The 72,089-nt window shown below is 42.5% G+C and overlaps 3 protein-coding genes across 3 annotated transcripts in view; 1 reads left to right on the top strand and 2 right to left on the bottom strand.

Moving 5' to 3' along the window:
- tcf12 (transcription factor 12) overlaps window positions 1–6,181 on the bottom strand; it is a gene marked incomplete at its 3' end in the record, with an annotated part of 92,644 nt that extends 86,463 nt beyond the window's left edge. Inside the window, 3 exon segments of the mRNA XM_080542433.1 lie at window positions 4,984–5,061; window positions 5,256–5,344; window positions 6,095–6,181. Coding sequence (XP_080398559.1) covers window positions 4,984–5,061; window positions 5,256–5,327 — 150 coding nt within the window. The 5' untranslated portion in view covers window positions 5,328–5,344; window positions 6,095–6,181.
- A 5,934-nt stretch (window positions 6,182–12,115) lies between these two features.
- LOC308153016 (uncharacterized protein) lies at window positions 12,116–36,301 on the top strand (the record flags this gene model as incomplete). Its single annotated transcript, XM_080526100.1, has 30 exons — window positions 12,116–12,205; window positions 13,593–13,765; window positions 13,871–14,049; window positions 14,447–14,546; window positions 14,660–14,896; window positions 15,010–15,084; window positions 20,148–20,257; window positions 20,370–20,569; window positions 21,817–21,974; window positions 22,155–22,255; window positions 22,360–22,506; window positions 22,981–23,115; window positions 23,294–23,511; window positions 27,913–28,053; window positions 28,144–28,215; window positions 28,342–28,460; window positions 28,560–28,596; window positions 29,476–29,532; window positions 29,680–30,225; window positions 30,685–30,694; window positions 32,393–32,476; window positions 33,694–33,918; window positions 34,007–34,134; window positions 34,237–34,339; window positions 34,463–34,692; window positions 34,833–35,049; window positions 35,169–35,276; window positions 35,460–35,717; window positions 35,887–36,012; window positions 36,191–36,301. The coding sequence occupies exons 2-30, from the start codon at window positions 13,600–13,602 to the stop codon at window positions 36,299–36,301; spliced, it is 4,398 nt and encodes a 1,465-aa protein (XP_080382226.1). The 5' UTR covers window positions 12,116–12,205; window positions 13,593–13,599.
- Window positions 36,302–36,769: 468 nt separating this feature from the next.
- tex9 (testis expressed 9) lies at window positions 36,770–67,933 on the bottom strand (the record flags this gene model as incomplete). The annotated part of the gene is made up of 12 exons (XM_080526088.1): window positions 36,770–36,847; window positions 36,956–37,090; window positions 37,233–37,367; window positions 38,030–38,203; window positions 38,285–38,367; window positions 38,455–38,621; window positions 38,721–38,794; window positions 38,890–38,935; window positions 39,030–39,106; window positions 39,272–39,335; window positions 39,759–39,883; window positions 67,868–67,933. 12 exons carry the CDS (start codon window positions 67,931–67,933, stop codon window positions 36,770–36,772), a joined length of 1,224 nt encoding a protein of 407 aa, XP_080382214.1.
- Between the last annotated feature and the right edge of the window lie 4,156 nt (window positions 67,934–72,089).

Genomic DNA, 72,089 nt, shown 5'->3' with positions numbered 1-72,089 from the left:
ACCCCAGCTCCCTTCTGGTCCCCCTCCCACCCTCCCTGTCTAAGACCATGAGTGGGGCCTACATATGCTTTTTACAAGGCCTGTCCCCCCAAATCAGCAGCCCAACAGCTCCCCAGAGTACCCCCATCAGAGCTCTGTCCAGGGCTCCCTGACTCCCACAGGGGGCTGGGAGATCAAAGAGGGGGTCATTACTCATTCCTTCCCCACTAACCCCTGCTCTGTTATTCCCGATCGAAGCGCGGCGAGCTCCCAGGTGCATTGCTGACACCATACGGCAGGCCTGGCCGCATGCGATGGCCACGGTCACTCACATCATTAGACTGGGACGACCCCCCCCCGCCCCGCAACACCACCACCACCACCACCACCAACCCACCCCCAAAAATGTCTTCCAAGGGGAAGGTGTAATGTAGTGGTCAAGGTACAGAAGTAGCTAATGAGCTACTTGCTCTCCCTCCAGGTAACACTTGTGAGTGTGTGATAAGAGGACTGGTTGTTGGGATATACTACGGTAACTCTGTATCCCTGAGGAGGGCTTCCAACCTTACGACCACATGCTCCACAAAGTCCAGAATATTCATAAACCGATCATTAGACTGCATTCACGTCAATGTTCTGTATTTGGATGCCAGTTCAGATGCGTATTGATAATCACACACTGTTAATAAATGGATTATAACTGTTTATGATGGATTAAAAGACTAATCAAATAGGAGGCCTGGTTTGTAGTCTATTGACTAATCATCCATGCTTTACAAACCACGGAAAGGATACCTTAATGTGAAGTTAGTGATTACAACTCACAACCTGAGTCCAACACCCCTGCCCCCTTCCATAAAAATCTGACCTCTGAAATGAGATATTTCCAAGCATTAGGCAAGAGTTTAGGAACAGTAAGGCAGTTTCACCAGATTTCTGACAAATTGAGCTGACTAAAGTTGCTATTTACGTTGGTTAATCATTCAGCACCAAAGTCAACTACAATTCAAATGCACGGAAATACACATCCCTCCTGAGTGATGGTTTCTAAAGATTAACTGAATTCACATCAAAGGATCCAAGAGTCAGATGTACAAAGACAGCTTTTTTCAATCAAAAATAATGACGCCCTGTGAGACGCCTGATAGTAATCTACCTCATTCTGGGTGACAGACGACATCATTTTGATGCTCTAACCTCTTGGCAGAGCTGCAAAAAGAAGAAAAAAAAGATGCAAAAGCTGTGCCAAGTAACCTGCCTTCAAAGGACTTCCATCGCTATGGCAACAGCACAGTTTCCTGTAACTACGTCGGGCGGGTGGGTGACCCACGGTACAGAAATGAGAGATGTCCAAACTCTCCCTGAGTCCTCCCTCCTGTGGCGGCCCAGTCTGCCAGAGGAGGGGACCCATCTGAAGGCATCACACACGCAGTGAGGCCGACGGTTCACAGAGCAGACGGCAGGTTATCTAAAAATAAACAGACGCCTCAGGACCAAAAGGATTCCTTCAGCAATGGTCAGAGGCTTAAAACATGAAATGAGATTTATCTAACTCAGGCACGGCATAAGAACTGCCTGATCAAATTTCAAAATAGCAATAAAACATTTATTTTATTTGAAGTGTTATTGAAATACAATGTCTGCATACGTCCACGTACGTGGACAAACAGAGCGAAAAGCATAACCTAATAGCGTCTTGTTAAAAAGAAAACTCAATTAGTTGGGTCCTTATTTTAAGAAACCCACTTGAAAGCTAATGTTGTGGGTGACAAATATAGAATCTGTTTGAACTAATCCATTTTGAAAAAAAATGCATGCTTAAATAGAAGACCGACTTAGCAGTTGCTTTAAACAAAAAAATGTGCAAAATTCCAAATCCTTTGAAAATGCTTTGAAGATAAGCTGCGTTCCAGATGAGTTTTGTCACCTTTTATATCTTCACATATTGTGTCACTTGCCGTGGAGCAGTTTTGTGTTTTGTGTGTGGAATTATCTTAAAATGCAAGCTGGGTACCTCTACACATTTTTTTGTCTTTTTAGTGAGCAAAACAATCCTTGCCTAATGGTTATGAATGCTAATCATTCATATTCCTCAACACCTCATTAATAATTAATCAGAAGATACAACTTTTTTCTAAGTTTCCTTAATCTATGAGGGAATACAAAACTGAAGAAAGCAATTAAAATAGAGAAAAAGCAAAACGTCACTTCCAGTAAAGAAATATGAATCATGTACTCAGGCCAGGTGGTCATCAAGCATAGTGTGCTGAGATATTTGCCTCTGTCAATCCCTCTTCAAGCAATAAGTACCCAAACATAATTATATGCCTTTTTAGATGCTTGGCTGACTGCTATAACCAGTGTAAAGTAAGTGGGACAGAGAGTGTAAACCATGATTTGAAACTAGCTCTCCAAATACAAAGTGCTACTGAAGGCTCTCAAGCAAAGCTACCTGAGCAGCAGAGATGGATATCTTCATGTAAGCGTTGCATTAACATGCAGGGCATTACGGTTTCCACGTCAGTGGTTTCTAGTCTCGTTCACACGTCAAGAAATACTACGGCAAGTTTGGAAATTGTTGTGTCGACTGTGTACAGTTGACATGATGCAAACCCCGACGGCATAAAGTAGGCCCAAAATAACCAGGAACCTATCAATTGGTAGTGGTATTGGGTGAAGACCAACCAACCTATGCCTCAGAGAAATAAGCCTAAATCCAATTCTTGTTATTCTTCTAAACACCAAATAAATGCCACCTGCCAGCACAGCAACGACGGTGAGCATTGGTGGGGAAAAACACAGCCTACGAACAGTCTCCATTTCTTTTCTAATCCAAACAAAAAGCACCATGCTGATGCCGGTCTATTTTGGAAGCCACAGAGTGCATGCCCAACACATCAGGCTTAAATGTGGCTGGTCACATGACGTCCATGAATGCCATGCTATATTAAATTAGCATACAGCAAAAGGTTACTGAGGGCAAATCCTCCCCCCCATCTCACATTAAGAACTCAAAATAATTGACTCAATTGTGAAAGTATCATGTTCAATCTCAATCTCATTGCTCAAAGTATTCAACAGCATGACACAAAAACGAAAAAATAATAGTCAAGAATATCCTTCATAAAACCCAAAGATATTGTTATAATGCTGTAAGAATACACAATTAATGCTTTATCAAAACCAAATTGACCAGCCAGTATTTTAAGCATTCAACACCAAGATTCCAAGCAATGTACTTTGAGACACAATCTCCAAACACACTTCATATGTGGGGCAGTAAAGTACTCTGAAAGACGTTCTCACACTTGTACAGTAAAGTACTCTGAAAGACATTCTCACACTTGTACAGTAAAGTACTCTGAAAGACATTCTCACACTTGTACAGTAAAGTACTCTGAAAGACATTCTCACACAAAAGCTCCTTCAGGCTCCTTTGTCTTAATGTTCCACTAAAAATAAAAAAATGTTCCAATGTTTCCACTAAAAGTGTGTCCTTTATGATGCAGATAACCAACAACAAGCAAGGCTTTGTTGCTTTACATAAAACACGTATTGAGGAGACAGAATGCTTGATTGTTGTCTTTCTCTACAAGCACATGAGACAATAGATGTGCAATGGATTAATATCCCGGAGCATTTACAGTTAAGAACTGATCCACATAATAAAACAAATTTAAAAAACGGCATTTAAGAAACACTTATCTTAACATCTCCATCAATGAGGCATGCAGTTCTAGCCTAAACAACACCCCCACCCACCCCACCCAAACCCAGCTCACCCCTCTCTCTCTCTCTCTCTCTCTCTCTCTCTCTCTCTCTCTCTCTCTCTCTCTCTCTCTCTCTCTCTCTCTCTCTCTCTCTCTCTCTCTCTCTCTCTCTCTCTCTCTCTCTCTCTCTCTCTCTCTCTCTCTCTCTCTCTCTCTCTCTCTCTCTCTCTCTCTCTCTCTCTCTCTTTACGGCATGAACAGTAACATGCTCACAGCTAGAAAGACACTACATCAGATCACATCCTCGAGTCATTGAGACTGTGAGACGTGTGAGGGCCACATGAATGGCCAGGCCTTCAGGGAGGCTTACAGGAAATGAAGTAGTAGTCAGCAGGCATATGAAATACAGCACCGGTTGATTAACATGATGTCATCCCACTGTCCTTAAAAACAGCACATGTAGGCCTTAGGCCTACGATAAACAGTGCAATTTGTTATATGCACATAGCAAGGAAATAAGTAATTAATATACGTAAAATAAAATACATCAATGCCCACGGTCAATATGGGCAACATTAGTCTTGTGATATAATTAATAAGAATGGACCAAGAGTGAACAAGCCAAAGAGAGATATTTTTCCACCAACATCTTGGTTTCTCTAGAAAACATTTAGAATTCGTAGGAAACAATCTTATAAAGTCTAAATGTATTATCAATGGCACCTGACAGATAAATATCATGATCTTCTAACAATTTCTTGTCATCATGACATAAACTAAGTAACATTAACCAAATGCATTCTGTTCAACATTCTCCACTTCAACAGAAGTACAGTATACAATGTGCCAAATATGGAGAGTAAGAGGAGAGTTGTAACTACAACTTAACTTAAATACACTGCAATTGCAGTACTAGTTTTCCAAATATCTCAATAAACCATTGCCTAATTCATCATCGTAACAGCAGTCAATCCATGACAATTCCAAGTGGTTGTATCCCGTTTCAGGCACTGTGCACATGAGCATCGTAAAAGGCGGGAATGATATCACAAGGTTGAATTTGAAACCCTCCTCTTCTGGCTTCTCTTCGAAATCAACCCAAACCAGTGACTGTACACTACATTTGGAGACAACCCAAACCAGCGCTGTACACTACAGTAGAAGACAACCCAAACCAGCGCTGTACACTACAGTTGAAGACAATAACTCTTCTAGTAACAGACAGCACACACAAGGGGAGAAACAGGGGCTACATAACAGAGGACAAATGTGAATTAGGTTTCAGGGATGAAATCCTACCTGACGCACTGAACTGGCTGCTTCCAAGGGTGGTTGGCCTGTTTTTTCCACTGTTTACAGGTGGAGAAAACATCTACAGGAAGAAATAAGTGTTTTAAAGCACTGACTGGTTTACAAGCATGCATTGAAGTCTGATGCTGTGAGACCAATTCAGATTTGCTTGTCCTGTGTTTAATAACAATCGTGACTGGAGAGACTTTTAGTCTATTGGTTGATAATATAAAACCTATTCGACTTAAACAGCTAAATAATAGACCACTGTCCTACCGCGCTAAAATCCAGCAAGTCACTCAGTTCCTTGTCTGTTCCGACAGCGGCAACCCGCTGCTGAGGATTCATCCTGGCAATCTTTAAACCTAAAGGAGAAGAAAAAGATTTGCTGAGGTCCAGCTTTTGTAAAATTGTAGAGTGGAAATGTTAAAATATTTTTCATTCGTCAGCATTGTTAAATGAGCCAAGAGCTAAATCACAGAATCTGTCAGAGACGCCGAACATTCCCCGAATAAGTTGGTTCTCAAACATGTCATTACTGACCCTTGACATTGCAAAAGTGAGTTAATTGATCAAAGCCGCAACAAGCGATGGGCTGGTGGTTCAACTACAGCCTATTCTACTTGACCCACTGTCCCCGCCCCCTTTAAGAAATAACTTATTGTAGATCATAATGAAATCCGAATCGAATGAAATGGTAAAATACACTTATTTGAGGTGACAAAACCCCATCTATTTGGGATGGTGGTAGCAGCACACCGAGCGGCTGCTGCTGCGTTTAACGACAGTGACACACTGAGATCTGCAGCATCGTTTTCACAGCCTACATAGGGTATCGTATCCCTAAACACGCATTGTTTCAATATTCTGCTATAGAGTCTGTGACAGAATAACTCATTTGAATATTACCAAATTCCAGACTAAGGTTACAATATTGCTCTTGCAATAGATTACAGAATGCAGTGGACCACTACTTCGATGTGTCAATATTTGGGAAAGTGTGTCATAAACATAGAAAACAATCAACAAAATCTAGAAATATTACATACACATAGATATTGACATAAATTGCAGGAAATGCCACTTCAAGTAAAAGAAGTAAAACAAATGCCAACCCTTTAGCCTACTCCATACCCGCTCCAGTCTCTCTTGTATCCCAACTTCTTTCACCCAGTCCGAAACCTTTTGACAAACTCACTACAATATTTTTACCTTTTCCCGTTTAAAATTCCAACTAGGGCGATCGGGTGTGGCAGTAGGAGCCTCGTTTTCCTGTAACGCGTCTCAAAGACTGTGAAATAGTGGTTAATGCAGTAATACTTCGCAAAATATCCCCTATATGTCACTTGCGAGTTTCCCTTAGGCAGACATTTTTGCTCCGCAAAAGCCTCAGCACCACGATGACATTCGGTGTTGTATCCTTCCGCTAAAGCAGTGACACGATGTCCCCTACAGACACTGTGCGGAGGGGTCGCAGATGACAGGCAATCGGAGACGACCTGCAACAATTAACCAATTTAACCCTTTTAGTAGTTTGATACTGGTTTAAGTAAAATTATGTTTTTATTGTTTCGATGCGCATATATTGGTAGCCTATTTGTACCTGTATTTCGTGATGTTAATCTAATAGCTAAATTGAGCATCATAGGCCTGACACTTGACTTGCACGTAGTCTAAAACGTGTGACTTAGTAAAGTTTTCAGCTGAAATAGGGCTGCGCTGCAGGGACATTTTGGCCAATGTTTTTCAAGTATCACAAAAAGGTTGGAGGTGTTATTAATCTGTTGTAAGGTGTTATTAGTCTAACCTGTCATACCCTGTCATAAACGCAGAGAAGATATTTGCTACAATGTTTATCAGCCTATCACACACTTGAATATGAAGTGAAAATGGATAATTAGTTTTTCCCCCCTTTTTTTCAGAGGCAATCTCTTTGACCAATATGACGGAACTACTTTTTCCTATAGCCTACGCTGAGGCGAGGAAGGAAGAATTGTCTTAAAGTGGTGTGGAACTATAGATCGTATCCCAAATATAATGTGTCGAAGTCGTCCTCAAAACATTTTAAGAAATTATGTTGGATTTGCATGTTTATTAGGAAAATGTTGTCAACAGCTTAATGCATTGGCTCTGCATCAAATGTGCTTTGAAATTGAGAGCCAGTATCAATAACGACCAAAAGTTTGGGAGTGAAACGTTCAGTCAGTAGCCTATCAAAATGTAATCCCAACACACTGTTTAGTTTCCAGCAATAACCAGTGATCAAGAAAAGAAACATGACACAATAACAAATCAGGACAGATAAGGGACTGGGAATGCAACTCAGTAGCCTATTCATATATCTGGAGGAATTTAAATGCATTGGCATGCTACAGTACAAACTTTGCATATTTAAAGCATGTTCAAAACATTTCATTGAGCAATACACATACATTTACATTTCGAAAATACCGTTATATCCAAACAATCTCATATTTTCACATGTTTAGATATTTTTCTTAATTGTTAAGAGGTGGATGCTGCCCCCCTGATATGCCTGTACTGTATAGCCTACTGGTGCCTTTTATGAAATCCAGACTGCCACCTGTTGGACAAACTCACCCCAGGGCAGGTCCATATGGCTTCTTATGATATGTAATGTTGCTGGTTTTGTTTTGACCTATCTAATTGGTCCATGATTTCTTTGTAGATTTATACATAAATTATCATGAAACCGTCAGTTTGACCATCTAGAAAACTTTGTGTGCTTGCTATAGCTGTCCACCTCTGTGTCCAACTCTACACTCTTGTCCTGAATACTTCCACCAATCCGATTGAATCCAAATATCACTTATTTTAATGGAAAAGGGTGGTCATTTGGAATGCATCTTCAAGTAAAGGTGAATTTTGTGGTCATTTTCAACTAAGAAAGTGTTTTTAAAACACCACGAAATTTGCCTAATTTTTGCAACTAGCTGCCATTATTTTGGGTGGTGTCATCATGGCAAAAAAGGTCATCATGACTTTAATGATAGCCTACTGTATGCTGCAAATAGGTTACACTTTATTACAGGCCGATGAAGTATTGCATATTGCATATTTCAAACACTGAGTGTAGTTTCATCTCCCCATTCTGGTATGCCTGCAAGAACAGCATCAAGCTCAGAACATTGATTCTCTTGGCCTTTAAACCTGGGTAAGCCATTGTAGTAGCCTATAGTAGCATGGTATGCTAGTTAGAAAGTCAGGTATACGTCAGAAACAACTTCAAGTGCAATACATATGGGTCATTCTATAATTAGGGGTACATTTCAAGTCCATGGGTAGTATTTATACATTTGACCAAAATAGTCACTTCAAACAATTATCAATTTCATATTGGGGCACATTTCCCTTTCATTTAATGCAAAAGGTCAACAACTTCCATCATTTATTTAGCAGAAAATGCATATGCTATACTGGAATTTGCTGTTTTTGTGCTGTCCGATTTGAAGACTGAGTGCTTGCTGAGTGTCAAGTTTTGCTCTTCCAATTAACACTAGGATACATGTATTTGTATATTATTTTCATCATTATTTGTTCAAAATAATAATTAAAACATGACAAAGATGTTTTTAAAACAATTTCACTCATTAATATACATGAAATTATTCATTTTGTATGTGTCTGTCAACTGTGTTACCCATTGACAAAACCCCTGTAAATCAGCAATGGTTTGCTCCAAAGTCACATATCCAACACCACATGATGACACTTCCTTTTTGGAGGAATACAGTGAGGTATGTTTCTACTCCTCCTCTTCAATATTTCATCAATATTATTGCTTGCACGTAGAGTGGGTTAATTGCCTGTCAACCGTGTTATCAACATGTTCTTGTGTACTTGCTTTAAATTATATATTTACAAAAATGTAGAGAAAGTGTATAAAAACATGAGTTGAGCAAGGCCTTGTGGTGACATGCTAGTAGCTAGCAGTTAGCACAAGGGCCTAAAATGAAAGAAATGTCAACTGTGTTACCTGTCAACTGTGTTACCCATGAAGTGTAACACAGTTGACAGGGTTTAACACAGTTGACAATGTTGGAAGGGTTTGTTATAGTTATGCTTAACTATTGTTATTATACATGGTAAAATGTGAATTTGTATTACATAGTAATTACATATTCATATGTATTACATAGTAAGTACATAAAAAGACATGTCATTCACATGATACTTTAAGAAGGGATTCACTTAACTGATCTAAACACTATTATATTGTCTATATTACATACCGAATAGGTTGAAAAGTGCTATTTTAAATCATTACATTCACAGTGTTACAACCACAGTGTTACATACTATTAAACAGAGTGATTTGTGTTTTAGGGAGATGAGGTTATCTGCTGCTGAGAAGCAGCGCCGGAACAGGGCTCGGCGTAACGCTGATACTGAGAGAAGGGCTGCATATTTACAAAAACACAGAGAGACATGGCATGAGAACAAAAAGCAAGGGAAGGTGAAGGCACTGAAGGATTTAAGTGAGAGGGAAAAGAGAAGGAAACGAGCATATTGGAGATCAGCCCAGCGCCAGACCAGAGAGAGAAAGCAAGTGGTAGAGAACCAGGTTACTCCACCCCAGAGTCCTGAAGTTGATCCACAGCCTCAGATGTCAAGGTAAGAAAGGTTGAACAATAGAAAATAGGTTTAACAATAGATTATGGAATGATGGTAATACTAGAGTAATGACTTGTCCTTATTCTGTTCAGTCAGCATAAACAAAGGACACAATCAATAAAGTATCAATGCTTTGTGTATAATTTCAGACAGAGAAGTGCTGGAAGGAAGAAGGTCAAGAGAAGGGAGTCCAAGTTATACAGGGAGATTCAGACTTTGAAGGAATCACTTAAACTACAGAAAAGAAACACAGACAAATTCAGAAAAAGACTTGCCAGACTACAGCAACATTCAGAGTCACCCAGATCAAAAACTAAGCGCCTGTTAGGAAGGTTTCCTGTGCCTAGAGAAGTGCAGAAAACATTAGTTTTCCACCATGCCCTAGTGGACAACATCCGCAAAAAGTAAGCCTCTACCAAACACACAAAAACTAGGCAGGTAATCGCAGGTCTAGTGTCAGGAAGGACAACAGAACCACAGTGATATATCCATCATCTCCAACAAGTTAAAGTACAGATCCCTATGCTATAAACTGCGCAACAAAGTTTTGTCCTTCTTGACACAGGATGAGAACAGTCGCCTAACAGCTGGGAAATCGCAAACAATAACAAGAGGGAAGATAAAGAAACAGAAAAGGTTCCTAAACGACACCATGAGAAACCTGCATAGGAAATTCCTCCTTGAGAGTTCCAACTGCAGCATCTCATACTCTTTGTTCTGCCGTATGCGACCCTTCTGGGTGGCCCAGCCATCCATTGCAGACAGAGAGACCTGCTTATGCAAGGTACATGAGAATCTCTGTTTTCTTGTAGAGAAGCTACATTCTCTCCGACTCATTGGGAGCAAAGACTCAGAGTCAATATGCTGTGACTCAAATTTGAAGGACTGCATGTACAGTGAATGTCCCAACTGCAAAGAGAAAGACTTTCCAGTTGCAACTGAGGGGGATTTGCAAGCAAGTGTTTTTCTCACACAGTGGACAACAGAGTCTGTTCTCAGAGAGAAAAAGAACAAGGCAGGTGAAAAGGAGAAAGTGTCTGTCAAAATCACAGTGAAAAAGAGGACGGAGACAACTTTAGAGAACCTGCTAGAGCTCTTCCAATGCCAACTTAAAAACTTCCGAAGACACCTCTTCAACATAAAACGCCAATTCGCTTATCACCGGGAACTAAAGAGGAGTATGAAAGATCATGAATGCCTAATTCATGTTGATTTCTCTGAAAACTATGCTTGCAAGTACTCCACTGAAATCCAAGCCGTACACTTTGCGTCGAACCAGCAGCAGGCAACGCTCCACACTGGAGTTCTACATGTTGGTGGAGGGGAGGAACATGTGTGCTTTGGCACAATAAGCTCATCGAAAGAGAAGGGCCCCGCAGCCATTTGGACCCATCTATCCCCAATACTCAACCTGGTCAAGGCTTCCTATCCCAATGTGACTGTGGTGCATTTTTTCAGCGATGGGCCGTGCACACAATACAGGCAGAAAGGCAATTTCTATCTGTTTTGCACTATGCTGCACCAAGTATGGCTTCCAACAGGCACCTGGAACTTGTTTGAGGCAAGTCACGGCAAGGGTGCTCCAGATGGCGTAGGAGGCCTCCTCAAAAGGACCACTGACAGGCTTGTCAGCCACGGGAAAGATATACGCTGAGCTCTTCTTCAATGCACTGGTGGATGCACAGACCTCAGTAAAACTGTTCTACATTACTGAGGATAATGTAGTTGAAGCCACAAAGAACATGCCGGAAAGTCTCCCAGTGGTGCCATCAACCATGCACATTCACCAAGTCGCAACAGTTACCTTGGGAGAAATTAGTTACCGTGATGTGAGCTGCCTTTGCTCAACAAGACAGATTCTGGAGTGTCAGTGTTATAGCACCAAAACCTTTACCTTTGAGGTTCAGGCAACAGCACCCACACAGAAGGATAACAATCAGAAGCAGTCTGAAATTCCTTGGCAAAACTCAGGCATCATCGGCCAGTGGTGTTCTCTGAATATATGATAATTTAATGTATCCTGGAATTATTCAAGAGGTGACCGAAACTCATGTTGAAGTCAAATGTATATGCTTAGGGAGGTATATTGTGCTCTTATAGTGCATGATACAAAAAGGTACTTTCGTGACCACATACAATCACAGGAATCACATAAACTACAGACCAAAATCAGACAGAACAGTATGTTGATTTCTGACACAATCTTGTTTATTTGTCAAATAAACACGATTGTGTCAGAAATCAACATACTGAAACACATAGTAAACAACAACAACAACAACATAGATAAACCTTAGAAATCAGATGCTATTTATGAAAATGTCGAGATGCATTTGTTTATTTTACTGTACATTTACTCAGGCCATTTCAGATATGTGATTTACTAAATATTGAACCCATTCATGCAAGCAAAGCTGCCTACTTACAAGAATATAACATGCCTGGACAAGTAGGACACAGGGGAAGTGACATCCCAGAGCAGCAAAGAAAGAAAATTCCCATCAACCACCACGACCACATTGTTGTATTCATGGGAGCCCCCGAGGTCTATCTCCAATGTGTTATCACGTAAATAAACTGTAGATTGAGAGGTAAGGTGACTCTGAGCTTTATCAACGATACTGGGTTTTGACTGCACATTGCAGTTGTTGAGAACAAGGTTGTATCTTACATCGAATTGATGTCGGATGTGGATACTGTTGTAGCGCCAGGCGCCATGACTGGCCGGGCCAATGTTAGCTAGGATGCTAGGCAGTTAGCTTGCAAGCGAGGTGTTAAAGAAGATATAGACGTAATATGGATATCAGGCTGTAACGTAGTTTTTGCGTTACTTGATATATGTAATAACTAACTTATAACCAAGTTATTCCTTAGCTATCCTTATCTTCTATGGATTAAAGCTAAGCGAACCGTAAGCGAGGAGGTGTTTATGGAATGCTACCTAGCCCCCGCTAATTTAGCATACATCGAGGGTCTGACTAATCCCTGAAGCGAAAACGTTCAAGCGTTGCAGTGAACATATAAGTGTAGAAATGTGTAAATGTAATTATATTATATTTAGAGGTTTCCAATGTAATTAGAATGACAGGTGGGGTTGAAACTATCGCTGCATTGTGTTAACTGCAACATACTTTCCATTCCATACCAGCAATTAGACTGAACCCTACATCGAAGAAGGGCCATTGTTATTTTGGTTATGTTATGATGAGAGTGTAGGGGTTTAGTCGACCCCATTCATGAACGTAATCGTTAAATTAACTCATTGACTGCCAAAGACGCCAATTGGCGTCTTATAGAATAGTAACGTTGACTGCCAAAGACGCCGTCTTATATAAAAAAAAAAAAACGCGGGGATCGCGTTATTGACATGTTCTACACCTAGCGAGTGAATTTCAGACTTGGGTGTAATGTATTTCGGTCCCAGATGGGGGCAGTAGTTCGATAAAAGCCTGGAGAAGGAAGTGGCTTGCTGTGGGTTGTAGTAATGGCGAAACGGATCAGGGTATGTGCCAAACGCGGCGCGGAGCATTGCGGAGCAGCGCTGCCATCGCGCGACTCTTCAAACAGTTCAGAGTCGGATGATACAGAAAAAGTGCAGAAAAAAAGAAAAAAAAAGTTCTGCAGAAAAAGCTCGTTTTCTCTGTTTATTGGTCAAAATCAGGTGTTTTTGCTGAAACCACCCTATGTTCTACTGCCGATTTCTAAACACTCAAAGAGGCTAGAAACAAACTTTCTTTTTCTGATGAAAGAAGAGAGTCTAAAGTTTTGGTAGATATGTTCAATGTTTATGTAGTCCGAAAAGTCAATATTTGGTGGGTCTTCAAAGTTCAGCGAAAATGCCCCAAAAGTCTGGCAGTGTGGAGCTCTCCGCTCTGAACATGGCTGGCAGTCAAAGAGTTTTAAAGGGCTTATGGCAAATGTGGAGAAACTGCTATCTGTATAACGCACCAGATTGACACTCTCATATCCATTTGTCAGCTTCACAATGTCTGAGCTTTTTATGGAATGTGAAGAGGAGGAGCTGGAGCCGTGGCAGAGACAGGTCCCAGAGGTTCATCTACTGGACGACGACGATGATAATAATAATGATGACGACGATGAACCCATTTTTGTTGGGGAGCTCAGTAGATCTAAGCTCATCACCAGACCAAGTAAGCTCACATTGTTGATGAATATGATGTCATGACGAAACTGAATTGGGTTATATTGGACATCATCCTAATCTCTTTGTGTCTGTGTGTACCCTGCCTTTAAAGCAAACAATCAACCTAATGTCAAGACTACACCGGTTCAGGCTGGCACAGTTGGAAGACCAGGAGCCACCAGTAGGATATTGAATACTTCGAATGTCCAGTCTTTAGCTCTCAACAAGCCAGTTCCCCAGTCCATCATAATCCCTGGACCTGCTCCTCAGCCCATCTATGTCAACAATCAGGTAGATTGTTTGACTTTATTTCCTTCATGTGTCTCTAGTGGACATGCAACATGGGGAACATCCTGTTGTGTGTACCTTAAGGTAGCGCATGTCATTTTGTGCTTTGCTGCTCTTTCACCACAGAGAATTTGAATATGAGCATAGTCTTGTGAACACACAGGACGTAAAAAAAAAGTAGCTTACCCAGTGCCTGACCATGACACCTGATCTTCGAAAACGCATTGATGGGACCGACACAGTGGTCTTCACTTAACAGTCTTTATCATGATGATCTAATTCCTTGATTACTACTACCAATTTCTATCTTGGATTTATACATTTTAATGCTCATATCTACATACTGGACCGTTAAGCAGACTGAGACCATGTGAAACATATATCTTTCAAATGTTCTCAGGGTTTCATTGTGACCGCACCACTGACGTCAAACACCTCTACTTTCATCACCACTCTTGGGAAACAATATCCTCCGGGGACATCTTTCACGGTGGTTCCAGGTAAAAACTTACCTTCATTCAATAAAGATGCATCGTTGACAGACTGGGTTCATCTACAGGGTTGTTGGGTTTCATGTACCGCAGTTTTAACTTGTGTGTGTTTGGTCTTGCAGCCGGTCAGCAGCATGTTCTACAGAAGATGACGCAGGCCAAGCCCATGCCGGGAGTTATCCACAGGCCTCAAGTGCAGCTGATCCACAACAACGTGGTCACCCTGTCCAATGTCCAGAGCCCCGCTGCGATGTCATCACCAGCGTCTGCACAGGCGTCCAAACAGCTGCAGCCCAACCGCTTCAATATGTCCAAACCACAGCCTGTCCAGATTCTGTCCCCACCCATGTCAACCCAAGGTAAGAACCATGGCAGGCCCAAAGGTCTTCTAGGATATCTGTGGCCTTGCTTGGATCCGTCTGACTTTGTAAGTGCTAACCTTTGAGGGAATCTATTCTCCCTCTTCGCACAGGCAATGGCTACCTCAAACGAGGCTTCCCTCCAGATCAACAGGACAGCACAGCTAAAAAAGCCAAACCTGACATGGGTAAGAGTTGCTTGTTCAGGGCTACATTAAGCTTTTTCTGGTACTTGTCCTTCGGACAAGTGAACTTATCTTTTACGACATCTCAAGTTACTTATCCAAATATGACGACTGTGTGTGTGTGTGTGTGTGTGCGTGCTCAACGTAGTGTGACAATTTATCCGCTAATGGGGAAAATTGTCACAAATCTCCGTACTGAAATAACATATGAAGATATAATTAAAACAAAATATGTGCCCAAGATTTCCTTCTTTCATTTGGTATGACATTTATACCTTTGTGATGTATTGCGCCCAGTAAATGTAGACAGTGTGAAAAGTGTGACAACATACCCCGTGCTCCCCACAAGCGAACTTCGCGGTCAAGGAGGTTGGCACTTTCACGGGCAGTGGGGTTTATAACAGTCACGTGCACACAGTAGCATTTTTGAAATTCTGATACAAGCTACACCACACCTCATAAGCAGCGAGAATGAGGTGCGGCATAGCTTGTTAATAAAAAATTTAAGCGGTGCAGTTCTATCTCAAAAAATATAAATGTCACAGCATTCCACCATTTGTGTGAATGGGGAGCACGGTTTTCAAACAACACTGAATATTTCAACAAATTATAAATGTCACAGCTTAGATATATACACTGTAGGAATCCTGGGACCCAGGTGAAAACTTAATGCATATTATGTCTGTGTACATTAAAAACTGTAGTCGTCGTCACAAGTTAGAAAATGGGTTTGAAATGGAAATTACCAACTGCTGCTGAGTTCTGAACATTCAGGGTTCCCACGGACATTCCACGATTTGTGTACAACAAACTTGTTAGTTACAGTATATCTCAAAAGTGAGTACACCCTTTCGATTTTTGCAAATATTCTGTTATATCCTTTCAGGGGATAACATTATCCTACTGAAACATTGATATAACTTAAAGTAGTCAGTGTGCTGCTTGAATAACAGTATAGATTTATTGTCCTTTGAAAATTACTCAGTACACAGCTGTTAAATCTCTAAACAGCTGGCAACAAAAGTGAGTACACCCCATAGTGAACATGTCCTAATTGTGCCCAATGATGTTGTTTTCCCGCCCTGGTGTCATGTGACTCGTTAGTGTTACAAGGATTCAGGTGTAAATGATAAGCAGGGCTGTTAAATTTGGTGTTTTGGGCACAATTCTCTCTGAATGCTGGACAACATGGCACCTCATGGCAAGGAACTCTCTGAGCGGCTGAAAAAAACGATTATTGTGCTTCACAAAGATGGCCTTGGCTATAAGAAGATTGCCAACACCCTGAAAATGAGTTGCAGCACAGTGGCTAAGATCATACAGTGGTTTTCCAGGACAGGTTCCACTCGGAACAGGCCTCGCCAGGGTCGACCAAATAAGTTGAGTCCACATGCTCATATCCAGAGGTTGGTTTCCAAAAATAGACGTGCGAGTGCTTCCAGCATTGCTGCAGAGGTTGCAGAAGTGGGATGTCAGCCTGTCAGTGCCCAGACCATACGCCACACACTGCATCAAATCGGTTTGTATGGCCGTCGCCCCAGACAGAAGCCTCTTCTGAAACCGATGCATAAGAAAGCCCGCAAACAGTTTGCTGAAGACAATGAATCCAAGAACATGAGTTACTGGAACCATGTCCTGTGGTCTGATGAGACCAAAATAAACCTGTTTGGGTCAGATGGTGTCCGGCGTGTGTGGCGGCACCCTGGTGAGGAGTACCAAGACAAATGTGTTTTGCCTACAGTCAAGCATGGTGGTGGCAGCATCATGGTCTGGGGCTGCATGAGTGCTGCCGGCACTGGGGAGCTGCATTTCATTGAGGGACACATGAATTCCAATATATACTGTGACATCCTGCAGCAGAGCATTATCCCCTCTCTTCGGAAACTGGGCCGTAGGGCAGTTTTCCAACATGATAATGACCCTAAACACACCTCCAAGATGACAACGGCCTTGCTGAAGAAGCTGAAGGTTAAGGTGATGGACTGGCCAAGTATGTCTCCAGACCTAAACCCAATTGAGCACATGTGGGGCATCCTCAAGAGGAAGGTGGAGGAGTGCAAGGTGTCCAACATCCGTGGGCTCCGTGATGTCGTCATGGAGGAGTGGAAGGAGATTCCAGAAGCAACCTGTGCAGCTCTGGTGAATTCCATGCCCAGGAGGGTTAAATCAGTGCTAGATAACAATGGTGGTCACACAAAATATTGACACTTTGGGCACAATTTAGACATGTTCACTATGGGGTGTACTCACTTTTGTTGCCAGCTGTTTAGACATTAACAGCTGTGTACTGAGTAATTTTCAATGGACAATAAATCTATACTGTTATTCAAGCAGCACACTGACTACTTTAAGTTATATCAAAGTTTCATTAAGATAGTGTTATCCCCTGAAAGGATATGACAGAATATTTGCAAAAATCTAAAGGGTGTACTCACTTTTGAGATATACTGTAAGTCCAATGCACACAGCCCCGATTTTGTCGCATCGCCGAATTCGATTCCATTGTTTTCAATGAGCCAATGCACACGGCGTGCGATGCGATTTTATCGCACGACAACATTCGATTCTCCATTCACGCCAATTGAAATAATTAAAAGAATTGAGATTCGAATGTTGTTGTGCGACAAAATCGCACACCGTGTGCATTGGCCTTTAGGCTGATAGGCATAACAATTGTGCATTTTAGGACTAAAGCATGACATTTTGTCCAGTGTTTCTATAGACTGTAAACTTCATTTTTAGACGTGGAGTCACTTCAGATTTGACCTCTGGTGTCAGGTAGACTCTGGAAACACTGGACGAAATGTCATGCTTTAGTCATAAAATGCACAATTCTTATATATATCAGAGCTTATCTGCTCCACTATGTCATACATCCCGATGATAATCTCGCAACATTCCATGCACCCTCTTGTTGGGTTTGGAATTCCATTGCTATTGTTCAAGTAATAACTGCCACTTTCCTGTTTCTTCTGGAAAACCAATAGCTGTCCTTTTATCTCTTTCTATATTTATTTTACATGTTTGTTAAAGGCAATGTCTGTAAGTATACTAAGACTAATTGATTAGCATAATAGTGATGTCCAGAACTTATTACCTTTTTTAATATTGTTCAAAGATGCAATTTATTAAGCTGTTAGCTTCTCCTTGCTAGCTTTAGCCTTTCAGCTACATGCTGATCTGTCTTTATTGTAAGTAAGTAAAACTTTATTTATATAGCACCCTTCTCAGCACGAATGCACAGGGTGCTTTACATATATATGTGCTTATATTTTGTGTATAGATCATTATAGTTGCATTGTAATGGAATATTTGTTCTTTGCCTAATTTTGTGTATAGACCATTTTCGCATTGTAATGTATGTGTTATACTTGCCTTACGAATCTAGTTCAAGTTATGCTGTTCAATTGTATGTTGTAATTTGTCATTCCTTAACCATACTTACCTTTGTAAGAAAATGCATTGCTCTCTCTAGCAGTTTCACACTTGGATTCTATGAAAAGAAAATCAGATGAAGAAAATGAAGATTTGGAAACAAAACAAACAAAAAGAAAACCTGCTGATATTGAAGAACAAAAGACACTTCTTGAAAATCTTTTAAAGATCAAAACTAAAGACAGAACTGAAGAACACAGAAAGAAAATCAAGCAGTTGCAAACTTGGATACAGAGGTCTAAACAAACATCAGAACAGAAACAACTTGAGAAAGAAAAGGCTGCAGAAAGGACAGACCGGGTCAGATCTTGACGCACACCTGAAGAAGTGAATCTGGCCAAAAAACAGACTGCAGAACAAATTGCAAGGGTCAGATCTAGACGCACACCTGAAGAAGTGAATCTGGCCAGAAAACAGAATGCAGAACGAATGGAAAGGGTCAGATCCAGAAGGACCCCTGAAGAAGTTAATCTTGAAAGAAAAATGCCATATCCAGTCGGACACCTGAAGAAGTGAATCTGGCCAGAAAACAGAATACAGAAGGGAAGGGGAAGATCAGATCCAGACAGACAGCTGAAGTGAATCTTGAAAGAGAAATGAATGCTGAACAGATGAACAAAGCCATGATGCAGAGAGGAAAGACACAGCAGGAGAGGTTAATAGACTTCAGAAGAGCAATGAAATATGGACCAATCTTTCCATCAACCTAGTGCTTCCCCTTAGATTTGAAGAAAGAAGCATATTATATATACTGTATTTATATTGTACATTATATTATTTTATTATTAAATGATTACATGATAGTATATTAATTATATAGTGTTGTTGTTTTTATTATATTATATTGTGTATGTAAATAAATATCACCAAACAAAATTGTACCAGAGGCCATTGTTTTTGGCCACACATTTTGGATTGCATTTCTTTTATATGATGCTCATAAACTTGCATCACCGGGTTGTGATTTTCTTTCTTGTTTTTCTTTCCCGGTCGGACTGAAGGAGGAATTATTTTTTTGCGGATATGTGACCGCAGCCGGTGAAACCGGGAACAAGTCGGCAGCCGATCAAATGTTCAGACTTTTATTCTGAAAAATGTAAATACATTTCAGCATTGTTGAAAATCAATGACACACTCGCTAGTCAACTAACACAGCGTATTTTGTGAGCCTGCTAACAATGTAAAGTAGTGTTATAGTTAACTAGATAGTAGTGGGGATTACTCACCCAATTCATTGCATTGCAATGTTTTGGCTTGACTAGCGAGTGTGCCATTGATTTTCAACAACGTTGAAATGTATTGACATTTTTCAGAATAACAGTCCAAACATTTTAATTGGTTGGTGACTGCTTCCCGGTTTCACCAGCTGCTGTCACATATTAATACATCTTGATTTCATTTTTTGTTTTGACTTGTCCGTCGGACAACCGCAGGAGCAAGTCCTCTTGTCCGAACATAAAATGTACTTGTCCCGGACAAGCCTTAATGTCGAGCCCTGTTGTTAACATCTGTTAAATCGTCTGTTGTAAGCTAACAATGTATATGGAAGAAGTTTCTTTAATTATGTACCTTGTGTACAAGTTAAACACTGCCATTTTGGGGGGATTTTAATTTATTTTGTTTTTTTGCAGGTTCTGTCCCGTCCTATGAGATATTAGAAAATGGCATTGCCTTCAAAAATAAGTGTCCGAAGTGTAAAAAGATGTTCGTCCATCAAGATTCCATGAAAAGTCACATGACAGTGAGTTTTGTTTGATTATTCTAGAATCCAGGCTAATGCTCATTGATCAACAGATAAGTCAACATGTCTGCAATTTTCTTTTTACAATTCTGTTAAATGTCTTTAATTTCAGAGCTGCTGTCCTAATCTTTTGGAGTCCGTCTTCCCTTCAACCCTGAAGTCTATTAACCTCTCGTCCAGCAAGCGCATCATGCTGGTCACTGACTTCTACTATGGTAGACATGAAGGAGACACGCAGAAGCCGCGGGAGATTAAGACCAACACAACCTTCAAGTGCCAAAGCTGTTTGAAAGTCCTCAAGAACAACGTTAGGTATTTCTCTCTAAATAAGCAGCTGTTGAATGTAACTGTGTCCATTTCATTCAGTAATATGCAATTTATTGAATTAGTGCCTCAGCTATTTGTTTTCGAACACATTTTCCAGAATATGTGAAGAATAACAATGTTGATATTAAGCATGACGTTATTGGTAATAGAGGGGTATGTCAACAGGTCTTTATTTGTCAATGCATTTCAGTTTTATTGTCATTCGACCTTGTCTATTGTATGCTGTTTTGGTGCAACTTGTAGAGAAGTGTTACTGCTAACTCTAATGGATGTCAAGGGGAATAGAGATGTGTTTATGGTCTCTGAGATGAAGAGCCTCTGCCCATAGAGAGTGATTAACGCATACAGCAATAGAGGAGATCCAAAGTGCCCATGCCCTCATCACAGTTTTCTCCCTCAGATGGATGACGTTATCAGTCCATATTCCCACTTGGGGCCAGAGATGAAATATGGCTGCTAGTTTGGGTGGTGTAAGAACTGCTCCTTTTGATTAAATAACTTTGCTTCGGAGAGCTGCAAGAAAAGCCTTTGTAAGCTCCTTTTAATGGGGAGACGCGTTTGTACTGCACCCACAGTCTGGCAGCGGAGGTCATAGTTCATACGCATAAAAATCCCTATTAGAGGAGCTGAGGTAGCAGAATGTGCCGGCTGAAAAATGGGCCTTGCCTTGTCAGGGCAGCAGTGGCAGATAGGGCTAGGAAGGCTCGCCGCAGCCGTGGAACACAACATCATTAAGCAAAACAAAAAGCTTTGTGTAATTGCTTGTATTATAATAGCCCATTATGCATGCTTAGAAAGTGAGAGGCAAGGAGAATGGTCACTAATTTATCTTTAAAACCTTTGGGACCTGAAGCGCAGCATTGGTGCGCCCGTAGGCCACTAACTAGTGAGAGATGTTATTTGATACTGCTTGGCTGTAATTTGGCTCAACACATTGTTTTCTCTCTCTCTCCAAATTGGGGTTAAAGTTGAAGTACTGCAGCTTACTTATTCATGCACCGTTTGTTTTGTGTGTTTACATTTAGCAACTGCTTGTCACACCAAAGCGCAGCTACTGTAGACGGCCACACAGTTGGCAAAGGAAGCACTGCTTGTTCAATACCTATTCAACTTTGTTCCTAACCGTGTTCTTTGCTTTAGCAATTTGTTTTATATGTCTTCAATGTGTCAATGCGGTTGAGGCTCTCACAGGTTCATGAACCACATGTCTCAATGCGGTGACTCTCTCACAGGTTCATGAACCACATGAAGCACCACCTGGAGCTGGAGAAACAGAACAGCGAGAGCTGGGAAAGCCACACGACCTGCCAGCATTGCTACCGGCAGTACTCAACCCCCTTCCAGCTGCAGTGCCACATCGAGAGTGCACACAGCCCATACGAATCCTCAAGTACGGCACTCCAGTCAATACAATTGCAGCTGACAATGAAACCCAAACATAACAATACATCTCACCCTATCACGCTTAACCTACTTGGACACATAATGTATCTTTTACAAGTTGTCCTCTCTTGGACAAGTTAGATCTAACTGTACTAGTAATTTGTGTGTTTGTTTTCCACCCCCCCAGCCAATTGCAAGATATGTGAATTAGCCTTTGAGTCTGAGCAAGTGCTCTTGGAACACATGAAGGACCACCACAAGCCTGGGGAGATGCCCTACGTCTGCCAGGTGAATTTATTTAAATGATATATGTTGTTGTTTTCATCATCTACCTTAATGGAGAAAACATATGTTATTCACAGTGATGCACGACTTTTGTATATTTCTCCTAGGTCTGCAACTATCGTTCCTCATTCTTCTCTGAAGTGGAGACACACTTTCGCACTGTGCATGAAAACACCAAGGATCTCCTCTGTCCCTTCTGCCTTAAAGTCCTTCGAAGTGGTCATGTCTACATGCAACACTACATGAAGCATCAGGTAAGTTCTTCTTTCATGTCTGTTCTCGATGGTTCAACCCTTTGAAGTATTGAATGCCATAATTTCTCTCTAGATTTGGGTCTCAGTAGAATTGTAACTCACTTGAATTGCCGTATTGGCTTTCACTCCAATGGTTGGATTGATTTAGTTGTCTGCTGTAATACATAACTGACTGACGGCAACATCTGCTTTCCTTCACCTGCCTGAAAGGGGCTCTCACTCTGGCAAAAAGAAATCAGATCAACACATTAACTCACTATGTAGCCATGGAACCAAGCCAACACCAAATATGTAAACTCAATCAAGCAAGTTATGTTTTGCAGTATCCGTCTGTGTAACTGAACACACAAGTGTCAAGAATTGAACAGGAATAGTACCCATTTGTGATTACGATGTTATTATGATGCTATCTATGTTTGAAGTTACTTGTTATTTTGAATTTGTCCATTTTCTTTTTTCCTCCCAACTTCCCAGAGAAAAGGAATTCATCGTTGTGGAAAATGCAGGCTGAATTTCCTCACCTCCAAGGAGAGAATGGAACACAAGTCACAGTTCCATAAGACCTTCAAGAAACCCAGAGCCCTCGAGGGCCTTCCTCCTGGAACCAAGGTCTGGCCCTTCATTTACATCTCAAGGCCTCCCATCTCACACAATCATCTCAGTGTGGTTTTTGCCACATTAATTGCAATATATGCCCAATCTACAAACCATTCCTCAATTAATTGTATTTGTATAATTCTTTTTCAATTTCTGATGTTTTATTAATTATGTTTCTGTGTCTCTTCAGGTAACGGTTCGGGCCTCCCTATCTGGGGCGTTTCCCACATGCCCCAGCTATCCTGACAGATCCATCAGTGTCGTACCAGAGAGCCCAGGCCCCAAACAGCCAGCCAAAGCTCAGAGCAGCAAGTCTAAATCTGCCTCACAGGGCTCCAACGTGGGGAGACCCAAGTCCACACAGAAGAAGCAAGAGCGCGTGAACAACCGTGCACTGATGAGTCTCAGGTCAGTGCAATTCACAGTCAACTTGTTGTGTTCAGTGATGCCTTCATAGCTGTTAATGTAGTAAGTTAACAGGTTGGACTCGCTGGATTCTTTATGAATAGGGCTGGGAGTTGCCCAGATTCTCACGATACAATATCATCACAATATATAGGCTGCGATTCAACACTACGATATATTGCGATTCAACATTGCCAAAAATAAAAGTTGTTTTCGTTTGATGATAGGGAACAATTTATCTCTTAATGCCCGGAGTTGCATATAGGAAACAATGTCTTTAAACACCTGGTAAAATGTCTGTACACGATCAATTCACAAAAGGAAACCACTGTCTTCAAGAAGAGATACGAATGAACACTTTTAGCATCTTCTGGTGGCTGATTTTTTGTAATTACGTGGTTGGAATTTATTGCTGGAAATGGCAGACATCACAAGCCTGTAAACGTGGAAATTCTGCTTCTCCGAAAGAGTCTCGTATGTGGTCCAAAGGTAAGTTTTTAAAATCCAATAGGTGCAAAATTCTCATAAGATAAGCCAGATATGCCAGAGTACATTTTCAGAAAGAAAGATTCAGGGCTGGTTTCACAGACAAGGCTTAAGCCTAATCCTAGACTAAAAAACATCTTCAATGGAGATTTTACATTGAAAGTGTGATTTAGTCCAGGACTAGGCTTAAGCCTTGTCTCTGAAACCGGCCCATAGTCCCTTTCAGCCCAAGTTGCATATATGAAACTCCAGTGATAAACATTCCATGATACTTTGTATAGCATGTCAAATTATTATTTGTGGCTCAAGAGCTGAATGAAAACTCTGGATCTCTTTATTTAACATATTAGAATCGTAACTACTTACCGTATATTGGTTAAAATACTAGTTTTTTTATATTTGATTGAGAAATATAACATGCATGTCACATGCATATATCATTCATATTTTTTCAGCATGCAGCGCAAGGAACAATATACTGTTAAAGATGCTCTTGCAATCATCACTGGTAACAACAGTGATTTTGAGGGTTGTGAAAATGATGAAGAATCTCTTGATGATGATGAAGAAAATATTGAGGACATGTATGATGATGATGATGTTGATGATGAAGATGAAGATGAAGACAACAAAAATGACCAGGTCTATATGCCTAGTCAGAGCACAGGTCTGAGTGAAGCTACCAATAGCAGCAGTGATGACTTGTCTTGTCATTCTGATGCCAGACCTGAGGAGAGGTGTAAAGCTAAAGGATTTTCCTGGAAAAAGAAAGCCTTCCATTCCCCTGATTGTATATTTGAGGGAGAGATGTCCCAAGACACTGATAAAGTTAACACCCCTCTGGCATACTTCAAGCAATTCATCACCCCCCGAGATGATTCAGCTCCTGGCCGAGCAGACCAATTTGTACTCTGTACAGCAGTCTCACTCCCGTGAGTCAGTGAATACTACTGCAAAAGAAATAGAACAGGTCATTGGGCTCTCTCTCCGCATGGGCCTTTGCAAAATGCCAGGTGGAACTGGAGCATACTGGGAAACGGATACAAGATTATCCATGGTCGCAGACCATATGTCAAGAGACCGCTTTCTCGGTCTTCTGACTGCACTTCATTTCGCTGACAACACTGCACACAGGGAAACGCCAATGAGGGACAAATGCTGGAAGCCATGGCTAGATATGCTGCGGGACAAGTGCCTGGAGATCACTCCTGAAGAGCACAACTCCATCTACGAACAAGTTGTTCCCTTCAAAGGGAAGCCCTGCCCCATTCGCTGGTATGTGAGGGACAGGCCCCACCCGTGGGGGATAAAGATCCTCGTCCCGAGGACGTCATTAGGGAGGGGAGGTGACGTGGTGGTGAAGCTCTGCTCAACCCTGCCACCAAGGAAGAACTACAAGGTGTTCGCTGATGACCATTTTTTCCTTCCCGGCGCTCGTAGACACCCTCCTTGGAACAGCAGCTCTTCTATGTTCGTCACCCTCCGCAGGATGGAAGGCTGGAGACTACAAGACGACAAGGATCTAGCACAGGAGGGCAGAGGCTCAGTGGACTGGAGAGTGGAAGAGAACGAAAAAGATGGTGATTTGTCAAGTGGCACGACAACAGATCAGTCACACTGATCTCCTCGCACTGTGCTGTTGAGCCCCAAGACGAGGTCTGCCATTGGAGCAGCAAAGACACAGAGTTCATCCAGGTTCCTCTGCCACACGTTGTGAAGGAGTACCACACCTTCATGGGTGGTGTCGACCTCCTGGATGCATGCGTGACACGCACCAAGTACCACATGAAGTCTCGCAGGTGGTACCTATACCTATTCTGGCAATCCATCATGCCGGCCCTGGTGAATGCATGGATGATCTACCGCCGTGACTGTGCCTTGTGTGGAGAGACCTAGACAATGACACGAGAGGTTTGAGCACAGGTACTCAACTCCCCTGTTTTTTCCTATTGTATTGTGGGAGGCATGTGCTCTGTCCTCGATGTGGCGGTAAAAAAAAAAAAAATACTTCTATAGCAATTACAACAATACTGCTTATTATAATAGGAGGAGGAGGATGATGACTATGATATTGTATGATTATTTCATTGTTGCCACTGGCCTGATCCTGCATCAAGCTACAAGAGGACGTCCAGGTGCTAATGCCATACTCTCTCCAAAGCCACCCAAAGTGGTCCGTCATAGAGTTACTGATAATATCCACATGGATCAAACAGGCCACTGGCCAGTGAAGTGTAAGACCCGGGGCCGCTGCAGAGTCTGCCACCAACATATCACAAACACCCTCTGTGAGAAGTGCAACGTGATCCTGTGTTTCACCTCTGACAGGAACTGCTACAAGTTATACCACACTAACAAGATAAACAACGGTTAGGAGTTTTCATAACTTGGGCTTCAAGTTGAATGTTAATGTTTACATTTTCTTTCCTTTCTGTAATGTTATTACATCATCATTATTACTGGGAGAGTGTAGTCTGGTCAGACAAAAAAATGACTTTTCGGCAGCAATACTATGCGATGTTTGGAGGAGAAATGGCTGCATATGATCCCAAAAATACCATACCTACAGTGAAGTTCGGAGGTCACGGTATGGTTTCATGATACTGGTGGAATACAGGTGGAATCCAAAGGAGTGAAGTGAAGATAAATGGAGCCATGTACCGGATAATTTTTGTGAAGAATCTGTTGCCATCCACCAGGATGAGACGTGGATGGATCTTCCAGCAGTACGATCCAAAACATAATGCAGAGGAGACTCAATTGGTTAAAGAGGAAGAAAATGAAGGTGTTGGACTGACTGAGTCAATCGCCAGACTTAAATTGAATAGAACATTTGTGGAAGGCACTGAAGATCAAGGTTCACCAGCGGGGCCCTTGGAATCTTCAAGATTTAAAGACTGTCTGTGTTGAAGAATGGGCCAAAATCCCCCTGATCACTGTGAGAGATTAGTTTTTTTGTACAGGAAGAGTCTTGAAGTTGTCATTGGAAACAAAGGCTTCTCCACCAAATATTAAATACATTTCAGTTAGCGTGTTCAATACTTATTTCCGGTGTAATTTCCCTTTAATGCATTGCATATTATCAATTTCATGTGAATAGCAGCAATGGAATTATGTTAAATTTAAAAGTTTTGATGGGTTGAATAATTATTTCCCCCACTGTACTTGTATGCTGTGGTCATTTAACTCCAGGTAATAAGCTATTATTTAATGCTTAAAATGGCATGTGTGTCCTGACTGAATTGTGTTTGATGTATTCAAACATACTGTTTGTTTTAAGAAATTCAGGCTAAATGTTATGATCAGTAGGTATTACAAAGTAAACAGTTATATCTGAGGAAAATATAATTAATTATGAGATTTTGTACATTTCTTACAATAGTGCTGTATTCCTAACATTTTAAAGATTTAACACATTGTAATAAAGGTGTAAGACGGAAGAAGCTTGGCAAAATGTCTCCTCTGTTATTTGGGGTCTCCTTGGGCATTAATCACTGCTTAATATTAATGCAAAATGTAATCTGTGTCCAGGTATCCGAGGGTTAATGAAAGGACAAAGTTCTGTCGAAATGGAGTTCAATGTGATAAATAAAATATAATTGTTAGGTACGCTCCAATATGTGTAAAACATGTTTTTCATTTTTAAAAATCCAAAACAAATCACAACCTGTAAGATAAATAATGAAGTTGTCCTCTGAAGGGAGGTGGGCTAATAAAAAAATTATATATTTGATACAGAATTGTGAAAAATAATATTGTGATTCTCAACTCAACTAATTATGAATCAATTAAGTAACCTGTATGATTTCAAAGAGCATCTCAAAATATGTTTTTTTGAATGTAATTGGTAAATCAAATGGACCATTTCCATGAGAATTTGCTCTAATAACTGTAGATCTCTTCCTTCTCCTCCTTTAGCATCAGTGAAGGACAACACACGTGCATTGAGTGTGACACAAGTATTGATGACTTTTATGGTCATTATCCAATGGTTGCAGCTTGTGGTGCGTGCAAGTATCGGACAAGTTGCAAAATATCGTTTGGAAATCATATGATAAGGTAACCTTGAATATCAAATATTCTCATGCATTTTATGTTTATTTTTGTTACTTAATATAACAAATGTTTTTTTTTTCCTTCCTATGTTAGGTTCCATAGTCTTCTCTCTAAAGAAAGAATTAGAAAAATGAAGAATCCGAAAATTGCAGTCCAAAATCCAAAGTATGTATAAACACCCCCCAAAAACTAAACAAAACAGTTATGAGCTCTCAAATTAATTATCAGCAGCTGAAGTACTTTTTGTTACTTCATATGCACCTAAAACATAAAACGACTGTTCTGTTTTAGGAGTTTAACCTTAGTCTGTCTCAACTGTGACTTCCTGGTGGATGCATCCAAAACTGACCGCATGAGCAAACATTTGGTTGACAGACCACGTCACACCTGTAAGGTCCTGTTTGAGAAAGGTATGAGGCTCTTTACTTGGTCCACAATCTTACAAAACATGTTTTAATATATAATCTTCCTAAAAACTAATGCATATGACAAAAAAAATTATCCTGCAGTTTTACGTCCTGCAGACCTGGTTGACAGACCAAAAGGGTAAGTAGATATTCCCCCATTACAGGAAATAACCACAAAATGTCTACTGTATCTTTCTGCTTTATGTGACATCCATGCCAAAGCCTAAAAGAAAGAAAAGTCAAAGATGATTCCGAAATAAAGTAACAACTCTCATAGCCTTGTTATGAGAATTTGATTAAATGCTTTTGAGACTTCCAATTCCCTGACCTATGAGATGTTCAGAGGTATAATTTATTTTGAGATATCTACCATATACTTTTTACATTGGACTAATTGGGATACAGATTAAGCAGATTTCTAAAGACCTTAGCAAATGCAAATGTGCCCTAATTGATACTGGGAAAAAATGCTTAATGAATGGGTACCTGAAATAAGGTCATTTCAAGTCATTGTGAAGCTGCGAAAATAAAGGGGCATTGTAGGATCACTTCCTCAGAATATCCTCATGTCTTGGTTTGTTGTATTCCTCTGAGAGCATCGCTGTACTACCAATACACATGAGATCCCAAGTTTAAATGTTATCATGTGAACTTCACAAGTATGAAATATGTTTTTTTTCTGCATTCTATGGGGTTGTTTTTAGAATCCTCCTGAGATTTTAATTTGAATAATTACATGGTAATTGATATTTATGCTAAATGCCTTTTGTTCAAGGAAGAATTGTGTCTGGACATGGTCATGGTTCCTTTGTTTTATGATAAGTGTAACTTTGCTGCCATGTGAATGTTTTTCTGTATTTTATTTTCACCACACATTTTTTATATTTTTTTACATTATTCATTTTGTACATTTCCTATGCCGTCTTAGCAAATTGTGTCATTAAACTGTTTTTCTTTTAAGAGGATATTACATTTAATTAGCTTATATGATAATGTGACTGTTGTTCTGTTCTTTCAGATTCTATGCGACACGTGTTCTAGAGCTGATAGCAGCAAATGTAGAAGATGAACAGCGGTAAGTGTATCAAGATTAAATAGCAGAGTCCATAGAGCTGGATAAAATCAAATGGTTGGTGCCATCCTTAACTGCTATTGATGTTTTGTTAAAAGCCCTCAGTCCACTGTCCATTAGACTGATTCCTTTTTCTCTTTTCATCGACAGCTCGAGGGAGTTATCAGAAGTCATATGTATCCCATCATCTGCTGGAGGAGAACAGCTGGAGGTCATGGATGTTGAAGACTTAGAGGCTGAAGATGATGTTACCCTGATAGATGACGATGACGCAGCAGTTAACTGCCCAGAAAAGCTATCAGAGAAAGACCTCCCAGCAACCGATCAGAGCCAAGAAGTCCCAAAGGCTTCAAACCCAACCCCCATGGAGAGCCCAGTTGAAGGGGAGCTGAGGGAGGAGCAGGCTGGGCCCAGGTCCCCTTCACCTCCCGTCACTGTGACCTGTGAGTCAAAGAAGGGTGTGGTACCTTCTGATGAGTCATTGAGTCAGCTGGAATCCATGAGCTCGGACCCCAGTGAGCAGGTCAGCGACAGTGCATCCCTGGACCCCTTGATGGTTCCAGAGGACAGGGCGACAGGGGTCATGCAGGTGGAGGGTAGCTCCACTCAGAGTCCTGCTGGAGGCCAGCTTCTCAGCACAGATGACAATGGTGTTCCTTCCAGTCCCAACAAACCAAAAGACCCGGCCACTTCAGAGTAGAGAATAGAGAATAAAGGATGGAGGATCACCTGGATGTCTAATCTCTGTTTTTAAGGCGGTGCTGCTTAAGATTTTTTTTATGGGAATACTGCATACATGCATATTATTGAAATGTATCTCTTTGCTGTTCTTTCATGACATATCCTTGACTGGGGAAAAGATGACGGATGGTTACTGTACTGTATGTAGTTTCATAACTACATTCATTCAAACTTTCATAACATCTGTGCAAGATATGACTCGCCAAACATAATATTTGCTTGTAAGCTTTCAATGAAAGTGAAACTAGCAAACAATGTGAATAGCGTATGTTTTTCGATGTCTAAAGGACTATTTGCTTGAGCTCCTCATAAGTATTTTAATACAACTGTAACATGCACCAATGTAGGAAGATGGTCTGGATTCAAGTCAAAGTAATGCCCCTTTTAGTTTTTAGTTGTTTTTTTTCTTCTTAGAAAGGACCAAGTGTGTAAAACAGGCTTTGACGTTTTTACAGTATGTGCAACAAAAGCTGAATGTTCTCTTGCATTGATGTATGTACCCTGTATCCTTGACTATCCTAACTAGATATAGGCCTTTTATGTTTATTTTGGATGCTTCCTCTCTCCTGATGGGTTCTGCTCTGTCTTAGTAGTCCATCCTGTTCTCTTTGCCATCGGTCCCTATTGTGGATGGAGAGCATTTGAATCATTGTGTTTCTTTCGACTGCTATCGTGTAAATAAACTTTGGTTCTGAGTTAATCATTCATTGTTTGATGGTGTGATAAATGATTCAGGACACACTGCAGCAGACATTTGGCACAGGCCTTAGAGTGAATCACAGCCAGCCAGCGTGGTGGACATGAAGTGGGCTGATCAACGGTATACTATAATATACATGATTCCTAACAAAGCCTATTACAAACGTATTTAGGATAGAAGTGCTAACAGCTCAGGTTAAGATGTAGAGTCTATGGTATAAGATGGGCTATGATTCAGCTGTTCATAGAGAAGTACTCTGACTAGGATGAGAACCTCAGGTGAGAGACTTGAAGGGAGTGGAGAGCCAGGCAACTGGAAGTACAATATGGAAGGCCAATGACTGACTAAGATCTATGAGCTGACCATCATGATATCATCGCCCATGTTATCGTGTATTTGATTCATAGCTATGAACTTGATTGTTGTGCCACCTTGTGTTATCCTAGAGTACTGCTTTTTCAACAGTTTTTCACAGGCATAACTTGGTTACATACAATTTACTCATATATTTTTATTTATTCACTTGTTTTACTTTTATCAATGAGGGACATAATTTTCAACATGTATTACAATTAAAAAATGAAATATCTGATATAAAATACTGAGTAGCTGTCCCATCAGGCATCATCATAACACAGTTTCATATTGTTTCAAGTTTCAAGGTTGAAATTAATAACAACTTGATTAAGATTTGCTCCCAATCCGATGACTTTGAGAATCTTTTGATTGACTTGGGGGACAACTGACAAGGCATGACCACAGAGGTTGCCAACCCAGCGGGGTGTACGCTCAGGGAATCTAGACTGACTCGTTCACTTCACTCTGCTCAGCATGGGGGGGGGTTTCATCTACCCTTGCCCTTAGAACACAGTCACAGAAATCAACACTATCTGATAATAGTCACACTTCAATCTGATATTGTGTCGAGAGAAGAGAGGGGAAGGGGGAAGATGCAAAGCTTGAGGGAGATGGATGACATGAGCTGATGTGTAAACAAGCTGAAGATGGATTTCATTCTTTTGACAAGTGACAGGAAAGGTGTCGCTCTTGGCCACAATGTGCAGATCATTCATACAGAATAAGCAAAGCAGTGGAGATAGGGAGTGTGTTTTCTTTGAAGCCTAAAATAGTCATGACCGATAAGTAAATCTATCAATTTGAGATAACACTACTATTAATTAACATCACATCGATCTCTGTGTTTACTAGATATATTGTATATTATATAGCCTTAGCGTGATTTGTCTTTGTTACAAACTCAAGAATGTCAAAATGAACTGTAAAAATCTCCACTAAAGAAAGTAAGGAACAAAACCATAGCATGAGAACAGATGAAATTCAGTCATTAGTATTTTTCAGCACCTCCTTTTCTCGTGGGGCACAGTTTCCATGTAAACATACTGTGCTTGGTTGTCACCTCAGCCTGAGCTGTTTGAAGATTTTCCAGACGCGTCTCTGGGAGACACTGTGGTGACATTCCAAGGCACCTGGAGGAGCATCGCCACAGTGTGGAATGTGTGGAACTCCTCACACGTGCATATCTCATCTAGTCCCTCTCTTTAGTCTGTATTTGTTTTGGAGGTGATCCAAATGTCAGCTAATGATGCTCAATGGGAGCAAACTTCATAGACTGACTGTCAACAATGGATGACAGTTTTAACCCAGGAGCATGAGACTCTGACAGGTGACAAGCCCCATCCCTTTTGATGTTGCTAGAGCATTATGAAATAGTAAAATATTTAAAATAATAATAATAATAATTACGAGAATCCAGAGGGCTTTTCTGCAGTGACTAAATACCTGCCATGCATCATTGTATAAAAAGACCAAAGGGAATATATTTGTTTTAAATCACCTGAAATCAAGTGATATATCAGAGCAATTTACTTGAGATTTACGCAGACTTTAATAGGCTAGGTGCACGATCTCCACTACTTCCTGAAAGGCACCTTGCATGAACATATCCTGTCTCACTCTATTGGTTTAATTGATTAATCAGCTGTGCACTGTGTGTTCCAACAGTTTACCGCACAGCTGATTAATCAATTAAACCAATAGAGTGAGACAGGATATGTTCATGCAAGGTGCCTTTCAGGAAGTAATGGAGATTGTGCACCTAGCCTATTGGACTAGGCTTGGTTTGATTTTTGTTTGAAATATTGTAGTCTAGTAGTTGATTGCGACTGAGACTGCAGATCACAGCAACATCTCCATAGAAGTAACTACATCACCGGACCTGCACCTGGCTGCATTAGTGGGACGAGCCGACAGACCTGTGAACCAATCACATTCGACCAGGCATAAAGGCGCGACGTTACCAAGACGACAAGACGCAAACAAGTGGAAATGTCGCTAACTAGATTAAGTGATTAGCAAACCAAATGAAGATTTAAATACATTCCAGCCTAGTCTGGCGTGCGAAGAATTGTAAAGCTTGCAAACGAGTTGATGTAATGATGGTAAATTTACGAGGATGTTTTATAATTTCACTTGTTAATACGATGTAGCCGTCACCTCCTCGCTAGTAGTAGTTGCTAACAGAGCTAGCTAGATATCATAGAAACATATGATTAGCTCGCTATTTGACCTTATACCTTATATCTATGTTTAGCAACGTTTGTTTATCTTTTTACCTGCTTTCTATAAGTTAGCTAGCTACCTTGAATTATTTCTCTGGTTATTTGTAGCTAACCTTTTGTACATGATTTCCCCTTCAACTCAAGGCTTCAATGAGCCAGCGCCGCAACATGACGCACAGTCAACAGCAGAGGGTTATCTCTGAACGTCGGCGACAAGAGGAGCAACGAGAAGATCAGACAAAACGCATCACCCAGGAGAGACAGATGCAAGCCAATCTGATGAGTGACGAGAGACTGGAGAAGAAGAGATACCTGCGCAAGGTGCAAGATGAGCTTCACGAAAGTCAAATTGAGGATGCTCTTGTCAAGGTATGTATGCAACTAACACCCAGCACTAAAATGAAATCTACATGCAAATAAACCTCCAAAAAGTAAATACTTGATCCAACTATTGCAGGCAGAGGAGGAGAGAATATACAAGGAAAAGCAACTGGTCCAAGAGGAGAGAATGGCACAAGAGTTAGCCCGCATCAGCTATGAAAAGCTAAGAGATGAAAAAATGAGGCAATATGTCAAAGAAAACAGGTATGTACACAGTTGGAACTGGAGTAGTGTATCTGTCATCATGAACCAGAGCTTGTGTCAGGATGGAGGACTTAATTTGCTTTTTAATTTGTTCATTTTTAGTGTGGAACTCCGTGAGTTGGAGATTAAGCTCAAGTCTGCATACATGAACCGGGAGCGGGCTGCACAGATTGCTGAAAAGGAGGCTATGAGATATGAGACGGTGGTGAGTTAGTCTCATCGTATGTGCTTCCTGGGGGTGTGGGGGACATATCGTATGAGACTAGATCAAACACCTGTAGGTTGTCCTTTGTGTGAAGTTGAGTCCATCCTTTCTTCTGAAAACTAGCGCCAGGAGGCGGATATTGCTCGTAAGATGATGGGGGAGCACGAGCGGGCCTCAGTAGAGCAAGAGAAGCAGGACCAGAGGCGCTATGACGAGATGGTGCGCTACCAGCAGGACCTGGAGCAGCAGCTGGAGGAGAAAGAACACAAAAGACAGGAGGCTTATGAGGAGTTCCTCAAGGAGAAGCTCATGGTTGACGAAATTGTCAGGAAAATCTATGAGGAGGATCAGATGTGAGTGAACGGCCTGGTTCCCCCCTCACATACACACACACACACACACACACACACACACACACACACACACACACACACAGTTTTCTACTTAATGTCATGTGCATAATACCAAAGCTAATTACTTTTCTTATTTGTAGGGAGAGGGAATTGAGACTGGAGAAGATAAGCGCTACCCAAGGGTACATTAAAGAGTTCAAGAGGCTTCAGGCTGAGTGGAGACGAATGGAGCGGGAGAAGATGGAGGCAGAGAACCGGCGTATTCTGGAGTTCGCAAGCTACCAGCAGGGGAAGGAGGAGAACAGAATGGCCAAAGTCAAAGAACAACAGCAGGCAAAAGAACATCTTCACCAGATGGTAAGAAACAGACGTTGCGAAACACTTAACTTTAATCATAGTTAAGAATATGTATACAAATAATAATAAACAATATTCATAGTCAGAAAATACTTATTGTGTGTCTTTCCTCTTGGTAGCTCACTGAGAAGATTGAGATCGAGAGGCAGCAGCGTGAAGAAATGGAGCGCGTCCGAGAGGAGCTTTGTTTGGAGGAGCAAGAAGAGGCTGCAAGGCAGAAACAAATTGTAAGCAAACAAGAAAGAATCCTTACCTTTTTCCAAATTCTTCAAACACATGTTGTTGGCTGATTTCCTGGACACAGAAAAACTAAGTCCAGGTGTCTTTTTGGTGTTTAATCTAGGTGTGGAAAACCAGCCCATAATAGATGACTGTATTTCCTGTGTGCATTTGTAAATGACCGTTAACAGGAGGAGATGGAGAAAAGAATCAGACAGAGGCTGGAGTTGCAGCAGACCTGCCAAGAACAAATGGCCTTCAAGGAAATGCGGAGGCAGGCTGAGAAGGAGGAGGAGGAGGCCTTCCGGCAGATGATGATGGCCAAGTTTGCCGAGGATGACCGCATAGAGCAGATGAACGCCCAGAAACGCCGCATGAAGCAGCTGGACCACAAGCGAGCTGTGGAAAAACTTCTGGAAGACAGGAGACACCAGTACCTGGCTGATAAGGTACACACAATAAGATACAAATCCTTTTCTCAACCCAGAAACAGATGCACTCTGCATAAACACCAATGTGATCACAATAGCAGCCGTAAAGCTTTTCTGTTGTGTACAATTGTGCCTATGTATTGTTTTCTTCTAAGTGAATTGATGAATGTCATTTGTACTCCCTAAGGAACATGAGGCAGAAGAAAGGGCAATCGAGCAGGAGAGGGAGGCAATGCGTCGGCAGATCATTGAAGAGGAGAGGCAAAAACTTCTTAAACTCCATGCCACAAAACTGCTGGGTTATCTACCTAAGGTAAGGAAGAGGATACCACTGTTCTGTTCTACATTGTTATGCACTAAAAGTAGTTTATGTTCAATGCATAGTTTTATGCATTAATCTTTTCTATATTCCATTTAAAACACTGGTTTTATTTCCTGTTTCTCTTCCATTATCGTTCAGCTTTTGTAAATGACTTATCTTATTTATCAAGGGCATATTCCGGGATGGTGACCTTGAACATTTCGATGAGGACTTCAAAAGCAATTTCCAGAAACGGCAGGCTGACATCTTCTCTGAGGAGGGCTGGGGAGATGATGAATAACCCTTTTCTCTACTACACCACTAGGTGGCAGTCTTGGTTAGACATAACCCATTGCTGAAGTGGTTTTTGTAGGTAGTTGCATTTCTAGGACATGCACTTGAAATTACTATTATTTCTGTTCACTTGCTGCATATCATTAACACCATATACCATATCATGGAGGTGCAGTGTGAATGTCATTCATGTCAATTTGGAAAAAGAAACACCAGTGCCTATTTAATACAATTCACTTTATTAGGACAATGCTGCAACTACAGTTTAAAAATGTATTTGTTTTAAACCCATTATTATAATAAATGCTAAACTTTCAAATTCATCAGTATTGTAAAATTGTTTTGTCCAGTAATGAACTGTGCATATATACCCCAATACAACAGGCACAGTCTAGCATGCCACAGAATCGATGCTATAGCTATGAAACTATAAGAACAGTACAGGGTTGCAGTACATGAATATTCATGTTCTGCTCTATGATTTGCCCCAGTCCAGAGCTTTCATGAATTCCTCTTCTGTAAACGACAACATCTTGGCAGCTTCAAAATGCATCTGCTCAGACAGGAGAGAGATGGATCCGTTTATGAAAGAAAAGATATCTGTAATAATGATACTGCCTTGTAATGATTACTCATATGTGAATATGGATACGGTACTTACTTTTTGTCTTTTCAGTATATCTATCAGTTTGAGCTGTTTCTTAAATCCAACGAGAAGTTCTGCTTTTTGTTTTTCCAGTCTCTTGTTTTCAGCTTGTAGGGTTTCTATCTTTGTATGCTCCTGACTTGTGGTGTCCTATAGAGAAGGTAAAGAATGAACTAGGCTAAATGACAGAAAGTAATCTTTTAATACAAAACTTGTGGTAACATTGTTTGAGTGAAGTGAGAACACAGAAAGCATCTGTTGACACGACAGTCTGATGGGTGGTTTAATTTACCTTGCTCATCTGCTTGATCTTGTTCAGTTGTGTCTTTGACCTCTCCACTTCCTCCAAAGCTCTGTTCAGTCTTACTTCTATGGCGCTATGATTACTTGCAGCCTGTTTTTGTGCTCTCTTGAAGCCTTCGATTTCCTATGTCACACACAAACAGAGAGGAACAAAGTGAGGTGAGATGGTTTTACCACCATATCAATGGTAATACTGGTAAGATAGCCTCTATAATCAGGCATCATTGTCACTTTTTTGTAACTGGTAGTTGTGAACCTATCTTGGGGATTTTAAATATGTGACTGCAATAGGTAACTATCAACCATTCTTCCTTTCTTTGGGGAGTGTTTTGGGATTGGGAATGTCTCTTTTAAGAGCCCTCATAAGCCCCGGTTGGAAATATTATATAACTTCATTTGACCCCACCCCTGGTAAAGGCAAGGACCCAGTCGCTGTGGGATTTCTCTGAATTCCAAAGATATCTGTCACACGAGCCAGAGCTCTATGCTATCACCAGCTGCAGAAGAGGTTCACCTTACAGAGCCAGGCTAATCATGTTAATGGGGGCCATGCCTGGCATTCCCCTGCTGAGGGCTTGATTTCAGCCTTTATTAACAACCTTGTCTAAGCTGTGGAGTGCACCTCATTCAGAAATAAGACATTAACAGATATCACTCAAGTACTACATGTACATATACATCATCATCTTAGGTTCCTCGCAATCACCAGGAACTTGTCCATGAAGCCTCTCATAGTCAGAGAGACCAAACAAGTGTTTGGTGTAAAATGTTATCCTTGACACCTACCTTCTGTAGAGCAGCTACTTGCTGTTGGAGCCCGTCACATTTCTTATTCGACTCTTCTGCTAAAGCTCTGTGCTTCTCTATCTGGGTTTGCTGAATGTTAGTGGTCTTCTGTAGTCTGACTCGATCCTCTTCCACCTCCTTTATTTTAGTGCTCAGAGTAGTGTTTTCATCATCCTAAAACAACAGAAACATAATCTTCAGTATATGACTGAAGAAACATACTTCCATTTTCATTGTTTATTTTTTTATCCTTACCTTCTTGCTACCCTCATATGATAACCGATTTAATTCTTCTTGCATCACACGTAGTTTTGCCTTGAGAAACCGTATCTGAGCATCTAAAATACATAGAACAGAAAAAAATCTATTTCACAAGTATGACAAGGGACTACAATGTCTGGGGCCAAGCAAAAATCTAAATTCACCTGATCCCATCTCCTCCCCAACACTGGGCATGACATCATTCACCAGATTGTCATGAGGATCCCCATCATCCAGCTTCCTCTCAATGTTACAGATTGTTTTGGCCAAAGAAAAATCCACAAAGTCTTCAAGAACAGCAACATCATCAACAGCAGATACCTTTGCTGTTCTGAAATAAAACAAGAAACCAATTATTATTTTTATATCCACCCCAAAATTTGTTTTACTATCAATGAAACGAATCAGTGAAACAAATCAAGAAACTTACGATGCCTTTCTTTGGTTTTGTGGAGGCCTGTTCTGTGACACAGATTTAGTTGTGACCCGTTTCTTTGTCACTACCTGAACAATGAAAAAAATGTTTTGATTTATATAATTGATTATATTATTATAATTACTATAATATGTTACTCATTATCTGCGATAAACTACTGTACCTTTGCAGTGGGCTGTTTCACTGAAGGTTCCAGCAGGTTTATATTCCTATACAGACAAATTATCATTATATGCTTTTCTAATTCATATTTGTATCCAGTGTGCACACAATATGATATTTTCTGTTAGGTAATTTCATTACCTGAAGTCGTCTTCATCTTCAATGTCAACATCAAAGTGAGAAGAGATTGGCTTCGACAAGACATCATTCTGTTCTCTCTGAGGCAATCATGAAACATAGTTATATGAGGACAAAAATGTATACTTAAAACGTATATACTTATATTATACTTAATACAACAAAAAGGGATCATGTGTCAAAAGGACTGATTGTTTAATTTATATTGTTCTGCAGTGTATCAATACGTTAAGTTAATAACTTACCATAACCTGTTCTGCTTGTCTTACTAGTTCAGCAGTTTTTGCTTCCAGCTCTGCATTTAGACGTCTACAATGGGAGAAAACAATGTTAAATGGATATTACACTCACAAATGTTTCATTTCAAGCCTTTATTTCAACTCGGGCACCACTGAGGGAGAGAAACCCTCATTTTCAGTGGGGCCGAGTGCATAGGATATACATACAGTGCAACAATAATAAACACACATTTCAACAAGGATCAAACAAGTACAAATAGATAGGCTACACAATGGATTCTAGTCATTGCCTTGAATTGACTAATAGATGGGAGAGAGTCTTAAACGTGCTTTGCAGCAGGTTCCAGGAGTGTGGAGCAGCAAATAAGAAGGCAGTCTTTCCAAGTTCTGTATGCATACAGGGGACCTTTAGAGCAAGCCTCTCTAGAGCAAGCCAGTAAAAGTTTGTCAGATGCTTTCAGACCAGACATTGTCATATGTCGTAGAGACTTACTTGTATTCCTCCTCTTTAGCAAGAAAGTCCATTGGAGGTGATTTCTTTGAGGGCACAGAGGCAGGACGTCTCACTGATCTTCCTCCTCGAGACATGTCTGCCCTGGACGACAGAGGTCTCTTGGGCTGAATAAACAAATGCAAGGATTGTATTATGTGATTAGATAGCTAACTAGCTATGCTATGGTAGTTGTCTGACTTTCAGTTTTTAGCCAGCATGATATCAGAGTGCAATTAACTAGCTAAAAACCATCGGTGATTCTAAAGCTGGATAGAAGCAGTTTGGCCATTTTGCTAACAAGCATGAGTAACCTAGCTAGCAGCTACTTCATACTCTTACTACACACGCCAGGCATCAGACATAGAAACTCAGTAGCCTACATAGGTTACTAATGCAGTTCTTGTATTCGACATGGAAATGGGAATAGGACATGGGAATCCTCAACATTAATCATCCAATGAATGCGTATATATATTTAAAAGTTGGAATACCTCCTGAATTGCCATATTTTTGGGTTCAGCCATGTTTGTTGTGCTGGAAGGCGGGCGGCGTCGCGGTTGCGTAGCAACCGGCTGGTGTTGCTTTTACAGTTGGGGTGCGTTCGTAAATACGCTCTGGAAATCTGATCAGCACTCATGGAATGCCTCTTGTCCTATCAAATTACTTGCTCCCTTTATGACGTTGAACCCAGTCTGCGCTCCGGCGCTCTCAGAGCAAGTTTACGAACGCATCCTTGGTCACGTTGGTCAAGACAGAAAAGGCTCTTTAAGAGTCTTTCTCGAAATAATGATTTAACCACAACCCCGATCACAACATTTACACTATCAACCCCTCAATTAAGGACAAATAGCTAAGACTCATATACAAGTGTTATACTAAATGCCTTTTAGTGAGTCACATATCTCTCTCTGACTGACTGACATGCATGGAGAGGCGAGTGTCCATAAAACACCACATAGATATTGATATGGGCCAATGCTTTGAAATATAATGACACTGAAATGTCTTAATTGAGTCCATTTGTAGCAGTATAGATATATTGTACGCTGGTTCATTCTCTCCTCATCTTCTGGATACATGTTTGGGTGTGTCCATGGTTGAATAGGACATTATTCACAAGGCCAGGATCGGCCTGAATGACTTCTCTGAGCTGTGCAGAAGGATGTGCATGTTAAGGATCTATTGATGCCCAACTGTTTTAAATTCGAGGTACACTTTGTAAAAGATGTATTCATAATAGTTTAGTCAGTGAATTTGAATCAGTGAGAAGCAGCAGCAGGTTGAGAGACCGACGCGACCCCCGTGAAAAACAGGTTGTACTACTACAGCCATGTGCGCCTGCGCAGAGCCCCTGGCTGCGTTCATAAACTCGCTCTGAGAGCGCCGGAGCGCACACTGGGTTCAACGTCATAAAGAGACCAAGTAATTTGATTGGACAAGAGGTATTCCATGAGTGCTAATCAGATTTCCAGAGCAAATGTACGAACGCATCCCCTGTCTGACAGCAGCAGCAGGAGCAGCATCACAGCCTCACCACTGTTACCACTAGTGTTCGCGCACGCACAGGTCGCTTCCAAGGCTGCGACGGGATCCTGAAGCGTGGATTTTTCTATACCCCATGTACTTGTATTTTTTTGTACTTGCATGCATGTGCATAGTGTCCGGAAAATAATCTGTTTTAACCATGTTCGGCCGTCGCCGTTTCTACCCTTGGAGCTGAGGGGGCAATTTGATCGCACGTCGAACCGTGTGGGTCCGTAATGCACCACAGAAGGGACAAGAACTGCATGATTCTCGAGGTCCAGGTTGCGGCCTGCTTGTTAAAGATCTCCCTCCTCCCATCCTCCACCTCACCGTGATGGCCGAGGAGCAACAACCACCTGGGCAGCTCCAGAAGCTGGGCTCGGGAGGGATAGGCACCACCTTACCACCCCTGGTTCCGGGACTGCAAGGCTCGGAGGCTAGTGCACTGCAGCTCAAAATAAAGAACTCTATCTGGTAAGGACCATTAGCCCGCTTAGCTTTTAGCTCCGGAGGACTTCGCAGCTTCATGTCATTTGCTTCTTGTCTGGCTACTTAGCCGAGCCTCTTCTAACATGGCCAGAGATGTAATTGCAGCTCATTAGCAGCTAGCCTCGCTTCCTCCGCCCCATTTTCTGCAACACAGACATAGCAATGGTTTTATCTGTGGATTGGAAATAGATAATTTTCGTCCATTAAGATGTGAAGTATGATTTCTTTTGGACATTTTGTGCTACTAAAATGTGCTGTGGGACAGAGTGTGTGTCGTGTTTTTCTAAGCGGGCACTGCCACTGCCTCCACGTCCTGACTGCTAATGTTAGCTAAGAGCTACTAGTACTACTAGTGCTGTGTTTGGCTGGTGTTTTCCTATGTTATGTTTAGATATTGAGAGCAAGTTATCTTAAAAATGTCCAAACGGTTATTGGGTATATGTGCTAGCATGCACCATGTGCCGTGGTGACTCTATCATAGCCGTCAGTCGACTGACTCAGATGTGGTGTGGTTGGTAAACAACCCCGACGGAGCTCTGCTGCCTGGGCACGGCTGGTCTCCGAGAAACGTCTCGAAGCCTTTAGCTTCATAAACATGTGCTGTGCACGGTGTTATTTAGCTCGTTTATCTCAGCGAATTGACTCTGCTCGTTGCAGAAATCATTTCTATCGGGTCGCGAGAGCAGTTGCACGGTATATGTTCGAATGGAGGTCGCCTGTACGCCAGTGAAAACGCTGACACGGTTATTTGGAGTACACCCCCCCTCCCCCTTCCCTCCGCCACCCTTGTTTTTGTTGCATGTCTCGACATGCACCTCAATGTAGGCACACATCAGAGTGGCTGTGTCAAACATCTCTTGATTCCCCTGGTCAGTGGTCACTAAATATTGTCACACATATCTCCCTCCTGATTCTTACAAAAACTGCAAATGCTACTTTTTAATGTGTAATGCTTTAATATTTGTAAGATTGTCTCATGCCATTACAGTGTAGGTCACAAATGAAAGTTTCTAGATTTGTGTAATGCACAACTTCTCTTGCGCACTGTGTTCCTGATAGTGATTTCTTTTTACATCGACTCAAAAAAGTGTCTTGTTAATGCTATTAGTGTGCTATCATCAGTATGCATATTGTGGACATGCATGCAACTTTGGGAACAATATGCTCTCACTGTATGAGATGTGTTAATGTTGTGGTGTTGAAACAGGTTTTTATGGGTTTTCTTTGTTTTGTGGCCCTATTGCAGAGAGTCCTGGTTGGTGCTCATTACATTTGACCGTGTGATTGCAACTAAAGGTTACCCATTCTGAGTGATAGATGACACCTATGATCTCCATTTGGAGAGCTGGCACATATAAGTGAATGCTATCTCTCATGGAAAAGATCTGTCCTTGGCTTGGTTGTGATGGTGCTGGACAGCCCATTGGAAAGTTAAGATGAACTCTGGATGCTTCAGCAGAGTAGAGGTTTGACCAGACAACTCTCAATCTAGCCAAGTAGCCCCCATTTATTGAGGCAGAGCCTTTTATCACACAAATACAGGCTTTGTCTTTTCATTTGATCCTTTTAGGCCTTGCCTTTTTTATGTTATTGGGGAAATTGTGATCTTTTACATTTCGTCATTAAGACATTTTAAGATGTAAGTTCAATCACTAGGCCTATACTTTTCTCCATGGACCAGCAGAGGGGGTTGTCTGAGTAGACTACTTCTGATGTCGTAATAGGCAACATATATCCTAACTAAGCCAGCTTTTTATGTATTATTTTATATATGCCCCCAGAGTTGGTACAGTAAGTATATGCTGTTTGATTGAGGTTTCTGTCATAGTATGTTGCCAGTGTGTGCCTGTCAAGGTGTCTTTCTTAACACCAGTTTCACCTCTGTTTGTCTGTAAAAGAAGCTGTTGTCCTAATGATGCAACATGAGGCCTATAGCGGGGAAATTATGTTATCGGCCCCAGGCTGTAATGTAGTAATAACACAGGTGTAGTGTAGGATTATTTGACAGACTAATAGTTGCCTGATGTTTTTTTGCAAACGTACTAGTATTGTAGCAAAACAAATATAGGCCTACTACAAATACCGTTTTGTGTCCGCCATTTGAATCGATTCCACCATGTCTCTGTGTGTGTCTCTCTCTCGCGCGCGCATACATGAGGCTGGCGTTGGAGAGTCAGTGTTTATCAGAATAGGAGGGGAAACAGGATAGAATAGGAAGGAGGGGATGAAATCCCAACACAATGAGGATGATCATCTTCAAAGAGAATTGAAAATGAGCCTCACCACTGGCAAACATGGGGCTGTTTTCACAAGGGCAGAATCCAAATCCGAATGTTCGCTGCTACCATCAGGGCCAGAATGTAGGCATACTAGTGAGGGTGAGTTGAAATAATAGCATACATTTGTATGTGATCATAACATTATTATTTTCTATACTGAGAATTATTGTATGCAGTGTTTCCTCTATATGCATTTATTGGTGGCGGGCCGCCACGAATGAATTTCCTCCGCCACTAATTGATTCAGTCCACTAAAAAAAAAAAAAAAAAAAAAATGAACATTTGTGACACGATCTGGTGGAATGATCAAGGAGGGGGCAACGTCATTTTTCTGTTTTTTTACATATGCTTAAACTACAGATTGTAAGCTTTCAAATGATGTGTCATACATAGACATCGGGGAAAATGTAAGACGACAAGAGTATTTGAAACTTGTTAACCATGAAAACTAAATCCTGAGAAAACGGCGTTCAAAGATTTGGGACTTTTTCACACCTTCACACAGGCAGGTAATGGGCGGTAACAATAGCTGGTCAACCCCACCCCCAACCACTCCCCCTCTAGATTGACAGCTATCAGCTGTCAATACCTGTCAGTATTGGTCACTGGGTCAGACAGCTATAGTTATACAGTTATAACATTATTACCTAGCAAGGTATTACCTAAGCTAATTACCCAGCTTATTATTATTTGTGGTTGTTGTAACTGTTATTGTTAGTCTTTTAATGATACAAAAAAGTCTTCAATCAGAATCAGAATTTATTTTACAGTACACAAGAATAAAAATATTTTGCTTTGGTTCTTCAACAAGGTACATAGTCACAATAATAAGTAATAAAGTGATAAGTATAAGTGATGGTAGTCGCACTACAGCAGAACAATGGTGCGACAAGCTGTGCAAAGTACAATCAGTGTGCAAACATTAGTGTTAGTCACTGGGTCAGATAGACTTTTCAAAGAGAAGTTTACAGTACTTAGCTAGATATTGCTAACATTATCACCTAGCAATGTTATTACTGTAGCTAATTAGCCAGCGTATTATTATGGAGGCATTAAGAGTAATTTGCTGATGTCTTGTGCTGGAAATAGTGTAGTGCTCAGTAGTCAATGTCCAGCCTTATAGTTCAGTTTCAAGTTTCAAGTACAAGTATAGTTGGAACTGAGGGCAACAACTGAGAACATACAACAGACTATACACAGGTAAGCATTAGGGCTGCAACAACGAATCGATTAAATCGATAATAATCGATAACGAAATTCGTTGGCGACGAATGCCATTATCGATTCGTCTTTTTTTTCCTTTTTTTTTTCGGGTTTTGTTTCCATAACAAACCTACTTCCTGTTGACGCACGCCACGCTGTCTTGCGGCCGGTGTAGGCATCGCGAATCATAGCGAATCATAGCGCTACCTATGGCCGGAAAGGGTAGAACCTATGACTGTCCTATGACTGTCTGCTGTCAGGACATGCTAGTGAGTTAGCTAGCAGGGTTAGCTCGCTGCTGCCGCTAGCTGACTGTCACTACGCTGCTCGTCCAGCTGTAGTCTGCGTAGCTGTGCTGAGAACCAGAGCACTAACTATGTTTCTATAGAGGAGGGTTACACTAACTATGTTTCTATAGAGGAGGGTTACAGCTAACTTCCTATTGTTTTATTATATAAGTCCTGCTGGGCTCAGCCCTTCCATGGTCTCCTGCTCTCCATGCAAATGCAGAGTGAGGCACTGACTGTCGCCTAGCCTATTGTATGGAGTGAGAGGACACATTGCATTGTTTTGGAGCATATCTGTTATATAAAAACATTAGTGTCTTGTCTGTAGCCTATATTGCACTTTGGGTTACTGACCTTTACATTAAGCAAAGTTATTACCTAAAACAATGCATGTATTGAGCTAGAGTTCAACTACTTTATTGAAACAATCTACCGCCATAGTCCATGGCCTGTTGTTAAACCTATTTGATGTAGCAAAGCCTTTTTTATTTATATTATTTTTAATTTTTTATTAATACTTATTCATTTTGCACATGTATATGTATAGGCCTGGCTGATTTAGAAAACATAAAATAAAATTTGCAAAAAAAAAAAAAAAAAACTTTTGTAAAAAATCTTTTCCCCCCGCTTTTTGTGTATCCGATTTATCGATTAATCGATACGACAATCGGCAGATTAATCGATTATCAAAATAATCGTTAGTTGCAGCCCTAGTAAGCATGCAAGGTCTGTGAATTGACTATCAATAGATAACAGTGTTTCCTCCAGGAATTTTTACAATGGTGGCGGGTAGTGCTGACCGCGCGCGCACAGCGCGCGCCCGCGATTTTTTCCGCGTGCACGCGCATGAAACGCGCACGCGCGCTCAAAACAACGACGTAATTTCAGCCAAAACTCGAGGATGGCCCAAAAAAATAAAATGTTTTCCTGTACTTCTCCCGTGTGTCTCTTATTGTCTGTGTCTGCATGTTTTTCCAGCATGTAATTCCGTTGTCAATAAAAACAAAAACACTGATCTGACGTTTTTTTTCACAACGTTATTACTTGTCACTTTAAGCCCAGGAGGGAGTTAGCGATTAGCGATCTTTAGCTTAGCTTAGTTTAACAGAAGTATCTTCACTTTTAACATGACTTCCCGTGGTCGTAGAGGGCTGGTCGACGGCTTAAAATGACCGTGTAGACCTGTAGACCTTATCCAGCTATAGTCTTGTGTTTCTACCCCGGGCATAGCCGGTGTTATTCACGGACAAACACTCCTGTTAGAGTGGTTCTAGTACACTGGACATAGGTAACACATAGAGAGGCTTCTCCTCTCTCTCTCCATCCTACACTACACTACACTACGCATCCTATACTACACTACACTACGCTAGCTCGCGGTGTTCGGGTGACAGCCAGGGCGCGTTCGTAAATACGCTCTGGAAATCTGATCAGCACTCACGGAATGCCTCTTGTCCAATCAAATGACTTGGTCCCTTTATGACGTTGAACCCAGTGTGCGCTCCGGGGCTCTCAGAGCGAATTTACGAACGCAGCCTCAAGTTCAATACTCGCGACACACACGGACTGGTCCAGTTTCAGCGCTTGTGGGTGTGTCTAGCGCTGTGAAGGTCTGAAAAGCGGCCTAAATCTTTTTTTTTTTTTGGGGTTGAGAAATCTGAATGGTGGCGGAGGAAATTCCATCGTGGCGGTCCGCCACGATGAAATGCATGTAGAGGAAACACTGGATAATAAATCATGACACAGTTCAAAATGCTGTATCTATTAGGGGTGCAACGGTTCAGTTGGCCCACGGTTCGGTACGGTTCGGTATTTTGGGTCACGGTTTTCGGTACGGTTCGTTTCAGAAACAAATGCTACTATTTATTTACAAACTGTTACTTTACTTTATTTTGCTTATACATAATATGGAACTTTAACATACACATGTATATGTTATGTATATAATGTATATATAATTGTATATAAACAAAAAACACTTTCAAATGTCCAAAAATAAATAAACACGTTCGAAAGTAAAAGTGCACTTTAGCCTTGACAGCTGGTAGCCCGTATACAAACAGGAGGAAAACAAATTCACACTACAAAAGTAACACTTTCCACATAGCGTTCCAACATGTCATGTGTTGTATTCCAACGAGTTGCGACATCGTGGATTAATTTGTGTTTTGGTAAGTCTAACATATCTTGTTTAATTGTCAGAATATGGTGGGCTGTGGTGCTTTTGTTGAAGAAAGTGACTGCATGTCTGATCTTACCCAGGAGGCGGGACACCGGGGTTATTGCCACTGCCTTCTTGGCGGCGAGATTTACGACGTGCGCAAAGCAGCCGATCTGTGGCCCCAGTCCACCAGCTTCATGGATCGCATTTACGATATTTGCTGCGTTGTCTGTTGTTACGGGAATTGTTATGTTTGGCCTCTCCAACTTCCACTCAGTCACTGCATTTGTTAGTTCCTCTGCCAGGTGCGCGCTGGTATGGCTTTCGTATAGTGGACGAGTTTGCAGTACTGCGCTCTGCATCTCCCAATCCGGTGACATGTAGTGGACCGTGACAGTGAGGTAACTCTCCGTTGCCCGGGAGGTCCAACCCTCCGTAGTCAGTGCAAAGCTCTGTGTTTTTGCCAAATCGTCTTCAATGCCTCTGCGCGTTGTTTGGTAAATACCGGGGATTATTTTGGTGCTGAATGATGTACGGGAGGGGACACTGTAACGGGGCTCGAGAGTTTTTATCAGATTTCGAAAACCCAAATCTCCAACCACCGAAAAGGGCTGCAAATCCTTTGCAATGAACATCCCCACTGCATTGGTTATTTTTTTGTGTTTCTCTGAAGTGGTAGTGTACGTCTGTCCGAACGCATCAGAGAGAGACTGCTGTCTGCTCACTGACGCTACCTGACTGGCTTTCCTGCTCCCAGTCAGTGTTATCGTTGAGTGGTAGCGGCGAATATGCTGGTTCATGTTAGAGGTGCAACCATTTGCATATGGCACACGCTTTAAGCAGAGCTTGCAGACAGTAATATTTCTGTCCACTGTTTTCCCCCCCTTATTGTCGTATTCAACGGGAAAAGCGAATTGACCCCACACCGCAGACTTGTAGGAATCCGGGGCTTCCTCAAACTGTTGCGGCGCTCTCAGAGCTAATTTACGAACGCAGCCAAATCGCAGCATAAACCGAAAACCGTCACGGTTCACTAGTGAATTGAGCCGTGGAACGCAAACCGTACCGTCCGTAAAAAAACCGAGAACCGTTGCACCCCTAGTATCTATGCCCAACTGTTCTTGTTATTCAACAAAATATTGCCAGTGAGTTGTTGAGCTGCTGTGTCTAGTGGGGTGGGGGGCATCAAAGCTGCAACAGAAAGAAGATAGTACATTAAAATATTGCCTACAGTTACTGGCACTCCATATTCATAAAATACTACCATACCATGTTCATAAAATAGCTAGCCTAATACATGACAATGATAATTACCTAAAGTGCTCAGAGTAGTGTTAGCGGCTAGCTCGTTCATAACAAAGACAGGAACACATGTTTTTAAACTTTTAACATTTCTGTAATCTATTACACTTGACATGTTGCAGTATTCCAGTATTACACACTGAACATGAGTCTTATAACTTTTACAACGTAGACATACTAACCGTACTTACAACGTAGACAGAATACCGAGCTACAACAATGCTAGCATGCTAACAACAAGCTTAGTGCAGACTGAACAATGTGCTTTCAGTTAGTTGCTAGTGGGTAATAATAAAGAAATGTCTAAATACACGAACACACTGGTTTCAACTAGTAACTAACAACTAACTTAACTAACAAAGGCATGTACATGCATAGAAGATCTTACCTTAGAGTCTGGTCGAACACATTCTGGTGTAAACAAAGCAGCACGCTGCTTCCTGAATCCTCCCCCGTCGCCAGTCGATCGACCAATGAAAAAAACCTGGATCCAGTTTCTCCCCTCCCACAAGGGAAGATTTCCCAGGCTAAAAATAAGCTTATTTTGTTGATTAAGTACACGTATTTAACTATCGTAAAACTGCTCGAAAAAATAACGAGTGGGTACTTCACAACTTCAAGTTGCGTCTTATTACAAAAAAACGAAATCAGATGTTTTGATCTGAAAAAAGATTTGAGGCATTTGCAGTTTGCGCCCGTTTTGCAAATCCATGACGTCACGTCACATTTTAGCTGATTAAAATATATCTGATCGTGCCCCGCAGTGGTGTAGCGGTCTAAGCACTAGGGGTGTAAATCACCAGCTTCATCACGATACGATATTATATCGATTTGTTTGTATGACGATACAATGTTTGACGATATCACAATGTCAGTCACGATACGATTTCGATTTGATTCGATTCAAGATCGATATGACGATATGATCGATATGACGCGATATCATGTTGTGTGCGTGTGTGTGTGTCTGTTTGTGTGTATAAGTTGTATCCCCTCCCCGACCCTACCATGCCCCCCCAAAAAACACACGTTACCTGCTTTAGCTTAACTTCTGTTAGCATGCAGTGTTGTGAATATGTGTGTCTGTGCGGCTAGTTGGCCTGTAGCAGCCCAGTGGACGTGGAGGTAGATGTGTGTCCCTGTGGTGGGCTGTGAGGAACACACGGTGCTTGTTGTTTGTTTTATTCGCAAAGTTATTGTAGCTAACGTTAGCTAACTAAGCTAGGCAGGCTAGCGCAACGTGGGTTTGGAAGGACCGCTCAGAGCAGAGAGGAGAGGAGAGGTGGGGTTTGGGAGTCCGCATTTGACTGGCTGACAGCGTCAGTAACATGTGGGCTGCGTTCGTCAACTCGCTCTGAGAGCGCCGGAGCGCAACACTGGGTTCAACGTCAAGTCATTTGATTGGACAAGAGGCGTTCCGCGAGTGCTGATCAGATTTCCAGAGCGTGTTTGACGAACGCAGCCAGCGTCAGTCAACATGTTGAGTTTTCCCAACCGAGCAGAGAGTGTAAACGTCTGCTAGTCGCGCGCTGCACGGAAATGGTGACAGTCACGCAGAATGTGCCATTTCAAAATAAAGGTGTATCTTTAAGATGACGATATAGATCGATGTTTTTACATTGCGTCGATGTAATCAGATCGTTAGTTAATGAATCGATGCATCGATATCAATCGATGCATCGATATCAATCGATGCATCGATATCAATCGATGCATCGATGTGAATCGATGTATCGTTACACCCCTACTAAGCACTGGCCACTAGTGCAAGCTGCCCACCGGGGACTGGGATCGTATCCCAGCTCGCCAGATCCGGATATGGCTGGGGCACACACGGGGAGCGGCATATTGGGCGGCCGCTCCCGAGGGCGGTATAGGAGTATTTCCGGGCAAGGATCCGTCGCGCAACAGCGCCCCGGGGTGCCGGAGGAGGAGCTGAGGGCGTGTTTTGAAACAACCGACTGGGGGATGTTCCAGAGAGTCCACGGGGAGGACATAGATGGTCTGCTAGACTGTGTCACAGACTATATCAAGTTCTGCGAGGAGAGCATCGTCCCCATTAAAAAGGTACGGTGCTTTCCTAACAACAAGCCGTGGATAAATGGGAACATCAAGAACCTTCTGAAAAGGAAGAGGAGGCTGTTTAAGGCAGGGGACACTGAGGGAGCCAGGGCCACTCAGAAGGAGGTGAAGAAGGAGCTGAGAGCAGCCAAAGAGGAATACAGGAGGAAATTGGAGGGCGGGCTAGAGGCCCACAGCTCCAAGGAGGTGTGGAAGGGCTTCAAGAAGATCACGGGCCACAAGCAGCCACATCCTGTGGTGGAGGGGACCCGAGAGCAGGCAGATGACCTGAACTGCTTCTTTAACAGGTTTGACCAACCATCCCCCTGCCACCCCCCACAGCCCCCGACCCTGTCACAGCCCCCGACCCTGTCACAGCCCCCGACCCAGCCCCCGACCCTGTCACAGCCCCCGACCCAGCCCCCGACCCTGTCACAGCCCCCGACCCAGCCCCCGACCCTGTCACAGCCCCCGACCCAGCCCCCGACCCTGTCACAGCCCCCGACCCAGCCCCCGACCCTGTCACCCCCCCCATCCCCCTGTCACCCCCCACAGCCCCCGACCCTCTCCTCCCCTCTCCAATGTACCGCACCCCTGGCAACAGTAGCCCCCACTCCCCCTGACACCCCAGCAGCACCCCAGCAGCAACTGCCTCCCCTTACCAACACCAGGAGCCAGGGAGCATGCTTCACACCTGGAGACACCGGTACTCACAGCTTTATAACATCTGAGCAGGTGAGAAGGCAGCTTTCCAGGGTGAATGTGAACAAGTCCAGAGGTCCAGACAACATCAACCCCAGGGTTCTGAAGGTGTGTGCTGGAGAGCTGGCGGACACATTCCAACATCTCTTCAGTCTATCTCTAAGACTGAGGAGGGTGCCACAGCTCTGGAAGACCTCTTGCATCGTCCCAGTGCCAAAGAAGGGACGGCCCAGCACCCCAAACGACTACAGACCTGTCGCCCTGACACCACAGGTCATGAAGATCCTGGAGAGGCTAGTGCTGCAACACCTTAACACTAGGGGCGCGCCGTTTTTTTACCTACTAAAGCGCGACGAGGTGTGGAATCACACGACCACTATTCACAATGGGGGAGGGTGTACTGACCCACAAAAATCGCTAGATGGCGATGTCACGCAAGAAGCGTGGACACGCAACAGAAACACACCGTCCCCCACTGCCCGCAGCGCAGAGCGGAGTGGAGAGGAGATTCATCTAGGAGATTGATCGAGACTGCAGGAGTTTTCATTACTAACGAATGAAAGTTGATTAGCATTATTAAAAAATAACTGTAATATATATTGCAATGTTGTCCCTTTCACACATAGTTCCAAGTAATTTCCTTGGAATCCCAAGCTGTGTTGACCAGGTATCTGTAATGTTCACATTTATATATAACAGTAATACATATAGCAATAAAAGACAGCGCTGTAAATAGTGTTATTCTTGCACAATTGCACCCACAACATGTTATTGCCGTCCGGAGTTGATCAGCTCCAGATTGAACCAAGGTTCTTCGCTACAGAAACATTTTCACACAATGACAAACATGTGATGCGTTTTATATTATATTCTTTGAACAACAGAACGGGACAGGCGCCAGAAACTGCCATAATATACCATACATATCTGCCATATATCGTACCTCCGTTTTATATTGAGAAATATGATGATAAATACATATAGGGCGGAGCTATGATATGTGGTGTGTGGCTAGATATTTTCATGTAGCACTGTGACTGTGCCTATCTGTGGATTATTATTTATAAATAGTGGTCTCCTAAGAGGAGCGAGTCTTGATTTGTTTTATGCAACAAGGAGGAGACAATGGTTACAGAAACACACCTTGGGACTTGGTGGAGCGGGGGAAACCCGATGTCTTTGTTCAATGATCGGAAACGATTGAGAGCCATCAACCCTCCCTGGGGGTTGATGGGAGCCATCAACCCTGGGGGTTGATTGAGAGCCATCAACCCTGTAACTTAGAAACGAGTCGTCCCATACAGTGATTTTGTTTGTGCCTACTTGTTAGAAACAGAGCCTAGTATGTTTATAACCAAGTGCTTTAGTTTCTCTGCAATTGGCTACTATGCTGCCAAAATCAACTATCCAAATATGAATCTGCGTATATCTATGTACAACCTTGTTGTAGCCTATTATTATCATGGTCGACATGAGAATTGTTGGCTACTTCATATCACAACTGAACATTCATATATAGCCTATTGCATTATTTGAAAATTGACAGCGCTGTACATAGTGTCATTCAATGCACAAGCACGTAATTTCAAACGATTTTGGTCGACAGCGAAATACATTATCAATATCTTATTATCAATTCAACCCACTCAGAAATATCTGTTCGTTATATCGTTGATGATTACAGGCATAATCATCGCCGACATCATTTTATTTGATGTACACATTTCACGGCAAGAGACAGTTTATTCTCCCAACAATTGTTTGTTCACTGCACAACATGAACACAGTGAGGATTCAAACAAACACAATAATGAATACACTCTGCAACGGGACAGGCGCGAGAAACTGCCGTGGTTGAAACTGCCGTGGTTGAGAGAGTTGAGTACAACTGAGTACAACCTTTCTGGTGGGGGATTGTTTGAAGGGCTTGTTGGAGGAATTGGCATCCTTTGTGTGGTCAAGTCAAAAGTCAAAAGTCACTTTATTGTCCCATCACTGGGAAATTTGTATTGGGCTTACACCCCACAGCAGCCAACAAAGAACAACAGACAATACAGAATGTTAACACACAAACAGAAGGCAGCCTTGATTAAAACAAGAGTGGAAATAAAACGATAAGCAAGATATGTTCAATATTCATCTGGTGCAGTTTAAAAGTTTAACAGAAACGGGAATAAAAGAATTTTTAAATCTATTTAGTCTAGCGCGGGGGACTCTGAACCTCCTCCCAGAGGGCAGCAGTTCATACTCTGCATGTAGGACATGGGAGGGATTCATGATAATTCTATTAGCCTGTCTGAGAGTAGCCTGTTCAAAAATAGACTGCAGGGATGAGTGGTCTTTCACCCCTATGATCTTCCATGCAGTCTGGTGATCGGAAACGATCAGAAAGAGATCATTGAGAATAAGATGACCCTCCCCCATGCATCAACCATCAATTGTCAGGATTCATCTGTGATAAACAATTGCCTACTAATTACATGCCATTGAATATGTTTGCATATGAACACACTTATTCCTACATGATCAATATCTTATTATCAATTGGCAATACTCTCTCCCTTCTTCTCCTTACTTTCCTGTCTGTCTTCACTATATCTGGGACTGCCCCACTCAGAAATATCCGTTCGTTATATCGTTGATGATTACAGGCATAATCATCGCCGACATCATTTTATTTGATGTACACATTTCACGGCAAGAGACAGTTTATTCTCCCAACAATTGTTTGTTCACTGCACAACATGAACACAGTGAGGACAGCACACTTGTCTGTCTTCACTATATCACGCAAGAGAAACACACCGTGGGAGAAACCTGATCTTATTGTTCATTGATCGGAAACGATCGAGAGCCATTCAACCCTCCCCCATCAACATCAAGTGTATGTAACTCAGAACTTTGTAACCAGTCATGTGGACGATTTGTCTGTGGCACATGCACCAAGCCAGCAACGGTGTGCTGGGGATGCTGACTGTCCCATGGCCAGGCCTGATGCCTCTCCTGCCCTGTCTACCTGACAGCGCCCACGCTGAGCGCTCCGGCGACCTCCTATTCACTTTCTACTTTTTTTAAATATATATTGGTGTTCATATTAATTACCATACTTTTTACTTGGAAGAATTGACGTGAACATTGCAAGTAAATAAAAATGTTACTTGAATTATCTGTCTCTCTGTGTTCGTTTGTAGTAGAAATATCACATCTGATATATCTATGTAAATAGATTTCACTGCAACATGAACACACTATATTTTCACTTTTCACAACAGCTATTTTCATTTCATTTATAATGTGCAGTAAACAAACAAAATAATGTATACTCTCTGCAATTGGCTACTATACAATGGTGCCAAAATCAACTATCCAAATATGAATCTGCGTATATCTATGTACAACCCTGTTGTAGCCTATTATTATCATGGTCGACATGAGAATTGTTGGCTACTTCATATCACAACTGACTTTTAGACTTTTATTGCCATGACATGTAAACATGTTAGGAATTTGGTTTGGAACAATGGAGCACGGTTTACAGCAGGATAGGTGCAAGACAGGACAAGACAGTGCAAACCAACATCAAAGTGCAAGAGTCATAATTAATATAAATATAAAGTGCAGAGATCAAGTGTTCATATCCAGACAGTCCAAAGCTCTCTGGGTGGGGGTGGAGGGAGGGTAGATATATATATATATATATATAGCCTATAGCATTATTTGAAAATTGACAGCGCTGTACAGGCATAATCATCAAAAAAGACATTATATACAATATTATAAATATCCGTTTGTTATATAATATTTGTTGATGAACTACTTTGCTGTGGTACCTATGTAATACCACACAGCTTGATAGGTACATACTGTGCAGTGTATCATTCATAACTGTACATAGGCTACACATATCATAATATCTTATCACTATTGCATGGAACTTGGGTGAAAAAAAAACCTCAGCTCCAACAAATCTGAAGGGATTGTAAAAGTCATACTGTACAGTTTATCATTTTCATAACTGTCTGTACATATACATATCTTATGTATCACTATTGCTATATATAGCCCAGGGTTTCCGTTAGAAAAATTTGCCGTCGGACATCGTGTCCGGGAAGAATTCGATTTACCGGACAAACGTGATATATTCCGGTCATCATATTAAAATATAATATTTTTTTTTTTTTCCAAAATCATATATTTTTTTCCTCCAAATCTAATGTTTGTCGCGGTGATTACTGTTGTGTAGCGGCCTATATATGCCATTTAATGTCTATTTCTCATCCGATACGATTAGATGCGAGCTATATAATATATAATAATATAACATGATTTGACGCATGCGCGCTATGCCATGCGTCAAATCCAGCGCTGAACGGGTCCAGCGCTGAACGGGCGCCTCACTGGGAACTGAACAGACAGCATCGATCAATGAACGGACTCCACATTACGTTAACTGAAGTTTGTTAAATTGTTCGGGATTAATGTGAGTTTTCTATTTTCTCTTTACAGTTTTACCCTTTTTTTTTTTTTAAATCAATAAAACAACGTCATTTCTATAAGTCTCGCTGGTTGGGAAGGCATTTCGTTTAGCTCGGGAGTATGACAATGGGAAGAACATAACTGTTTATTGAGAAACAATTGATAGGCAGTCTGGGATACGTATATAAAGAAATACCACAATGTCTAGATGTATAACATTTTATTGAACAGTAACAGTGCAAGCATGTATAGGCTACGGGGAACAGGGATTTTGGTCAGTAGGTCCTTTGTACAGAGGGCGTTTCTCTCCGACAACGCGTTCCCAGGTACCATGGAAGTCATAGGTAGTCCAGCACACTGACAGAGAGACAGACAGACAGGCAGACAGACAGACAGATAGACAGACAGACAGACAGACAGTCAGCTTACTTCTACCCTTTTGAGTGGAATTACTCCTTTAATTAGCTGTTAGCCATCTCAAAGCCCCCTGAGTTGCTCGTCAACACTGAGAATAGACCACATTATAGAAACCAAAACACCGTTTTTTTAAATCCACAGGGAATAACCGAGAGTGTAAGGAAAGGCACACCCAGCGCTGTCAGTGGTGGGGAGACTTGAAGTGGCTTTGCTTGATTTCCATCACAGATTCAAGGATTGAAACACTGATGAAAATAGGGAGTAATAGTGATGGGATTATTTTAGATTATTTTAGATTAGATTAGATTAGATTAGGTGAGATTCAACTTTATTGTCATTGCAGAGTACAAGTACCAGACAACAAAATGCAGTTTAGCATCTAACCAGAAGTGCAAATAGTGATATAAAAACAAACACTTAACTTTCGGGGAAACTGCTAAAATAAAATAAATTAAATAAATTTAAAAAGAAAGCGACTATTAGCACCGCCGAATGACAACAAACGTATGAGTAATGAGTAAAACAATGTCACTTTTATAGTATGTTGTTTAACTTGCCGTTCGGTCGCCATGGCTCTGGTGTGTGTAGCAGCTTCAGCTAGCTGGCTGGAAACTTCTAGGGGTGCGTTCGTAAACACGCTCTGAGAGCGCCGGAGCGCACGCTGGCTTCGATGTCACAGAGCGACCGAGTCGTTCGATTGGACGAGAGGCGTTCCGCGAGTGCTGATCGGATTTCCAGAGCGTGTTTACGAACGCACCCAGCCAGCTTTAGCGAATTGTATTCAAAGGGAATTATTTTCACCGGACAATATGTCCGACGACTTTTCAATTTGTCGGACTTCACCAAATTTTACCGGACAAAGACCGGCAATTGCCGGTTAACGGAAACCCAGATATAGCCTATATATAAACACATTATGTTACAAATATCAGTCTTATCCACTGTATCTAATTCAGCACTGAAGCCTGAAGGTTGAGCACAGTGTGTGCCCCCTTGCTACCTCTGCTGATATAAAAGAGAATTGCAGCCTTGGAGAAAAAGATGGCAGCCGAATCCCAAGGCAAATACACAGACACACACAGAAATACTGCAAAATCGCTTTATACTAACTGGATTTTGAAAATGTAAAGATGCTGGGTGGTAGAACGCACATATCTAGGAAAAGTCATGAAAGGAGGGTCCTGAAATTTGATCGAGTGCAAAGGTAGATTTTTTTTTGTACTCACTGGTGCTGTTTAACACCTCACGGCTGATTAAGTGTTAAGCCCCAGGTGAAGGACTTCCTGGACCCCCGGCAGTTTGCATACCAGGAGAGCATGGGGGTGGAGGACGCCATCATTTACATGCTGCACAGGGCCTACACACACCTGGAGAGGCCACAGAGCATGGTGAGGACCATGTTCTTCGACTTCTCCAGTGCATTTAACACTATCAAGCCATCACTGCTGGCTGACAAACTAGCAGTGATGTGTGTGGAGGACTCCCTGACGGCTTGGATCCACAACTACCTCACAGACAGGCGTCAGTATGTGAGACTGCAGGGCTGTCAGTCTGAGGTGGTGGTGTGCAACACCGGTGCCCCCCAGGGAACTGTTCTGTCACCCTTTCTCTTCACCCTCTATACCTCCGACTTCCAGTTTAGCTCCGACCAGTGCCACCTGCAGAAGTTTTCGGATGACTCCTCTATCGTCGGTTACATCACAGACGACAGGGATGAGGAGTACAGGGCCCTGGTGGAGAGCTTCGTGCAGTGGTGCGACACCAACTACCTTTTGCTTAACACCAGCAAAACAAAGGAGTTGGTGGTGGATTTTAGGAGGAAGAGAAGGACCCCAGCCCCCATCACCATCAAGGGGGTGGAAGTCGAGAGGGTGGACTCCTACAGGTACCTGGGAGTACAAATTAATAACAAACTGGACTGGACTGACAACACCGAGGCTCTTCTCAGGAAAGGGCAGAGCAGACTGTTTTTCCTGAGAAGGCTGAGGTCTTTCGGTGTCTGCAACAAGCTGCTGCAAATGTTTTATCAGTCGGTGGTTGCCAGCGTTCTGTTCTTCGCCGTGGCCTGCTGGGGTGGAAACATCTGTGCCAGGGATGCTGCGAAGCTAAACAAACTGGTGAAGAAGGCCAGCTCTGTGGTGGGGACCGGGCTGGACAGCCTAGAGGTGGTGGCAGAACAGAGGATGGGGAAAAAACTGGCGGCCATGCTGGCCAATCCCTCCCACCCGATGTACTGCGAGCTGGCAGGGATGAGGAGCAAGTTCAGCCACAGATTTGTTCTCCCCCGTCAAAGTACAAAAAGATTTGGACAGTCCTTTATTCCAGCTGCACTCCGACTCTACAACCAGGCCCTGCAGGGTGGGGGAGACCTGGAGATGGAACTTTTGGAACTTTTTACTTATTGAGCCTGCACTGTTTTATGTTTTTTTATTTTTGTTTTTCTGTTTTCTGTACTGAATGTTTTCTGCCCTAACTGAGCTGTTTGACAACAAAATTTCCCCATTGGGGACAATAAAGGTTTTCAATCAATCAATCAATCAATCAATAACAGGTGCTGGGTAGGGCTGCAACTAACGATTATTTTGGTAGTCGACTAATCTGTCGATTATTTTTCCGATTAGTCGTGTGGCTTTTCGCTGCGCGTAAATGGCGACGCAGAAGCATAAATCCAGCTTAACTAGCTATCTAACCTAACGTTACGCCAAGCTACAGCTGCTCACAGAGCTAGTTGATTGGCTAGCTAGCATTGCTGGCTAGACTACAGACAGCTCACGTTAGTAGGCTACGCTTGGCGCTGTTTATCTTACAGACAGCTCGATGGTGGACTCAACATAATTGAAATAGCATTCACTTATCAAGCATCATTCATGATCATCCACCATGACTACCTGGTATTTTAATAGCGACCACCCCTCACTTCATTTCATCTTGCGTTCTCCTGGCTTCAACATGGAAAACCCCTGCTACGTAACGTTACATACAAGCGCCTCTGTCTGTCACACGCGTGCCACAGGGCAAATAAATTAATAGCACAAACGCTCATAGCATGTACAGCCCTGTCCATGAGACGTTGTTTTCCAACATGTAACAGTAAAGCTAACATAAACATTACGACCCTAACAATATAACGTTAGCCAGTTGGCTAACAACGTTAGCTAAAACTTACCCAGCTGATTCTTGCATGGCTCCCGTAAAAAAAAAAAAAAAAAAAAAAACCTGTTTTTTTTCTTTTTTTTAAAAATACGATTAGTCGACACTAAAATTCCACGTCGACGAGTTTTTATGATCGACGTCGTCGTTGCAGCCCTAGTGCTGGGCTCGAGGAGCCAGTCAGCTAGTCTGCCTGGCGGCCTCTTCTGGGACTGCCGGCCACGGGGTCGTGCGGCGGATCCTTCGCAATAGGCAGGGGATAATTGGATGCTAGGTTGGGTTCAATTGGCTACCAAATTGGGTGAAAAAGGGATAAAATCTGATATATATATATTTTTTTATATATATATATGATCCTAGATCAGCGCTATAATGGATGTTGACTAAAAGTGCACCTAAATCCACGCCCATCTCTCTCTAACCGCTGATCCAAAATCAGATCAATGACATTAAACATTCAGTTGACGACGTGACACAAGGGCTACTCCTGATTGGTCTAAATGTGAACCGGCATGAGAACCGTGCAGACTCAACCATCCCTGCTCAGCAGTCTTACCTGCCGAAATGCTCGGGCGCCTGTGTTTTCTCCTCGCAAATAACGGGCTAAAAGTCACCGGTAGTACCATCCAAAAGATACAAAAAGCTGATCTAGCTAGCTAGGTGCACAAATAAGATATCATGTTAAATAACGAAAACAGCGACAGATGGATGGATTTTTCAAGAAAAAAGATGTCCCAGACACTTCAAACATTGCTGAAGCTAGCAGTGGCTATGAGCGATCCGAAACTGCATGGCTGGCAAAGGAGCTAGGTGGTGGATCAGCTAACAACGTTTATGGCGGGGTACCACCACCACCACCAGCTACAACTACAGCGGGAGAGCCATCAGCATCGGCTAGCTGTGTTGGTGTATCAGCAGACATTAGCAAGTCAAAAAACGATTCTTATGTGCCGTCACTTTAGCAACGACAGTATTGGCAGGGAAAAAAGAAGGGGAGTCGATTTTTTTATTGACAACGGAATTACATGCTGGAAAAACATGCAGCTAAAATTCAGGGAACATTTGGACAATAAGAGACACACGGGAGAAGTACGGGAAAACAGGGCTCATGTGGGTGTCATCAAAGGTAAGAGTTTGTTTTCTTTAACTCAGCTGATACTCAGCTGTTTACCGAATGCTCCATCTGACTGTGATTTTACTTCCGTAGTGTGGTGGGTTGACATAATTCACGCACGGAACTATGGGTTGGGAGGGAGTATTGTTCCGTCCGCAGTTGAGTGCGTAGTACCCAAGTTGTTTAGTCTGTTCTATTTACTGCTTGAGTGTGTTGTTGACAATCGTTCATGTCCTTCATTAAACGTTTATATTCTGTATATTGTTATATATATTTTTTTGCCATCCTCCCTCTAGTTTTGGTTGAAATTAGGTCGTTGTTTTGAGCGCTACGCGCGCGGACAGGGCTATCCGCCACTAATGTAAACATTCCTGGAGGAAACACTGGTATGTGTCTATTTTTATACAGATATAATGTTGATGGATAGCCTAGAGGCCTGGGCAGATTCGGTCAATTAAGTGACTGAGTTTGTGTCACAATTCATGTTGTTTTGTCCTCTCTCTGTCCGTTGGTCAAGGGACAATACTGTATGGTATTCACAGAGTACCTTTGGTTTGTCTAGCCTAGTTCGTGGAGTGTAACCATGAGCATGTACAGATTAGCAATGTGACAGAGGAAGTGTGGCTTTAAGTGAAGCATACCACACATTATCATAAGATTATATCTAGGCTAATTGAAAGGGAACATTTCACTCATCAGAGTGTCAGCTGAATCTGGCAATTATCACTCTCGTTTCCCGCTCTCTGCCTCAAGGACACGCTCTGTAGCCTGCCTGCCGATGTACTGCATTTTAAAAGAAACCTTGCACACAGAGGGTCTTCTGGACAAGGGTTGAATGTGGTTTTAGCCTACATATCCGGAGATAGAAAAAGTAGGTTTATTTGAACACTTTTAAAAATGATTATCAAACGTGGTTACTGAAGTTTTCGTTAAAAAGATGGGAGATGCATAACAGAATTTTCTTTGGGAGTGTTTTTATACCAAACTATAATAAGGTGTGAGTTGAATGGGAGAAGGTCTGATGAGCATTCAGCACCCGAAGGCTGTACACCGAAATTCACTTAGCGAACTCCCTACTCATTGAGTTTTCACCAGCCGGGAGACAGTCTGTGTCCTGAAAAAACCTCAGAATATGCAAAGCGCTGCATTTGAAAATGTATCTGTACTGAAATCGGTTTAGATTAGGTTTTACAATAGGTTATAGCAAATAAAATAAAAAATAAGGAAAGGAGAGGTTCAATGGAGTATGGGCTTTGTCAACCTTGGTGATTTTGTGCTTGTTTTTCCTCAGTATTCTTTTCTTGTATATTGTACATCACAGCCATATTAAGATGGATCGCACTGTTTACAGAAAGCTCTTTGAATACAGTCGCTTTTCTTTTCCCATAGACAAATGTCTCGAAGCACTTTCAAACAAGACCAATATGAAACAAAATAAATACAGTACAAACAAGATGACTAACACCGAACCATAGACCCCTCAAAAGGCAAGCCAGGCTAAAAACTCTCCAGAGGGAAGGAAAAACATAGGGCAGGCACAGTCTCGAGAAAAAAAAAAAAAAAAAAACTTTGAGAGAAAGAAACCTTGAGAGGAACCAGACTCCAAGGCGGAACCCATCCTCCACTGGCTGACGAGGAGCTGAACAGTAACTCATGTGGAATGCGGTGTAGAGTGGCACACGAGTTCAGGGGTGTGCATCGTGAAGGACAGCCTCCTGAGTGGGACCCGTGGGGAATTTTGCAGCCTTTTAAAATTCATAGTGCTGGCACTGTCGACTGTCTGCAAGGCTCTTCTCCGCCGTCTGTGTTGTGGCAGCTTTGAGGGGACGGTGGGTTACAGTTGAAAGGGTTCATTGGAGTGTGGGTTGTGTGTTTGAGGGAGGGGGGAGAGAGGTCAACCATGTCTATCTCTTCCCCTGCCCATCCCCCCCACCCCCACCCCCCGTCCTCCTCACATGGGTCAATCAGAATAGCACAGCTTTGGTGCTCCAGCCGTGTCCCCAGTGTCCCCTACAGTCTGTGGGGTTTAGCGGCGGACGGTAGGCAATCCTCTTCTTCCCCCCAAGGCGGCCATATTGAGGGATAAAGACACTGCTAGTGAACAGCCAGGGCTGTCCCCCTTCCTGGCGGCTCTGAGGGTTGTTTACGTTCTGTAGGAGGCAGGAGGGGCCAGCAGCCTGGGGCAATGGTGGGGGGTGGGGGGGGGGTCTGCTCTGCTGCTTTCAGATACCAGGCCTTTTCAAGGGGAAAAAGATACAAGCTGGGTCTATAATGTATTAATGGGGGGAAAAAACATATTTTTATGTGTGTATTTTGTGTTTGACTTACAGTTGGAATTGGAAAGAGCATAAAGCTGAAGTATCTCTCAGAACGTTTTAGAATGGTTTTTCTTTTCAAAGGCTGTAATATGACATGTTGCATTATCGATACATGAACTTTTATAGAAGGCTTTCTTTGAATTGAATCTCTACTAGCCTAATTCAGATGCATGCAACAGTAGTGAAATAGTGAGCAACAAGTACCATATGAAGCTGGCTGCCGCTAGGTAAAGACAGCCGAATTAGAATGGACATGCTGGAGTGTACAGGGGCCAAGTTCAGAGACAGCCAGGGTACGTATGGAGCTGTAGGGGGACCAAGTTCAGAGACAGACAGGGTACGTATGGAGCTGTAGGGGGACCAAGCTCAGAGACAGACAGGGTACGTATGGAGCTGTAGGGGGACCAAGCTCAGAGACAGCCAGGGTGAGAGGATTCAGTCACCTCGACTCCCTTGCAGCCTTGCCAGCCCCAGGGTTCAACAGAACATGAGCTTAGAGCTTCCTCTCGACATCCAGCACAACGTGGGGGATGGTGATCAGTGATCACCCCTGCTACGCTAACACAGACCTACAACCCCGACACACCTCACTCTGAGACGCTAGCATTCATTCACCATTATCATATCCCCCCCCTCCCCCGCATTAAAGGCATTTGAGCAATACATTTGTTAGCCTTAATTAGATGACGACCCAGCCGAGTCAGGTTATAGCGTGGCGTAAGCGATTAGGCTACTCTGCTGGTTAAATACTGCTCAGTGAGGAGATAGCTCTGCTCTGTGTGGCCAGAAAGGAGATGTAGTTTTCCTCTCTACCCATCCTCTCCTCTCCTCTCCTCTCCTCCACCTTCCTCTCTACCCATCCTCTCCTCCACTTCCATCTCTACCCCTCCTTTCCTCTCCTCTCCTCCACCTCCCTCTCTAACCATCCTCTCCTCTTCTCCACCTCCCTCTCTAACCATCCTCTCCTCTTCTCCACCTCCCTCTCTACCCAGTATTAGTGCTGCAGAACATTTCCAACTTGATTGACGTGCTTCTGAGGAGCCCTGTGGGGGTGTGGGGTTCTAAAGGCCGTATCTTTCCCTTTCCCATCCATCTCCCCCCACAGCAACAATGGCTTAACGAGCCTGGCTCCTTCTACCTGGCCCAGCCTTTACCTAGAAGCAGCTTAATGAGAGGGATCAAGGCCGAGGCCTGGTTATCAACACAGAGAGACGTCCTGGTGTCACCTAGTAACAGGCCATTAAAGCTCACTCTCCCTGTCGCTGCTGACAAAAGCTGATTCTCACTTGCCCGGTGTCACGTCACCTAGTAACAATGCTGACCTCTGAAGTGTTCTCTCTGACCTGTTAACAGACTAGTCTAGTAGGTCCAGTTGCTCATCGTAGCTGGTGTTAGAGAAATATTTAAGTATCTAAATGGAAAATAGAAAAAATGGTTTCTTCAAAATGCGTAGAAAAGGTGTTTAATTTTTAAATTTCTTTTGCTAAAAGGGGAACAGTTTAAAAGAATAACAGACTCTGGTAGTCAAACGTTCTCAGGAAAAGTGTCTACAGAGAGGAAACATGGATGTAACAGTCATGCCCTCAGTTAAGGCCCAAGCCAATCACAGGGATTTCCTGTCTACATAGGGGAACACAAACGTCAGTCAGGTCTTTTGTGATCATTTAAATGTGTCTGTTAAAAACTGTCTTAAATGCCAATGTCAACTTTCAAGTAGGAAAAACAGGTTATCAGGTTGATGTTGTTAAGTGTGTTAATTCTGCCCAGACATTCTGACTGATAGTCACAAGAGTAATCAATGACAAAATGTTTATCATACCAATAATTCTGCTACGCTGGTCAAACCTGACCTGGCTGCCTTCCTGTGCCTGTCACGATGATCTCCCCGGTTGGCCTCTCACTTTGCTTTTGCTTTGGGTCGTAGTAGGGCATCGTCTGAGCCAACCGACTCTGTAAAGGCTTAAATCTTGACTAATTAAGTGCCAAGTTGCCTACCAACTGGTAATGTGTTATGTAGTGAGCTGACCTTGGGGGTATTCCATCAACGTCGTTAAAGAAAAACCCAGGCTTGTTTTTGATAAATCTTGCGAAATTTATCAGAATAAGCCTGGATATTCCTTAAGCCACATTGATGGAATACCCTCCTGATCCGAAGCTGTGCATGCTGTACGGGTGCAGTCACGTTGGATCAGGAGTGTAATGGATCAATCACCTCTTGAAATGCAGTGTACACACACACACACACACACACATACACACACACCCACCCAGATAAAGTGTTTAGCATTCTGCTCATCTCGATTAACCTTTTCCGTCATGTTGTGATCCACACCAATAGCCAGTCTCAGTCGTGTCCTGACGTGACATCTCTGAAAGCTATAGAGTGGAAATTGGGTCAAATGTGTGTTGTTTGGAGTGGGTGGACTCAGCGAGGGGCCTCCCAGAGAGGCCCTGACTGAGGGCATTTAGCAGAGTCTTCCAGTTCACTTCCTGTGAGAAACTAGTCTTAACAGGCTATCTGTGAAACATTGTAACCAGCAGTGAGTCAGTGAGTCCGTTTCTCATTCTTATTCCAGTATCTGAGGCGCCACTGTGTGTTTCTGGTGTCAGGCACTTTGACTGACCCGACGTGAGTTGAATGGACAGATCGACTAATAGCATGACATTGCCATGAGGTCAAGAGTTCTTACAGGACCTTTATATGGATTAGATAGATACTGGTTCATACTGGATCCCCAAGTCCCCCCCGCGCCATGACTGTCAAGGACTTGTTGGGGCGCTGGTATTAATAGACATCCAGTGTGATAGGACATTTATGCGGTGTCTGTCTCTCATTTTACACATGACAACATGTGTTCCTGGGATATATCGGTTATGACCCGGGCGAAGCGGATGGGAGTGTTGTCTCATGCCGCACATTCCCCTGATTTATTAATAAATCCGGTTTATGCACGGCGCTCACATTACACCTGCGTCATACTAACTCATGTTATGTCTCTCTCTCTTTTGCAGCAAATCTGTACAATCAAAAGTGGACAACATTTTGGTGAGTATTCCAGCTTTGTTGTGAGCCTTGAACTAAGACGCTGACGGGATGTTTTTCCATTCACTGTTCTGGTATTTATTTCTCAATGTTGTAGCTTTAAATGATTATGAATTATTATTTTAATTGGAGTAAATAACTGGAAGGACATAAATGAATGTCCTCTGAGTGTAAGATCGTAGCTACAGTAGTAGCGTATCTCACTCCTGCCGGTGTGAGGAGGCTGCTAGCCCGTCAGAGGATGAAGCAGGGTGGCAGCTCTGTAGCGTTTGAACAGGTGCTTCCATGTTTTGTTTATTTATACCACACTTGATGTCAGAGCTTAAAGCAGCCGCGCGTTATGAAACCGCGTTATGGCGGACTATCAATGAAGTGCTGGACAGTTCTTCATAGTTCTTCACATTTGTCCATTCTAAATGGACTGACTTATATAGCACCTTATTCCAAAGCGCTTTACAACGGCTTCTCATTCATCCATTCACACACATTCACACACCAATGGTGGCAAGCTACCATGCAAGGTGCCGGCCCCCTCATTGGGAGCAATTTGGGGTTCAGTGTCTTGCCCAAGGACACCTCGACATATGTGACTGCTCCTGGTGTTTCTGGACACCTCTCGGAAATGAGAAAGACGTCAAATTCGTCTTTAAATTTTTTTTTTTTTTTTTTCAGATTTTCGTTTTTTTAGCTAACATTCAACTCGAAGATGTGAAGTACCCACTCGTTATTTTTCCGAACAGTTTTCCGTTCATTAAATAAGTGTAATCTATAACACAATGACTTCGTTTCTTGTTGTTTGATGGGGATTCATTATCTTTGATGGGGATTTTCTGTGCTTAGTGATTTCCGGTGTAGCAACTTTCAAATACTCATGTCGTCTTCAATTTGTTTCCGATTTCAATGTATGATGCATCATTTGAAAGCTTACAATCTGTAGTTTAAGCACATGTAAAAGACTGAAAAATGATTTCGCCTACAGGTAGCCCTTTTCATTGGGCTGTGTCACATATGGCCAGCCCGGGTTCGAACCGCCAATCTGCCGACCTTGCGATCATTAGACGCCGGCTCTACCTCCTGCGCCACAGCCGCCCCTAACTTGCATAATTTGTTGTGTAATGTATATTTTACAGAATTTGGTATGAATGTTCTATATGTGAAATGTTTATTTTTTTCTTAGTAGTTTTGTTCTGATGAAACTGTGAACTCATATCCTCATATTGTCATTAGATGGTTAGTTACGTCTCCTTGAAAGTTAAGACACATCTGTGTGACTCATATCAGGATTCAGGCCTATAAAAGATTATCTGTTGCTGTCAATAGAGACGGCTGCTATGGATAAGATCCAGTGTGCTGCTTTCCCTAGATTAGAGGCAGAAGACAGGTGAGCATGGGTCAAGGTAACACAAGTCTTTTCTATTGACAATACAATACTGCAGGTTGGACTTCGGCTATGTTGAGGAGAGAGAGAGAAAGTCCTCGAATGAACCTCACCACTAACACTGTAACCTACTTACACCCACGACTAAACACTTAAGGAGGTTCAACGGGTTTGGTTGTCCTGATTGATCTGCCTCGCCTCGTACTTCCTCGTCCCAGGGAGAGGGAAGGGGAGTGGCGCTCCGCTCGCAGAGGTTGAAGTCCTGTCTCATGTACTTCTAAGTGCACAGTGCAGATGCCCCTGGAGGACCTGGAGTTTCACACTAACCTCCCTAACCATGGCAGATGCCAGAGTCAGCGAGACACGCATGACCCCCCCATCCCCCCCCACCCCCCAGTCAGCGTTACAGCACTGGATGTTGCAATCTCACCAGCCACTTTGCGTCAGCTCCACTCATTAAACTTTTATGTCTTCAGCTGTATTCCACATGGATCTGTTCGCTTGTGTGTGGGGGGGGGGGGTTCTCTATTTTTTTTTTGATTCTGGCAGATTTTGTTTTCTTTGCCTCCTACGGATTTCTAGAGGACATGGAAAAGCACTAGCGTCTAATATTAGCCTCATTCTGGCTCCTCCTGTGTTGATTCACAGACTTTTTGGGTGTCTCAACTGCGGCGTTAAGTAAAACACACATCAATAATGGAAGGTGTGTTGATCTACTGGATGTGTTTCCAGCCTCCAGAGTGTGTCCTGTGGAGACGGGAGAAAGCTCTCAGGTGAGAAGTGCCAGGTTCAGGGCCTGAATACAGTTGTGAGTGGGGTGTGTAACCCATCTGTGTGTATGCTTCATCACTGACCATGACCATACCCCACTAGTAGTGATGTGTCTGTAGTAGAACTACTACTACTACTATTACTATTACTACTACTATTATTACTACTACTACTACTACTACTACTACTACTACTACTACTACTACTACTACTATTACTACTACTACCACTTAGGGTTGGGACGATTATCGTTTTTATCGTTAATCGCGATAAAAACACCCGCGATAACTTAATCGTGGAGAATTTTAATTATTTAAATAATCATCATAATCGTATGTTATGAATAAACTGTGTTTAACAAATGTCTGGCGCTATTTTTCAGCCTAGGCTACATTACTTTTGCAGTCAAGTTAGCGACTGTTACTGTAATATAATTGCGTTTCCTCACATGAGCAGCGCGCGAATATCCTCACAGAACTTGTCTCGCGCTATTGTCCATATGCTGTATATATAAATAAATATATTTGACTACCAGCAAGACACCGGAGCACTCGTATCTATAACAAACGTCCGCTTGATTGTATGAGCCCCGCGTCAGTCAGCCTTTCCATAGAAATACAGACAGCAGACAGGATTTTACAGCGTTCCTTTCAAACTATCGTAATTCATGAACTATATGCCCAATCTAAAAAACAGTTTCTGAAAGCAGAGAAGTTGCACTTTTTGAACAGTTGAACTTTTTTAGGCTTATTACGGTAGTTCACCCCAAAAAAAAAGCACAGTGCTCAACGTGTCAGGAGAAATAAAAATAGAATCGTGTCGGCATTTCATGTCGGCATTTCCCTGGTTGCGAGATCTAAACTAGTCTACTAGAACTGAAAGCGGCAAGTAACAGGCACTTAACGTTACATGTTGTAAGGCTGATCTGTGCACGATAGTGCTGCATTTTGACATAATTCTTATCGCATTTCCCCCCGCTGATCTGTATAGCGGGGGGAATCTTATGACGCGTAACTCCTCCTACAGTCCCGGGTCGTTCCTGTATAGTGGAAAACGTCTCGTACCCAGAACTGTTCAAAAGCGTGCTGAGGCGAGCCGAGCCGAGCCGGTCAATGGAAAAGCGCCATAGGTAACGTATGCTAGCCTTCTCACCATGGCTGGTGAAAAACTTTAGACAGGATACTGTCATTTGCCTACCTTGTTATTACCAGGCAGTGACAGTCTATGGCTGCAAAAGGCACGGTCGCCCCTAAGCTTTAGCAAATATATTGTGGTTTACTTAATACTGTTCAGCACTTGAGGTTACATGCAATGCATGACTTGTGCTATATAGGCTAAATGAAATTATGAGAGCGGCAAGTAGCAAGTGTGCGCATCAAAGGCATTAGGCACGTAACATCCATGCTGTATAAACACATGACAACCGTCCGTTATTTCCCGAACATTGCCCGAACCCCCCGCGGGGAACAACGGTACGCTCCCCGCGGCTGCTATCAGACTGGCCGCGGGAGTGAGTGTTGAGGGAGAGAGGAGACGGCAACCCTCGCTCGCCATAGACTGTATCCCTACTCGTCTCTCCTGAGCTCGGTTGTAACGTGAACCGTGGAATACGGGATATGTTAGATGCTTTACAGTAATTCCCCAAATTACCAGAAAAGGAAGTTAGATTTGTCGCTGGTCGCTTTTGACTAATTAAGTCGCCAAGGGGCTCTGGAAGTTGGCAACACTGGGAGTGCGTTCTTTAAACTTCCTTGGGTACGTTAATGAAAGGTGCTGATTGGCCGAAAAGGAGTTAGGTCAACCAGCGCTCATTACTCTTTCTTAAGGACCCGGATTATGGCCAGAGATATGTGCCACTAGAATCTGAATTTGAATTACTGACTTAATAAAAATACAACAAAATGTAAGTTAAAGTGATTACATTGTGTTTTATTGGCATTTTATTTTTATTTTTTATTTTTTTTAAGTCACGCGATAATATCGTGGATCGCGATTATTTTGCCCACGATAATCGTGATATGAAATGTTCTAATCATCCCACCCCTACTACTACTACTACTACTACTACTACTACTACTACTACTACTACTACTACTACTACTACTACCACCACCACTATTACTACAACTACTACCACTACTACTACTACTACTACTACTACCACTATTACTACTACTGCTACTACTATACTAGTACTACTATTACTACTGCTTCCACCAGTTCCTGTAATCTCGCTTTATCTCAACCTCAGAACACGAAAACAGATGGCTTTCTCTATTGTCTTCACTTAGCCTTAGTTAACCTATACTAGCCCAAGAGGCTTAACCTGCTAATTCGTTATGCTCAGTCATTATTCTCTCTCTCTGTGTGTCCTCTGTGGGATTTCCTGGAATGAATATTGGTCTCCTCCTCACCCTGCCAATCATATTTCCTTTGGTCTCAGTTTCATTTTCCTTGGTGTCAGACAGGTATTAAAGTCTCAGTCGTGCCTACGCGCATAGCTACGCAAGTCGCCAAATTGTCCTGGACCAAAGAGAGTCCCCTGGCTGCTTGGCGGGCGTGAGAATACAACCGGTCTATAATAGTTGATGTTGTTGGTGCCGAGACCGATATATATATATATCTATCAGTCACTGTGTGTGTGTGTATGTGTTGAATCAGGGCCCCCCCCACACACTGGGGGAGTGCGGGGAGGCGGGGGGTAGACTCTGCAGAGACCGACCGATATAGGACGGTCATGGGAGTGTTGGAGGGACGTCTAGCCCTGCCAAGGTGCTGTCAGCCCCCCATCCCAGAGGAGTACGGTCAGTCTGTCGGTGGCTGAGTCCTGGAGGACTGCGGAAGGAACCGGTCCTTCTCCCCCGAAGCCTGTTCCCTCTCTCTTCGGCACTCACTCACTCACTCACTCCCTGGCTTGAAGGGGGGCCACCAAAACTTCGGCTAATCAATCGAGCTAATTGGCTGAAAGGCCAACAGAATGAAAGTGATGATAGTTAACCACCAATCTAGAGATGATTCATGTATATCCACCACGTTGTGAGTTAGCCAGTATTGGTGTTTGATTGGGTTCGTCAGGTGTTGGCGTTGAAGAGCGCCAACGCCACATCCTGGTGTCTACTCTGGAGGAGAGGAGTGAGAGGGGGGGGGGGGGGGGGGGTGCTGCGTGAAGCAGTGTCTGGCAGCAGTAGGGTGATGATGTCCTGGGTCAGCAGAGGGACCGCCCGTCGAGCCGCAGCGCTCCCCGGTGTGATACTGTGTCTGTGTGTGACGTGTGTAAACGATGCCCAGCGTAGGTCCGTTGACGCTCTTCCCCCCCCCCGCCTCACACCCTCAGCGTCTCGTTCTAAAAAGGACCTTCAAGGAGGCTCCACGACGGCTGAGAGCCATTTTTATTTACCTTTCCCCCACCCATCCCCCACCCCGCCACCCCCCCATCGCTCAGTGGCTGATAACTTTAGCCATTCGTCAGCTCCCGTTCTCCTAGCAACAAAGAGGCGAATAGAAAAGATGGGGTGGGGGGGGGGATGCGTCTATTCTTAGAAACCAATTGAAAGGGGTTGGGGAGCTCCTGGGTCGAGAGCGTGGTTGGCAGTACGTATGTACGCAGTGTGTGTGTGTCTGTGTGTGTATACGTACGTACGCAGTGTGTATGCCGC

Source organism: Nansenia antarctica, assembly GCF_963989245.1.
Source record: "Nansenia antarctica genome assembly, chromosome: 1".
Taxonomy (NCBI): Eukaryota; Metazoa; Chordata; class Actinopteri; order Argentiniformes; family Microstomatidae; genus Nansenia; species Nansenia antarctica.
The sequence above is the reverse complement of the archived record's forward strand: the minus strand, read 5'-3'. Positions and strand labels throughout refer to the sequence as shown.